This window comes from Colobus angolensis, unplaced genomic scaffold (assembly GCF_000951035.1).
Source record: "Colobus angolensis palliatus isolate OR3802 unplaced genomic scaffold, Cang.pa_1.0 Scaffold230, whole genome shotgun sequence".
NCBI classification, from domain to species: Eukaryota; Metazoa; Chordata; class Mammalia; order Primates; family Cercopithecidae; genus Colobus; species Colobus angolensis.
In genome coordinates, this window is record NW_012115489.1 from 3,354,180 (window position 1) to 3,423,759 (window position 69,580).

The 69,580-nt window shown below is 44.4% G+C and overlaps 2 protein-coding genes and 1 pseudogene across 7 annotated transcripts; 1 reads left to right on the forward strand and 2 right to left on the reverse strand.

Annotated features, from left to right (window-relative positions):
• Positions 1-4,970: 4,970 nt before the first annotated feature.
• GDNF (glial cell derived neurotrophic factor) lies at positions 4,971-31,986 on the reverse strand. Of its 5 annotated transcripts, none has more exons than XM_011944381.1 (3): positions 31,819-31,986; positions 26,866-27,042; positions 4,971-8,428 (listed from the first exon to the last, which is right to left on the reverse strand). In XM_011944381.1, exons 2-3 carry the CDS (start codon positions 27,014-27,016, stop codon positions 7,944-7,946), a joined length of 636 nt encoding a protein of 211 aa, XP_011799771.1. In that variant the 5' UTR covers positions 27,017-27,042; positions 31,819-31,986; the 3' UTR covers positions 4,971-7,943. The 5 variants fall into 5 exon arrangements, with proteins under 5 accessions (XP_011799771.1, XP_011799772.1, XP_011799769.1 ...); XM_011944382.1 differs by lacking the exon at positions 31,819-31,986 and adding an exon at positions 27,856-28,054 and having other exon boundaries at positions 26,944-27,042; XM_011944379.1 differs by lacking the exon at positions 31,819-31,986 and adding an exon at positions 27,856-28,054.
• Positions 31,987-62,630: 30,644 nt separating this feature from the next.
• LOC105513535 lies at positions 62,631-68,613 on the reverse strand (annotated as a pseudogene). Its single transcript, XR_001002042.1, has 2 exons — positions 68,528-68,613; positions 62,631-64,064 (listed from the first exon to the last, which is right to left on the reverse strand). The product of XR_001002042.1 is annotated as a keratin, type I cytoskeletal 18 pseudogene (transcript).
• GDNF-AS1 (GDNF antisense RNA 1 (head to head)) lies at positions 66,803-69,197 on the forward strand. Its single transcript, XM_011944385.1, has 2 exons — positions 66,803-67,655; positions 68,068-69,197. Exon 2 carries the CDS (start codon positions 68,758-68,760, stop codon positions 69,070-69,072), a length of 315 nt encoding a protein of 104 aa, XP_011799775.1. The 5' UTR covers positions 66,803-67,655; positions 68,068-68,757; the 3' UTR covers positions 69,073-69,197.
• The last annotated feature ends 383 nt before the right edge of the window (positions 69,198-69,580 follow it).

A 69,580-nucleotide genomic window follows, 5' to 3' on the forward strand; every position in this document is an offset into this window, starting at 1 on the left:
CACGTTATGCACATGTACTCTAGAACTTAAAGTATAATAATAAAAAAAAAAAAAAAGAAAAAAAAAAAGAAATGATGTGTGAAAGAGAACTTGGTGGCCATTTGTTGAGTCGTTCTTGCCAAGTGTGCCTTTCCACAAATGGTGGGCTGGGAAGATCCTCCTGGCCAGAAAGAATTCTGATGTGTGTAAGTCTTCCATTAGAGATTCATTCAATTGGCTCTAGAATAGCATTTTCCAGATTTTGTCTAGCAGAACACTTCTGTCAGATGCCAACAGGTGCTCCTTGGTCAAATAAGATTGGGAAATGTTGTGTTAGACAAGATCAAATGGGGCTTCCCTCCACAGGCCTTCTCAGATCCTTGCTTCATATGGAATGTGTGATGTTGCTGCTGCTGCGTGAGAGGGGACTAAAGTATGTAACATTTCTCCCATGTTTAAGATCAAGGAATCCCAGTCTCCATGGATGCTTCCTAGGGTTCCATCGGGCAGCTTGGGAAATGCTGGTCTGGAAGCCTTGCAGTCCTACTGAGTCTCCTGTGGGAAGTAAATGTTCCCAGGAGGCGAGTCTGTGGGAGAATGAGATCAGTGCAGACAAGGCCTTGAAAGTGTGGGCTCAAGAGGGGCTGCAGAGGCAGTGGGTCTGAAAGGGAGGGGTGGGTGTGAAGATCTAAAGTGACCCTTTTCCCAAGGAGCCTGGAGCCTGGCAGGGCAGAGCTCCCTGCTCCCCCACCTCACGGCTGCCTTTCCCCACGAGAGGCCTCTCTCCTCTCTCATTCTGGCTTCGCTAAGCCCAGTGAAGCTTAGCCACTCTGCAATCCAGAGCTCTGTCCTCTCCCCATCTCCAGCTTCCCAAGCCAACAGCACCCCAGGCTGTGTCTGGGAGTCATGGCTGAGCTCTCGGTGTCCCTTCAGCCTGGCCCTCCCCTCCCTCACGCCCTCTCTGGGAAATTCCTACTCATCCTTTAATTGGCAGCCACTTCCAGGAGGTGGTCCCTGATAGCATCACACCGCCCAGACCACCTCACTCTCCTCCCCTGCTCCCCAGGCTCAGCGGGATTCTCTGTCCCTCCAGGGAGCTCCATGACACCCTTCATTCCTGCCCCTCCCGCATGTTCTCATGCTCCATTTCTGTCCCTCTAATCTGGAAGCCCCTTGCAGCATTGTCTCTGTATCTTACATCCTCCCCTGGCAGGAGATAACTGCTCAATAATTAATTGAATGAATGAGACCCAGGCCCAGAGCAGGCGAGCAGGGAGTGAGTTAAAATCCCCTACATGTATCACTTTGAAGAATTTCCCAAGTTAAAACAATCGATTCCAAATGTTCTGAAACCTCATCCTTCTTTGCCATTGCTCAGCTCTATGGTTCTCTGGTTTCCTGGAGGCTGAAGTCTTCTCTTCAGGTCTGCCTCTCACGGTCTGCCCATCCCGTCCACCTTCCATCTGACCTGCTCTTCCCTCTGTTGTCATGCCCTTGGGCCACTGATTCTTATTGTCGCTTCTCAGAAATCATGAATGATCCTTGGACTATCAATGGCATGGCCTTAAGTTTATGCTTCACTAAGTAGGAAGTAAATGCAAATATCTTGAGAAAACAATCTAACTTGAAGAATGGAAAGAAGGGTTGTTTTTCCATCTCGCTCTGTCGCCCAGGCTGGAGGGCGGTGGCATGATCTAGGCTCACTGCAACCTCCGCCTCCTGGGTTCAAGCGATTCTTGTGCCTCAGCCCCGCGAGTGGCTGGGACTACAGGCATGCGCCACTATGCCTGGCTAATTTTTGTATTTTTAGTAGAGACGAGGTTTCACCATGTTGGCCAGGCTGGTCTTGAACTCCTGACCTCAGGTGATCCATCTGCCTCAGCCTCCCAAAGTGCTGGGATTTTTTTTTTTAAGGACAAGGTTGGCTTTAATAATTCATGAAAAAGAGAAAACTAGAAGGAAACTGGAAGCAGAGGACACAGAAAATTTGCTGTTAGCAGTGCACCCAGGGCTGCATGATGACTCTTCATGGGCTCTGGGCATTTTTGTCTCTGTGGGCCCCTTCTCCATTAAAATATACGACTGCATTGCTATAGGCAAGTACAATCTAAACTGGGTTAATTATTATATATGCATTATTGTTACATTTATTTTTCTTTTGATTTAAAAAATGTTTAAAAGGTGTTTGGGTCCCTAGGCACTGCGTTTGCTGTGTCTAATAGCTTATTCCACTCTGAGCCCACCACCCTGCCCTTTTGACACTTTGGGTCGCACTGTTCCTCCTGCTTGGAGTGTCTGTCTGTCGTCCATACCAGCCTGTGTTGACCTGACCGATGTGACAGATTCCTACACATATGCAAGGTCCAGCTCCAATGTAACTTTCGCCAAATTTAGCAAATTAAAATACAGCATGCCCACTTACATTTGAACTTCAAATTACAGATATGTATTATTTGTTACAACAAGCATGAGTGTGTTCCACATGTCGCATGTCCCACATATTGCATGAAACATGCTTGTACTAAGAAATTGTGCCTGTTTATCTGAAATTCAGATTTAACTAAGTGTCCTGTATTTTCTCAGGCAACACTAATCTGTAGCTGTTTCTGATTCATTTTCCTTCCGGCTCTTCATCCCACCTGCAGCTCTCTCTGAGGCATTCTAGTGCTCTCTCCACACCTCTCCCTGCACGTCTTGCTTTTGGGGTATCACGGACTCCTCCCCGCATCTGCAGTCCTATCTTCATCCCACTCAGCTGCCATGGCCAGGGACGTGGCAGTGTATTCCTTGTCTTACATGAGTAAATGTGTGCTTGCCCTTCGTTTCCCCAACTGTCTATTTTCAGGGATGACTTGGCAACATTTGGTTTTAATTTCATTCAGGATGTTGTGAGGCTGAGACTAAAGATGAGTTAACTATTGCCTGGGATTCTAGCAGCGCTTCTGTTAACAAATGTGTGTGTGTGTGTGTGTGTGTGTGTGTCCCAAGAAGTCCCTTGGGGCTCAGACATTTCATTACCTGATGGAAAAAAGCCAGAGACCCTCGGCTGAAACCCGTGCCCCCTCCTTGGGTGGACTATGAGTGGAGGCGACAGGTGTCCACCTCCCAAGGATTCGGGTGTCTGATAGTACGTCGGCCGTGGCCCAAGTAGGATCTTGTGTTCGAAGGAAAGATCTTTGTTTTTTGAGACTTAGGTTCAGAAAATTCTGATTTTCCACCTCTATCTCGGGAGTGGATTGATATTTTAAAAGTTCACTTTAACCTACTTCACTCCACACTCATGGTCCCCCAGAGCGCCTCCTTAACACAGCAGAAAGCTGGCCTGAGACTATCTCGTGGGCACAAGCCACATAAGGCAGTCGGGACCAGTATCCAGGCTCCTTACCCAGTGCTCTTCCACCTTTCTCTGCATCGCGGATTTCAGAGCTGGAGGCCAGCAAGTGTGGCCTTCCCTCTGGGGATCGCAGTGAGAGGTGGCATGCACTCAAGGTTGCAGACCAGCAAAGCACCAGCCCAAGAAGAACAGGGGAACATGGTGCAGGTGCCCCCAGGCTGCTGGGGACTTCCCAGCTCTCAGCACATTCTCCTTTTCTTGGTTGAAGGAAGTTGCTAAAGTTGACCACTGGTTAATTGTTTTGTTATTCATGCTGAGCAAGAAACCAGGGTCCAAATACCGTGTGTGTGTGTGTGTGTGTGTGTGTGTGTATATGTGTGTGTGTGTGTTTGGGGAGGGTTGCCCTCCTAGTAGGGAGCTGCCCAGTAGTTTCTGCCTCCTATTAATCTCTAGTCCAGCTCCTGACTTACCATGAAGCTCACAGGAACAGGCAAAATGGCCCAAAATAGTTTCCATGGTGGTCACCAGGTATGATGAGAAAGAAGACAAAACAACGAACCCATGGTCACGTCTACATGGGGACATGGGGAATTCTGCACATGACACCCGCCCCGGACTGTGAAACACATTGGCCCAATAAAGACTCTGATAAGCTCTACAATTATATATTAAACTTTAAAGCATGAGTTGATGCTATTTAACTCAATATTTTCCAAAGTTATTTGATCAGAGAACCATCATGTCCTCCTCCCTTTTTTTTTTTTTTTAATTTGAGGAGCATCTCACTGTGTAAGTAATCCCGGATACACTTTGGGAAAATAGCTCTAAAAAGGCAGAGGAGGTAAGCAGGAGTTTTACCATCATGTGTTCCCACTCCAAGTCACTGACTTTGGACTGGAATTTTGGCTTGGAGGAAACGCAGCTGGCCTCAGCACCGCCCTGGAGCCTCTTCCAGCCAGTTCTGGCAGAAGGACTCTGAATGTCTGAACCCACAAGTTGTACCCGTGAGTCCACTAAGTCTCCACACAGGGATGGCATGCATTGGGAAGAGGGGGCATTTCGGGCAAAGGCTAGTGCGGCACAAATGCCGTCCATGGGGCAGCCCGGGCTGGGGCTATGCAGAAGAGCCATAGAGCACCATGCAAGGTCGCCTGACGTGACTCAGTTTCATACAAGCTGCATCCTCTGCCTGGGACGCTCCTGATCTGTTGGCACAGTTTCTTAACTTCAGTCTTAACGTCATTTCTAATTAAAGCAAGCTCCCCTGTTAGTGTCTATATTATAGGATCCTGTTTGTATTCTTTTAGCATTTCTCAACACATGGATTGGTACATAGTTTACTTTTTTGAATGTTGTCTGTCTCTCTCCAAATAAAATAACTCCAGGAGGGCAGAGATTTTTGCTTTGGTCACCATTAGAGCCCTGGTACCAGGAACAGTGCCTGGCACAGTGTAGGCACACCATAAGGGTTTGCTGAATGAAGAAGAACAATTTTGCAAGTTTTTTCCCTCCTGAGTGGTGATTGGTTGCTGGGAGTTGATGGGCAAGGCCACTGACCATCCAGTGGGCTGTGTGGTAAGAAGGCGGTGATTCCTAATAAATGCTTGTGGATGCCTGCCTGGCCCAGTGCATGCAAGGAAGTACAGAAGTACAGAGAGCGATAGAAATGAGTTTTTATTTGTAAAAAGTTACAAAATGATATTGTACAAAAATAAAGTCTGTAGAGAACTTTGGTTGTATAACACAAACGACCGAGACAGATCAGAGAAGTCAGAACTTTCAAACAAGTGCACTCCTTACTGTATCAGATGGCAATCGCAATGATAAAGAAAAATCACAAACTTTACCCTTTTGTGGATTTGGTAGAGCAATTTGCTTCCATTAAAACCTGCTTGTGGTGTGTAGGTGATGCCGGGAACAAGCTGTCAACACCCATTGGATATTACAGCTTTTTTGGGCAGGGACTCTCCATGGGGAGCTGGTGTGGGTGTGGGACAGTCACAGAGGTTGAAGCCTGGGAAGAGTGGCCATCACACCTGCCAGGGTTCTCTGAATGGGACAGATGCCCCTGGGGCCACATCCAAATTGCACTCCATGAATGACTAGATGGCTGGAGTTTGTCACTGTTTCGAGCAGTTTGAATTCTCAGCAAGATCCCAAGAGAAGGTGAGAGAGAAGGCCTTTCCTCCATTTCCCAGGCAGGCAAAGGGAGCAGAAAAGACAGAGAAGGGCAGAACCGTGAAGAATTTGAGTATTTTCAGGGAAGGGGATGGGATATCTGGTAACTGCTGCTTCTTGTTACTTTGTAAAACTGACATGATTACTTGATGGAGGCCAGTATTTCATTTAATTGCTAAATCTGTCATAGTTTTATGACTAATAGCTATTAAGGTAGTAATAGATTATCTCCTTGATGAAAATCCCTTTTATGAAATGTGCAGCAAGCTCTAATATAGGGCCTAGTGTGTCATATGTGTGTTGGCTGCCTGACAAATTCACAATCTAGGGCATGGAGGGGGTGGCTGTTCCCACCCGATGCTTCCTCCCACTCCACCTTCTTTCTGTTTTTTTTTTTTTTTTTGAGACAGGGTACTGCACTGTCACTTAGGCTGGAGGGCAGTGGCATGATCACAACTCGCTGCAGCCTCGACTTACTGGATTCAAGTGATCCTCCTTCCTCAGCCTCCTGAGTAGCTGGGACCACAGGCGTGCACCATCACGCCTGGCTAATTTTTAAAGTTTCTGTAGAGACAGGGTCTCCCTATGTTGCCCAAGCTGGTCTCAGACTCCTGGGTTCAAGAGATCCTCCCTCCTTGGCTTTCCAAAGTGTTGGGATTATGGGTGTGAGCCGCTGCACTGGCCCCGATCGCCTTCATTTGAAGGCAGCACACTCTTAAGTATGAGGCTCCGTGTGTGTGGCTGTGGCTGGCCCAGACATGGCTTCCTCAGCACCCTTCTCAGCCATCTGCTCCCCAGGGAACTGTCAGGTGTTTGGGTATATAGCAGCAGCAGTTGTTGACCCCCGGTGACAGCCCAGGAGTTGTACAGGACCTGGTAGACCCTACCTCTGGAAGGCCCCTGTGTCTCCCATGCTGCACTGGGCAGCCGGCATATTCTCGGGAGGGCCGTGGGTGAGCAGGGATGGAGGGAGTCGGTAAAATGGTAGCTACCTGACAGCATTGTTGACATTACTTTTAGGTCAGCATTAAATCCAGGACTACCTGTTAAAAGGAACTGAACCTTTTCTATATATGGTTATGCATAGTATAGCTAGGTATACATGGAGGGGACTAAGAGCTTAAATATAACAGGAAGTGGAGCCCACAACGTATCTGTTCAGCAATGGAGCAAGGAAGAAATAAAATCAAACGCCGGTGGTCTTTGAATGCTGCTCCAGGAAAGGGGGCTTGCCTGAGATGCTCCACAAATAAAAACTGGGGAAAATGCTGAAATCTGGGGAAAATTAATGAGACATTTTCTTAAACAGGTAAAGTAAGTGATTTTTGCCTAGCAAAAAACTTTTTAATACTTTGAAAAGCATGGACCCTTGTTCCCAATTCGAATTTCCTTTTGTCACCTTTCTTAACATTTTGCGAGCACATATACTTTGGCACCTTTGAAAAGAAACTTTAATAAATAAGGGAAAAAAGAGAAACTCATTAGTGAACGGTAATAAATAACAATAACTTAAATCTCAATAAATATCTTCTCTATATTTCTGTATCTGAAACAGATGCATTGCATCGAGTAGCTTCTCTGGTCACTGGTGACCACGCATCAGTGGAGCTGGGTATGTAACATCTGTCTCTCTGTAAACCAACAGGCCCGAGGTGCTCTCCCTGCCCGGAGGCAGTTGGGGGCCTTCTCCGATTCTTTCCTACAAGAATGCTGGCGAAAACCACAACTCATTTCCTGTTTCCAAGGACATAAAGGAAATACCTTCAGGTTTGTGTTTAATCAGGAGCACAGCCTTTTTGGTTCCTAGCCAACTTCTTCCCACCCCACACACGGTGATGGAAATCAATCACCAACTGCTGGCAAAAATGCTGGTTGTAGTCAACCTCGGGCCTCGACTTTCAAATGCAAAGGTGATTATCTCTTGTATCTTTGCTTTTTTTTTTCCCTCTCCTTTCCAGGGTATGTCTCCACTGAGTGACAGAAAAATAAACCTCTTACTTTCAGCAGTAAAACGTAATGACAAGGAACAACACCAGGATCCCTGTTTCCCTGGTGTCTTCAGACACATGAAAACAAATCACAGGAGATACACTGGTTTGGTTCAAGTGCATCCGCAGCCACGCCGGTGATCAGTGACAGTGGACCGTATCAGCTGGAACGGTGGCAACAGCCAACCAGGAACATCAGCCCTGAGCTTCTAGTGACATCGGCTGCCATCCTGGAGAATCCAGAGGGCTGTTTTCTCTCTCTCCTGTCCAGTTGTCTGTAGCTCGATCTCCCTCTACCAGGCTCCCATGATGGCTGCCTTCCTCCTCCTCCTCTTCTTCTTCCTCCTCCTCCTCCGCTTCCTTGGTCCTCATCTTCCATTCTGGGCAAACATTTCCTGGGAACCTTGGTCCCTTTCTTTGCACTGTAGCAGGAATGCAATACACAGCAGTCTCTGGAGCCGGAGTCAGATACATCCACACCTTTTAGCGGAATGCTTTCTTAGAATATGGTAAACCAGGTTATCATCTAAAAACGACAGGTCATCATCAAAGGCGGTGGGTCTGCAACATGCCTGCCCTACTTTGTCACTCACCAGCCTTCTATTTCTGGATAAGTTTTTTAATATTTTGTCATATGTTGTCTCAGCTGCATCACAAGAGCCGCTGCAGTACCTAAAAATCAGTTCCTCCTTGGTTTCATAGCCCAAACCCAAGTCAGTGACATTTAAATGTATTGCAGTTAAGACACAACCCCGGTTTTTGCCCCTCTGGACTCTCCGACTTTTTCCTTTGGAATTCTCTGGGTTGGCAGCTGCAGCCTGCCGATTCCGCTCTCTTCTAGGAAGCACTGCCATTTGTTTATCTGGTGACCTTTTCAGTCTTTTAATGGTGGCTTGAATAAAATCCATGACATCATCAAACTGATCAGGATAATCCTCTGGCATATTTGCTGTTCAACAAGAAAAGAGAAAATGGCACATGAGACAAAATGATCGTTTCAAGCCGTCTTCAAGATCAAAGTGCCCCCCAAAGTCAGCAAAAATTGGACCCACAGCAAAACTATCAGTCGATTAAGCTACAGGACTGTTGTAATCCCCAAGAACAGAGGCAAAAATGCACAAAAGAAAGATGATTTAGTTGGAAGAGGAGACTACCGTGGTGGTGACATACTTCCTCGAAGAAAACAAATCCTTAGAAGCATAGTTTTCATTTGAATAACATCCACCATTTTTAACAAGTCCATACAGAGCTCGCTGTGAGCTGGCCAATCCTCTAGGGGCATTTTTCCTGCCTAGTCACACAACCTAGAGTAGTGGTTCTCAAATGTGAGTGTGCAGGCAAATACCCTGGATATTGACTAGAATGCAGATTCTTGGCCTTACCCTTGAAGACAATGAGTCAGTTGGTCTGGGGAGGGGCCAAGGAATCTGCATTTCTAACAAGCCCCAAGGAATTCTAATGTCAAAGATCCACGCACCAAACTTTGAGAGACACCATCTTAGAGGGTGAAAAAAGTGAGGTCTTCCAATATGGCTACCTTTATCTGGAATACTGAGTGCTCTTCCCTGAAACTTGCTTTGATTCTGTGTGGCTGAGTGGGACAAGAACCATTCTGACAGAACAAATGAAGAGCTCAGGAATGCAACTATAGTTTAAACTTCCTTAAAAATCACTAAGGAAATGGAAAACAGTTTATATTTTACTAACAAAGAGACTAATTTGCTGCTTCCTTTGAACAGCATGACTTTAACAAAAAAGTCCAGTGATAGAGTAAAATGGCATTTATGTATCAAAGCAACAAACGAAATGAGATGCTGTCTGTGGATAGAAGCAGCCCTGCCCCCAAGGGTGAGGTCCAGCCTCAGCTGCAGGCTGTCACATGGCTCCCACGGTCTGGCTGCAAGCAGGACAAGAGGCCTATTAGGGAGATCACATGGAGGAAGGATGCGGGGACACTAAGATGTCTGAGACCTTTGGTGAAAGTATGAATCAGCTGTTTCTTGGTGCTTTCTGCCAGATTTCAGTGTTTGCTTTGGCGGATCAAGTAAGAAGAGAAAAGTAACTAATGGAACAATGTAATAAATTTCTAAACAGGGGAAATAAATTCAAACACCTGTTTCTTAGGTATTAGGCCTTTTATGTCTCCCTCACCTCATTTTTCAGGTCATTTATTATGTTTAGGATTATAAGTGGCTTAAAGAAATATACCACAGAAGAGGTGTCAGTAAGAGTAAATGTTTTTTGCCAAGATTGTGTTAAAGCATAGAAAGATTACATTATGTCTAACCCATGTCAAATTGTCTTGTCATAAACCTAACCTATTTAATTGTTAAAATATCAGGTATCCCTTCCTATAGAACAAAATCTAGCAAAGGCAACTTAACCACCTAAGTGTGTAGTGTGTAGTGTGTGTGTGTGTGTGTGTGTGTGTGTGTGTAATATGTAAAACATACGATATATAACAATGAAAAGACTGGTGACTGGAAGCCATAGAATGCCTGGTTGCTCTCTGAAATTTAGCATTGGCTGGATCGGCTGCACAGAAGTCACAGAGCTGTTTCCACACTGGCTGAAGCCCTGTCACCTCTTGCCTGGATAACTGCAGTGGCCCCTGAACTGGGCTCCCTCATTCTACCCTTACCCACCTTGGATCTATTTTCTACCCAGCCCCCAGAGAGATACTGTAAACGCAGAACATAACCCCCTCTGCTCAAAACCTTCCAGTGGCTCTCCGTTACTCTTGGAGAAAAAGCCCATATCCACACTGGCTCTAAAGGCCCTACCTGACCTGGCTGCCCCTCTCCTCCAGTCTTTACTATGTAACTCTGACCTCCTCTCCTGTTTCTCCTCTTACTCCCTCCCATCTAGCTACCCTGGCTTCCTTACCATTCCTCAAACACGGGGCTCAGTGTCAGCACCACTGACCTTTTGGGCTGGGTCATTCTTCATTGTGGGAGGCTCCTGTGCACTGCAGGATGTTTGGCAGCATCCCTGGCCTCCACCCAGGAGAGGCCTGATACGGTTTGGTTGTGTCCCCAGCCAAACCTCATCTTGAATTTTAGCTCCCATAATCCCATGTCATGGGAGGGGGCCTGGTGGGAGGTAATTGAATCATGGGGGCAGGTTTTTCCTGTGCCATTCTGGTAATAGTGAATAAGTCTCATGAGATTTGATGGTCTTATGAAGTGCAGTTCCCCTGCCTGCCCATGCTCTCTTGCCTGCCACCATGTCAAAATGTGACTTTGCTCCTCCTTTGCGTTCTGCCATGACTGTGAGGCCTCCCCAGCCATGTGGAACTGTAAGTCCATTAAATCTCTTTCCTTTATAAATTACCCAGTCTCAGGTATTTCTTCATAGCGGTAAGAAAATGGACTAAAATAAGGCCTGTAGCATCCCCCATCCTAGTCATGACAGATCAAGGTCATGACTGGATATTGCAAATGTCCCCTAGGGGCAACACCATCCCTTGAGAACTACAGCTCAAACAGTCAGGAACTCAGGGACTTTGTGCTGGCTGTCCCCTCTCCACCTGGTCCCTTGGCCTATAGAGCGATTTGTATTTTACCTGCAATATAGGTAGGCAAAGAATATCAGACTACATGTCTCCCACCCTGTGGCCACTCCCACATCTCCTTCAAGTCTTTGCTCAAATGTCACTGTCCATGAGTCCCACCTGACCTCCCTGTTTAAAACAAGATTCCTCCCCAACCCCTAATCCAGATACCCCTGCCCTGTGCCTCCCCCTGCACTATAATTCTAGATACATTCTAACACACCATCTAACTGATTTCTTAGGGTTGTTATTTATAGTCTGTCTTCTCTAAAAGAATGTCAACTCCAAGAGGCAGGAACTCTGTCCTGCTTATTCACTGATGGATCTCCAAGTGCTTGAGTAGGCTGTGGAGGCCTACGGTAACTGCTGGCTGAATGAGTCGGGTCATTTTACTAGGGGGAAAGAGAGTTCTTAATTTTTCAAGGGGACACTGGGACTTCAGCTGGAAACTGCATCATTATGAAATGAAATGCTCCAAAATAAACAGCCCACATTACTCAGGAAAGCCACTCTGCCATGAGTGGCACAGTTATTGCCCACCAGAGAGCTCCAAACTGCCTTTCCTCCTCAGCTTTCTGCAGTTTCGCAGCAGCATTAATTCTCAGCGCCCACCTCCCCTGGGTCTCCCAAAGCTCTCTGCTCCCTGAGTAATGCTTTCTTAAGGGGGCCCGGGAGAGCGCTCTTTTCTTTCTCTCTTTCTCTCTTTCCCTCTTTCTTTTCTCTCTCTCTTTCTCTCTTTCTTTCTTTCGAGACAGAGTTTTGCTCTTGTTGCCCAGGCTGGAGTGCAATGGCGTGGTCTCGGCTCACTGCAACCTCCAGTTCCTGGGTTCATGCGATTCTCCTGCCTTGGCCTCCCACATAGCTGGAATTACAGGTGCCCGCCACCACACCTGGCTGATTTCTGTATGTTTAGTAGAGATGGGATTTCACCATGTTGGCCAGGCTGGTTTTGAACTCCTGACCTCAGGTGATTCATCCGCCTCAGCCTCCCAAAGTGCTGGGATTACAGGTGTGAGCCACTGCACCAGGCCAAGAGTGCTCTTAATTTGTCCTTTCCTTTGTACTGCTTTCTCACTGAACTTCCTTTAGGAAGTGTTCTTTCAAAAGAAAAGAAAAGAAAACAAAATAACAACTTTAAATCACTTTGACAGAAACAATTGACTTTTTTTTTTTTTAAATGAGCTGTTTTAGCTATTAGTGATTTCTTTCAACAATAAGCTAGTAAAGAGGAAATAAGTACAGATGTGCCCAGTTTCAAAAAAAACATGCTTGTATATAAATTGGAACTTATAAAACAGATATATTAGGAGAGACTCATCAAAATACAGAAGAGTCTTCAAATTAAAAAAAAAAGAGACTGTTTTACAAAAGGACTCACATCATAGGCTCTATTCAAGAATTCTAAATAGGTCATTAACATTAATTTAGGAACCTGGGCATATAGAAAGTTAAGTCAATTAACAATTAACTGAAGATTAATCAGAAATGAGGGTAAAACATTACTAAAATTTTAATATAAGCTAATGGGAAAACATTAAGAGTCACAGAAGTTAAAATTATGCTGGTTTAGAGACTCATTAATCTATACGTTATATAATTTGTATTACTAGAGTTACAGTAATAAGGATTTGAAGTGGCGCTTATAGTGTTTTTTCTTAGCCCTCGATACTTGGAAGATCTTGAAAAACATTTTTCCTCCTTTTTTAAGATATTTTGACTGCATGGCTTTGTCACAGGCTTTGTTTGCCAGGTAAAATACAGAAAGCCTGATTTGAATTTCAGGTAAAGAGTGAATACACGTCATAGCAAATTTGTCCAAACCCATGGTATGTACAGCACCAAGAGTGAACCACAATGTCCACTATGGACTTTCAGAGATATTGATGTGTCAGTGTAGGTTCATCAGTTATAATAAATGTACCATTTTGGTGGGAGATGTTGACAGTGGAGGAGGCTATGCATGTGTAGGGGTAGGGAGTATATGGGAACTCTCTGCCTTCGTTTCAATTTTGCTGTGAACCTAAAACCGCTCTAAAAAATAAAGTCTATTATTTATTTTTTTAAACAAAAGACTTCCTGGCATGTGGCTAATGAAAACTCCTTCCTTTGATGGAAAGTCTCCTTCACCCTTTGTTGCTAATGTGGAAATATTATTTAAGCCCCAAGTTCAGGCCATAGGCAACTCTTATTAAGCTGAAGTTTTGTTTTCCTTCATATTCATGAAAAATAGAACAAACAACAAATATTTATGCTGAAAAATTTACATGGATATGAATTCTGGAAGCCAGGAAAGGGCAACATTGTATTTTTCAAACTACAAATAGGCCTGCCTGTTCCGACTACATGAGTTCATTCTTAGAGCCAGTCTCAATTTATTGATGCAAAGCACTTGGGGACATTAGGAGCCATACTCCTCTGCAGAGGGTGCTGGGCAGCCTCACTGAGCCTGTCCTTAACTCTTCTGCAGAGGCCTCTCACCCAGCCCAGACAAGAAACTCCTGGTGATAAGCTGAGATGCCCACAGCTGCCTCTATTTTCCAGGAATTCACTGAGCTGAGGGAAAAGAAGAGGGGTCTGAGTTTGGATTCATTCCCTAAATTAAGACTTACTGGTGCATCTCTGTCATCCTCCCATAAAAACCTTGGCAGAATGTCAGATACGCAAATGACCCTCATTTATTAACTTTAATTGTGAAATACTTGCAAACCACAAAAGAGGGGCATAATTAAAAAAACAATAGGTCATATCTTTGCTCATTTCCCAGACCTGCTTGGAGGATATATCTTGGAAAACATGTCCATCTAAAAGATAAAGTTTTTGGAAATCCAAAATGCTCAAATGCATTTAAGCTATCCTTCAGAGTGCAACCAAATATTTTGGTATTATTCTATTTAAAATATTTTAATTTTGATGTGTTCTTTGTATAAGTAGTGTTACTTAAACAAATGAAACCTTATACTGGGGCACCACTCTGGGAACAAACAGTTCATTGCAAAGACTTTGCTGCCCTCGATTATGGGGAAAAAAATAGTAATGCCACCTCAGGAACAAAGGACTGAGATAGTGACTACTTTGTAAAGTCAATTGAGTTTTAATAGGAACAAGGCGGAGAGCTCCAAGTCCTCCCTGTAATAGCTGAACTCAAAATTACATAATCTAAAACATTATATTGGTTAAGCTGGCAATAGTGGACAAAATCTTTTCTTAAAATGCCATATTTGTCTAGAAACAGTACAGGTTAACCATATTTTAATCAAAGGGTCATTTTAATACTTGTAGCTGGTTGTCCCCTCCTCAGTTTGGTCAGGCAGGGAGTCTAAGCTGACTTTCATTCTAAGTCATCCTAAGTCCCCAACCCGTGGGCCTGAGAGGGAGGTGGCACAAAGTTGTCTATGAGGGACAAAGTGGTGAGGACACAACTCCTTATCCAGAGGGTGGAGGGAAGGTCTTTGAGGCTCAGAGGGACCCAGGAGAGAGGGGGCCTGACCTCAGTACCCACAGTGGTCCTGTCCAGGAGGAGAGGTCTTCCAAGGCCAGACTTGAGATCTGCATGAGCCGGGCTTGGCTGATGCAGGGGCCCCAGAGAGAAGGCTCAGGGGTTTCTTGCTGTGGGGAGAACAGCCTTGCCACTTTACTATAAAGTGTCCAGCTTCTGTGCCTGGAAGTGTGAGGGCTAAAGAGGCTCACGGGGTGAGCTGCTGCCTGAGCCAAGGCCACACAAGTGAGAGATACATCAGGAACCAGTGCCAGATGGTAGGGCCCAGTTTTGGGATGGAGCAGGAAGCTGAGGATGAGGCCACAGGATGCTGCACCTGTGGCTGTCGAGGTGTAGTGCCATCCATCCTGACATGCAGAGCTTCCTATGAAAGGCTGTCTTCAGACAGGAGGAAAATGGAAAACCCCCTAATGGTGGGAGACATTGAATCTGGTATTCTTTGCCTACCTATACTGCAGGTAAGATGCAAATTGCTCTATAGGCCAAGTGTCTGAAAAATATAGAGATCTCTCTCTGTCTATAAACACATACACATACACATGCATGCATACATATGTGTCTACACACAGAGACACACACATACATATATGAAAAGATCAACTTAAAATTGATATAACTTCTCAAGAAGAGTCCCAACAAATGTCATTGTTTTGGAATAAGTTATTTTTATCTTTCTATATGATACAAACATGATTTTCTTTCACTAATATTGGAATATCATTACAAGAATTACATGGCTGAGTTTAACCTTAAAACTTCTTGCATTACAAAATTTCATCAGGCTATAACTTAGATAAGGGCTTCCTTGAAGCACTTAAAAAACATGACCAATATAAAGGTGGAATACTGCCTACTTTCACACAACATTAACTTTAAACCTGACAACCTCCCTTCAAGGCTAAATTGAATACTATCTCCACTTTACAGCTCGGGAAGCTGAGGCTCAGAGAAGACAAATATTTGGTGAAGGCCACAGGACTAACAAATGTGGACTTGGTGGTTCAGTTTCAAAGTTCAAACTTGTTGTCTTTTCATTTTAAAGTAACAACTCTGCTATCACTGAGCACTTCAAGTCTTGTGGCAGATGGGAATTTACTCTGAGACAAGAGCAAGGCATGCTGGTTTCACCTGTACACATTTACCAAAGTCAGCACAGGAGGTGAGAAACACACTTTCTGTTGAAAAATTCAGTATGAACGCTAAGTAGATCCTAATGTTAGGCTGCCATGGGCCACAGAATACAGTAAATTGTCTCCAAAAAAGGAAAAGCCATGCCACTCAGGGGCATCTCTCCCATGCCCTGGTTCTTGCATATCATGCTAAGGCAGCTCTGGCGATTTCCCAGTTAAAACCGGAAAAGCCGCAGCCAGCACGGCAGCAGATCCAGACAGAGAGGCCCCATCTCCGGAAGCTCCTCCAACTCACGCTGGCACCAAATGACCAGGCTCTTGCTGCAGAGCTGGAGAGAACAGAGGCCCAGATTCCAGTCCCGGGTCAGTCCCCGACCAGCCGCGTGACCCTGGAAGCAGTCGCTTAACCCTTCTGAGGTCAACTCAATGCTCTCTGGGGCCCTTTCCAGCTCCACAGTGCTAAAGTGTGGAGAGTCTAAGTCTTGGCTGGAACACGTGGCCAGACACGGGTTTTTCAGTCACCTCTGCCAGGGAGAAGACCACCTCTGGCTGACACTCCAGCAGCGTTCAGCTCAGCCAGTACCCTCGGGGGTCCAGGAAACCCCACAGGTGGTATTTCAGAACTCTGCAGTGCTGGACCTCTTCTACCTCTTGACTCAATGTCTCGGCTACATTTGAAATCATCGTCATCAATCTCCTCTTAAATCATCAAGTCATCTTCCTGTGCCCTATTTAAGAGAGGTAGAAGATGTGTAGAAAGGACCCTGTATCTGCATCTGAAAGCATCCAGATTCTACTGCGAGGCATTCTTAAACATCAGTTTCCATCTGTAAAAATACAGATGGGCCCCCTGACCCCTGAGAGGACACATTACAGCCACACGCTACAACTCCTTCAGTCTCCATCACCCAAAAGTCAAACACTCAAATTACCATCTTCTTCGAACCCCAGTTTTATTCATTTCTGTTTTTGCCGCTTCAAGTATGCTTAGGTCATCCCCGGCTTATGACTCTAAGGCTAGAATTGCCCACTGCAAGTGGCACAAAATGAATCAGGAGAGCCAATCAGCTTGTCCTTGAAGCCGATCTATGGACTGTCAACTCTTGTTCTTATTTGACCTTCAGGAACCTCTAAAATGTGCAGTCCATGAGAATGGACTCTAACTGTGAGTTCATGAGAATGTTCCAGTTCTCTGAAAAACTTCTGCAAAGTTTTGTCATCTGCTCCTATTTCAAAGTGATGTCTTTACCACTTATTTGAACTACTTTTTTAAAAAGGCCCATAGATCAGTAAGCACTGAATGCTGATGCATCTTACATAATATAATGACCTTCCGTGCTTTCCTATTTTGGACACAGAATTCGTCTAGTGTTTGATAGACCGTCCTGATCATAGGCTGCTGTTTCAGGAGTGTCCACAGCATCTCTTTTCCTAAAAACAATTACCAGCTGAGGCAATTTACTAAGTCATTGTGACCATTTCCAGAGCTACCAGTGCATTCTCTTCAGGACCAGTGGTTTGTCGACAGAAAGGCATGACATCAGTTTATTTGAAAAGTATTTGCGTTGTAAAAACACCAGTGTTTTGTTGTTTTAAAAAAGCATTTCTGGATTCTCTCAAGGCAGAAGAAAAAGACCAACCAGAGTGCAAAACACCTTAGAATATAGAAAAAGGAGCTGTACTTTGAAAAGCCACTTTGCCCATCAAAATGCTGTCTTATTTACTATCTCTACCTGCTTTGAATGACACTGCACATACTTCTTGTACTATATCCTAAACTGTTATCCTACAACTCAACTAAGAAAATTTGTAACAAATGGACTGAAAATTACTCCATGAATATAAATAGCCAGAAAACCCCACTCAGGGAGAGACAGACAGTAAATTCCTTTGTTACTCAGGTTCTGATCACCTTGCTCTGGTTTCTATGTATGTGGTCCATGCTTTTATTATAGTTATGCTAATAATTTTACAGTAATACAGCATGGTGCCCCTGGGTGGAAAGTGTCCATTCTTCAGCTTTTAAGTCAGGAAAACACCGAAGAGGGTGTTCATTTGTTAGCTAATCCATGAACACCTGGCGTGAGCTAAAAGCACTCCAGAGTCAGTAATAAACACCCCAAGCTAATGAGCACACACCAGGAGCTCTGCTACTGCCCTTATAAAAAACTTAACGGGGAAGGGAGAGAAAGTTACCCTGTAAAATTAAGTGCACAAAAAGCCACTAGGGCAAATCATCCCTGTGGTGTTATCAGAGGCAGGTGACTGTGGGGGTGGTGGAGTCTCTCCTTTCTTCTTTCAGCGAAGCCCTGCCCCCAGCCTGAGAGGCTGCAGGACCCTGCAGGATTCTGCACTCAGTGTCCCTCAGCTCCTCCCAGGGGACTCACTGAGCAGTTGGTAAAAGGCCTGTAAGGGTCTCAGTGATTTGAACAAGAAGGAGGGACTAAGAGAAGATGAAAGAAATCTTCTTTATCATTTGAATGTGTTTGGTAGATTCCTGTGGTCAGATACAAGGAGGGAATTCCTACTCACAGTGAGTGAATTTACGGGAATCTCAAAGACTCTTCAGGTAATGAGATATGGTTATCATTCTAAAACAACTCTATCTGCCAAACCCATTCCCCGATTTTTTTTCCTTGATGACTTTTTGATGCAGTCAGAAGAGTGACATCTGAGTGTTGTGGGCTGGCAGGAAGTGATCTTGTGAAGTGGTGACAAGTGTGAGTGCTGGACTCAGGCTGCCCTGTGTCCAGACCCTGGCTAAGTTGCTAACCCTGTAAGTCTCAATTTCCCCATCTTTCAAATGGGGCTAGTCACAACTTTACCTTCAGGTCAAAATTAATATGATAACATAAGAAAAGATTTCAGGTCAGTTCCTGGTCCACAGAAAGTATTTCACAAATGGTGCCTCATGTAGGCCAATATGGTTGCTGCATCTGGGACCTTCCTTCAGCAATATTTGCACAAAAGGCAGCAGCGCAAAGCCAACTCTGCGGTCTCTAGACAAAGCAAGATTGCCCAACAGGGGATCCCGACACTGGTCCCTACTTAGTCTAGCGTATTCTACAGAGGAGAGACTTCTGTGCAGGGCCTGGAGCCCCTGGCATGGTGGGTTGTGGGCAGAAGCCACAGGCCTGTCTTGGGAGGCTGTGCCAGCTCTCCTGTGCTCCTCAAAATGCCTGACAACTAAACACGCAAATGTCAGCTGACTCCGGAGCCCATGAGGGATATCTTTGTGTCCACTATGGCTTAGAGCAGTGTCTTCAAACTGAGGCAACTGGCCCTCTGGGGGCACATGAAGACTTTCTGCAGTGCCTATGGGTGGTTGAAAGGGAATCTGTGTCCATTTCCTCAATTTCCACACGCGCCGTGTCCTAAAACGTCTGGTCTGCCTGTGGATGTTCCTGCTGTGGTTCTCCTTGCCCATGTCCCCTTTTCCAATCCTCCTTTGTCCTTACTGAGAGATGGTGTGCTTCTCACCCATCTTGCCGTTCTATAGTGGGGCTTGTCCCGGGGATAAACACCTTCAGGTGCCATACAAAGGCATTCATGCATGAATGGCTCCTTGGGACAAACTGATATTGGGTGCCTCCTGATGTGACGACACAGCGCCATGAATATGATATTCCAAGGATGTTTACCTAATCATGTGGAAATAATCAGACAGATCCAAACGAAGGGCAGTCTGGGAAACAGCTGGCAAAAGAGCGCAGAGTTTTCATAAATGTCAATGTCATGTGGAAAAAAAGACTCGTGAATCATTTTAGATTAAGGAAGTATAAAGATACCAGACAGTCAAATGCAATTTATGGTCCTGGGTTTTTTTGTTTTTAAAAAAAACAAAACATAAAGGACATAATTGCTACAAGTGGGGACATATGAACACGGACTATCTATTGGATAACAGTATTATATCCATGTTAAATTTCCTGAGACTGATAACTGAATTGTGGCTATATAAGATATTGTCCTTGTTCTTAGAAGGTACATACTGAAATATTTAACATTGTGATGTTTACAACAAATTCTCAAATGGTTCAGAAAAAAATGAGGCAAAATGCTAAAAAAGAGGTTAATCTTATTGAAGGATGTATGGGTGTTCATTGTACTACAACCACTTCCAAAGGGAGAAAACTTTGTGAAAAAACCAAGAAATCCTGAAGCAAGCTGCTCCATATTTCCTCCTGGTCAGGCCCCTTGGGAAGCCTCAGTGCTTTCTCTGCTTGTCTGACTGTTCACCTATCCATCTCTTTACCTTACAAGTGGGATCCAGAAATGTGACAGTTGTCATGGGGTGTATGTTAACATGTACATTTGAACTGAAAATGAAGTCAGACCTTTCCTGACCAAAAAGCCAATTGATTTGGGCGGATTAGTTTGATCGTTTTCCATGAACTGAATAAGCTACATATACAGGTGCAAAGTTTTGCCAAAAGAATATTTAAAGCATATATTCAGTTCCTGAAAGGGCTAGAAATGACATCTAGTATAATTATTTAAACCTATGATGAAAAATTTTAGAAAGCTTCAAAGTAGGTAATCGTTTTTCAACATTCTTATTTGCAGGTTTGCAGGCAAAAAAATTGCAGGCAAAAACATATTGTTTTAAAACCATGCCTTTCTGCTTCAATTATGTTATTAAAGTTATGCAAAATGGGTTTTGCCTCTACTGAGCTAATCAGTTGTTTCCCAGTGGTGACCTAAGTCTACTTACGCATACTCCTGTTCCCACTGGGGCTGTCACTCTGACACTTGTGCAGTCACACTAAGTTCCCATGTGGATGCCCTCCCCTCGCTGGGCAGAATGGGAGTGATCTGAGAACTAGAGTCTCCCACAAGGCTTCCCGAATGCTGTCTGCCTACCAAGCACTTGAGGAGACCTTGCTTTGTTGCAAAGAGTTAGGGAGCTTCTCTCATTGCAAAAAGCATCAATATTATAGGAATACTTAGATAAATTCATGTTTCTCTTCTTAAAACATCCTGATCTGGACTTTGAAGTAGTCATTAGTAATACAGGCTTAAGCCTACCACAGCCCAAATGGAAATTTTAAAAGGGCCTAAAGGAAATTTGATAGTCTCTGCTTTTCCTTTCTCTTTGCTTGCTTAATTTTCCTGAAAATCTGTGTTTCAGGGTTAGCGAGTGCATTTTTAAGCAAGCCAAATGTCTGTATTTTCTTAATCCACTAATGTGCATGCACAGTCTGTGTAAAGTCAAGAAATATTGGCTTTCGGACCAAAACGCTGAGGTTTAAATTCTGGTTTCACCAGTTACTAGGTTTGTGACGTGGAACAACGCTCTAGGTCTCCTTTCTTCACCTGTCAAATGGGGATAATAATATCTCCTCTTGTATTGTAGAGCTCAAACTTACTTGATTTCAGGACAAGAACTGTGTTCATGTTCATCATGTGGATAGTTAAAAGGTGCTAGGTCATTAACTTTTATATTAAGTGTTTATTTGCAGCTATTCACTTACTTGGGGCTAATAGTTTGATTCAATTGTGCCTATGTCTAGAACATTTTAAAAAATAAGAGCACAATACCTCAAAATGAAAGACATGCTTATGGCATAGGCCCCACTCAAAAGCAGTCTGGGTATTTAGGTAACTTCTGTTGCAAGACAGCTTTGAAGCAATACCCGCCCTCTGCAGTCACCTGCCTGCTCCATGTGTGCCTCACTGCTATCAAAAACAGAGCAAATACCTTTTCCTGAATTTTATAGCGTCACACAATCTGCGATCACCTATCAAGACATCTTCAATTTCCCACCACTTCTTAGCATCTCTTTCTAGAACTTGGAGACTGGTCTGTCCTCCTCCTTGTTCCACTGTCCCTACCCCACATCATGGTCCCAAATTTTCCCATGCTACTCTCTAGTATGGAAGGTCCCCCTTTCCTTTTCCCTTCCTTTCCCAACACCCATCTTTCAAGTGCCAGGTCAAATCCTCCCTCTTCCCTGAAGTCGTCCCTGCTATGATCCCCAAATCCCAGTGAGCTCACTGCTAGGAATTTTTACCACGCATGCGTACAGCTCACCTAACCCTGCACAGTAGACATAGCTATCTGAGTGACATTCTATTCACCCATCCAGCCATCTGCCCATCCACCTAGCAATAGTTTACAACTAGATCACCAGCAACCTTATTTACAAATTTAGCCTTTTTGAGACTGCATGGCACCCAGCACATGAAAGATATTTAGTATTTGTTTCCTGATTGAGCTCAAGTGATTAACTAAAAAACAAGTATTTTAATCAAATGAAGGTGCTATGGGTCATGAGCGCTAAATAAACAAAGAACAAAGAGATGTTAGCAGGGGAAAATATCAGGGAGCTTTAATTTTTATATCTGTTGAAGAAGAACCTGTTGAGTACATTGCTTACGCCCTGGGTCAGCCTGAGATCCTAAGACTGGCGAAATCAATTTAAGCCTTAAATAGATGTCTCTAAACAGCAACAGTTTGAAATAGGTTTCCAGACTGGGACCAGAATGAGAATGTTGGTCTCAGATCTCAAGTAAAGAATCAGTGCCTCCTACAAGAGTCTGATGTGCAATTTTTTGATTCCAAGAGACCCTTCCCAAGTGGCAGAGCGCCTTTCCAGCTTAGGTAGTTAGCAATAAGACACAATAGATACATGGTGCTTGTTTATTCTAAATTCTATATTTCATAACATTAGATTTGAAAGCTTAACATTTACCCAGTTTGTTGTACTAGAAGCTTGCTTAGCTCTATAGAGGTGGTCTCACAGGTTACTAAGTTTTTTTGCTAGGGTTATGAAACATCTTAAATTAAATGTCCAGCTGGGATCATTTACAAAGATACGCTCCATCTCTATATAGGTAGCCTCCAACTCACAACCCTCTTATCACTTACATAGAAAGATCCTACCTTGCCTTGCCTCCCTCCTTCCCATGAGGGAAGAGGTCTTCCTAACATAACCATGGGAGTTTGGTGAGAAAAATTCCATTGGAAATACGTGGGCTTGGAAACTGGGGAAGCGACGGAGCTGTGAAACCTGGGAAGAGTCAGGGGCAGCTGACGCAGGGGCAGAATCCCAGGCAAGCCTGGCCTGCCTACGTGCTGGCCAACCAATAATAGGGCCCAAAATAGCCTGCCCACAAGGCCTGCATTTCTTTCACTCTCCGTACTCTGTTGTGCTGCTGAAATCCCACTATTTAGAGCAGCATCCTGGCAGATGTCACAGCGGAAGAAGGGAATTCACTGGGTGCCCAAGGAGGGGCCATTGTAAGTAGGAGGGTGGCAAATGACAACTATGATCCCTATTTATGGAGCAGAGGCTTTACAAAGCAATACCCTCACATCAGCCCATGAGACTGGTTTACTATTATGCCTGTTTTACAGGGGAGAAAACCGAAGCTTAAGGGATGTTAAGTAACAGCTCAATATCTCAGTTAAGTGGCAAGGCTGGGGTCCAAATCCTAGTCTGGTCTGAATGTGTTACCTTGAGCTCTTGCTTGCTGAAACCTCCCTGATTTGTTCTGTGCCCTCCTTTTGCAGATTATAGGATATGGCCCCCAGGGCAGAGACTCTCACTTAGTAATATTGTGAAGGACAGTTCAGTTATATTGTGGTTTACATAGGCTTTTGTGGGCTAACCTGAAAACTTGATAGCTTAATTTAAAAAATTGTTCCCATAGGAAATTTTGTGAACTGCTATCAAACTGGTAGAATAGAATCCCATTCTATTATACTAAATTGGGAATTACTTGTGATTACAACTTAACAATGCTCAATGTCATTTTAGTTGGTTTCCAGTCACACAAAAAATTCAGCCCACCTTACTGGACTGAGGTTCTTTCACGTTAATTTTTTCAAACCACCACGCATGGACATTTACTAGAAGGTATGTTCCATGAGGGCAGTGACTTTTGTTTATTAGGTGTATCAAGGTATCCCTAGCACTTAGGACAGTGCCTGGCATAGACAGGCACACATGTAACTATTTGGTGAATATATATGTGCATTTAGATGCAAATTTTTAAAACCACATGCATTTTATGCTTTTACTTATTAAACACATTTAGAGTTAAGATAGGGGATATGACTATGATGAACTAACCTTCAATAAATTCAAACAAGCTTGTGCACCATGGTCTAAGTCATTCGTTCAAGACCTTCCTCCTAGACAAAGTATCCTCCCCTTCGCATATAAAGTACATTTCAGTAGTTTGGGGGAAACTCTGTTCCCAGCTTCAGACCTGCCTCCTGTGATCATGGAACTGTGACACATTATAGATGAGTTGCTTTGCTTCTTTAGGTTTCAGGACTAGAGGGGTTTCCTTTCAGCTTGAAAATGCTATGACATTTGCAAGTTTCAACTTGCAGATTCCTCATGCCTGCTTTAATTGCACTTGGGAAACTGGCAAAAAGCAAAATAGTGGCAAAAAGCAAAATAAACGAACAAAGACAGCCAAAGAGAAAAGTCTTGGGTAGCCCAAAAGTCAAGTCACAAGTCCTTGAGTTTAGATAGGCTAGAAGTTGCTACAGGAAGCAGTCCTGGGCCATTTACTTTACAACCAGCCTCTAGGCAAACCCATTGGCCAATTATGAATTCTATTCGGTTATCTCACACTGAGGTCATACTAGGAATAGAATTCTGGATGTTTTATTTACATTGGAACCAGCAGAACACATGCAATCTCAAAGGTGAGTGTGCAAACTATATATCCTGGTCCTCCTGTAAAAAGCACAGGATGACTGTTAATGTGGCATGAAAGCTCTTTTGCTCAATCATTAAGTTATAAGTATTTGGATGGAACTAGAGGAATCAGAATTTACGATACTTTCTATTTTTAAATGAAATGTGGTGACTTAATGTTTTTCTACATAAGCCTTAACCAGTTGCACCATGTACAGTGCAGGATATAAATGTCAGCACTGTGACAGGGGCGTGTTGACACTGGTTCAGTGTTCGAAGTCTGCATACTGTCATTATTTTGCCTTCCCTGCACTGACAGCTTGCTACTGAATCAAACATACCTGGAAAGAAGTCAATTTGGCTTAGAATGCAGCTCAATTTCTCTTTGGGAATGTTTCTTTTTCAGGTTTCCTCTAGGATCTACTAGATCTTCTCATAGACAAAACAGAATGGGGTGTGTTCTGCTGTTCAAATGTAAATAGAGTAGTGAGAATCTTGTTCACTGATGGCATAGCATCAATTTTGGAAAAGGGAAGCAATCTTTCTTCCCCACAACATGCCCTCGCCCCCGCAATCTGTGCTAACTCACTTGCTTTGTGACTATTTGTACCTTATATGAACCAAAGATTTTCTTGGTTATTATCAAGCTGTAGTGGCTCAAGTCTGCTTGCACGTTAGACTCATCTGGGGAACACCTAAAAACTCAGTTCCTGGGCCACACCCCAAACCAAGTAAATCAGAATCTCCTGGGGTGAGACCTAGCATCAGTATTCTTTAAAGTTCCCTAGGTGACTCCAATCTCTTCTTAGGAGACTTCCCAAAGGACTTTAGGACAAGCATAAAGGCCAAGGGGCAAATCTTATAGCCACTGGCATTGTGGAGTAGAAAGGCCTCTTTTTATGGTACAGTTACAGACTATTCATTGAGCTCTAAAGTAACTTGCCCGAAAGTCACAGAGTTAGTTGAAAGCAGAGCCAGGAGCCCGAGCCAGAATTAAATGAACCTAGTTAAACAGGGCACTAATATGGCAATTAAACCTCCATGAATTAATCAGCTTTGTAATCAGGCACAGTCGTTTTTCTCTTGGCAATGTCTGGGTTAGAGAACTATTATCTGCCACTGTGTCCCTGTCCCTCTCCTCTAGACTGTTTCAGTGAATGAATAGCCAGTTTTGGAAGACCTGGCACTAAGAGGCATTTTTAAGTTTCTGTTGGAGGAACATTTACATACACTAAATTTGTGATGGAAATAAAAGCCTCTAAAGCAGGTTTATACAGCTAATTGATAGACACTCTTGGAACAGGTACGTTAGTTTCAAAGGATTAACCATGCTCCCTAACTTACTTTTGAAGTCTTAATTTGCCTTTTAAAAAAATCCACTTTCTGTCTTTCTTGGGACTTGTGGAAGAAGGGCTTTTGTTGTTATAATTAAGCATAAAATAAACATATTGCATTTACTAGGTTGTTTCCTAGCCAAGGCCACTGGCTTTGGGGGGCTCAGCGCACAGCTGACTATTGCCGGACTACTACTGTGGTTATGACCATAGTAAGTTTCAAGCGCAAAGTAACTAGAGGGATAATTCAGGGGGTGGGGTTAGGGAGGGAAGAGTAGCCAGGGTGGTATCCTAGTTACATACAGCTCATTCCTGCTTTATTTTGGGGTTGTGTGAAATTTTCTATTGCTACCTTTGTTGACATTATGCCTCTGCAACAGCCTCTATCACATGTAATGTAGCATCTCTCACTGCATGCAACAAGCTTCTGAGGAGCGAGGGAAAACGAGATCACATCACAGCCGATACGCCCTAATTGACTTGCTTCTAAAACATGTTAACTTTTGAGAGGTAAATCACAGACTTATTTTCTAATAAGAATAACCTGGGTTTTTTTTTCTCAAGAGTTAGCATTGTCACACGTGGAGTGAGCTACAGTCTTTGTCGGTAGTCCCAGCCAGCACTATTTATGGTTAAGTCTTTCTAGAACCGGAACTTTACAGAACAGAGGAACTCTTCTGAACAGATTTGACATTACCCAGACGCTTGTTCTGGAAACGGAGGCCCTTCTGTGTTTTCTCTGCCTCTGGCTTGCTTTTGTGAAAAGTCGGCCTCTCGCCTTGCAGGCGCAGTTTAGGATGAAAGTGCAATAGTTTTCAGAATTAAGCACAGCCAGGCACAGTCACACAGATAAAGGGCTTTGGAATAAAAGAAAAACTGGGAGTGTGTATAGATGAGGAAACAGAAAAGGGGACAGCTGTGTGTGTGTTTCTGAGGTGGTGGTGCTGGTGGGGAGCATATTTGTTCATCAGAATGCTAAAGGAGCAGCATAAAAATTCCATCCCCTCTGCTGGGCAAACCAGCGCGTGTCACTTTCACGCAAGGCGTGTGGGCAACAGTGGGCAGCCAGGCACCCCTGGGGCTTCAGCATCCGCACTGCTTGCCCACGGGTCGGTAGGCCACACAGTCATCGGGCTGGCTTGGGGTACGTGCGGGCGGGTGGGGGTGCGAGGGGGTCCGCCGGCGGCCCCCCCCGCGGGGACGGAACGGTTCTTACAGTCACTGCTCAGCGCGAAGGGCGCGCGGCGGCGGCCGAGGGAGCGGTCTTCGGCGGGCGCCTCGGGAGGCCTCTTACCGGCGGGCAGCGGGAAGGCGGACGCGGTGTGGAGCAGCACCAGGCAGACAGCCACGACATCCCATAACTTCATCTTAAAGTCCCGTCCGGCGGCGGCACCTGCGCGGGCAGGCGGGAGGTGGGGGAGAGAACCGCAGAATAGCACGTTAAGTCTGGGCTCCCCGCGGGTCCCTGAGCCCCTCTCCAACCTCATCACCGCCCTCCTCCGGCACCGCTGCAGGCCAGAGGCTTCCCGGGCACTCCTGCCCTCCTTGCAAGTCCCCAGTTCGCTTCTCCCTCCTCAGTGCGCCCCAGGAGCAGCTCGCACTCCTGGTTCAGGTTGCAGCTGCCCTTCTCCACCACCCGGTCTTAGGGGTCACCCAGAGTCTCAAGCAGGGCTGCTGTCCCTCCAGTTAACCCCCCATCCCCACCACCACGATTCCTGTCCGGTGCCCTCTACTGGTGCGCAAAATCCCCCATTCCTGAGGGGCAATCGGGTAGTTCCCACCCTGCGTCCTCCACCCCAACCAGAGACCTCCCCTTCTTGTCCCGGTAGCTCCTATAGGCCCCGGAACCAGTCCTCTGCCCAAGCAGTGACCGGTCTTTCTCTTTGGGAATAAAATCAAGCGCACTCCCCTGCCTCGGGTCCCGACCGGGCTTCTGGCTACTCGAGGGTAGGCTGGGGGTACCACTCACTCCGCCTGCCGCCCACGCCTCATTTTCCCCACCTAAATATGTATTCTGTTGCCAGAGCAATATTAGCGGGGACTTGGAGACTTTTGGCCAGTATGGGATATCTGGGTTAAGTTACTTAACTTCCCGAAGCACTGATTCGATTTAAAATACTCGTCCCACCTCTTAAGGTTATGAACATTAAATCACGCATGGAAAGCGCTAGCGGAACATGTAGTAAGAGCTCAATAAATGCTTTACCATTGCTGTTAGGCAAAGACTGCATTTGTCTTGAAAGTTTTAATCCTCCGTGGTATACTCGAAAACCCTTTCTTGATTGGATTTTTGCACCTTTGAGAGATGAGATTCTGCCCGTAATCCCTTCCCCTCCCAGAGGAGTCGCTGGCTCCCCGCGCTCCCGTCACGCCTGGACGACTGTACCCAGTCTCCAACGCTTTGGAGGTGCTCTGGCATTGGAAGGCCTAGACCGTGGTATGGCGCAGAGTAGGGGGTTCAGCTCTTTTCAGCCCGAGGTGGGCTCTGTTTGGCTTTTCAATTCTCACACCCCTGCAAAGGAGGGCCGCGCGGCTGAGGGTGGGTGAGAAAAGGGGGCTGTAAATTCGGGGGACAGTTCCAACCAATGAGACGGGAAAGAACCGAGGCATCTTGGGGCGCAGTGTTATCCAGTGCCTTCCTAATCTCAGGGTTCCAGTCTCCAGGGGACTAGTGACCTAGAGAGAATCTCCTCAAGTGGAATCTGCGAGATTCATGCAGTCGATTATCCTCTCCCCTCGACCCGCTCCATAAAACGGATTCTTAGGAAAAACTCGATTTTTTTCCCATGCGAGAGGGAAATGTAGAAACCAGGTAAATGCAAAAACCTCTGTGCCTTTCCCAGCCACTAGTTCACAGGCACCCCCGCCTCCATTCCAGGGTTCCAGTCCTCATCTCTACCCGGAACCCCAGCCCCTGTCCCGGTGTAGGCAACCCGGGGAAGCCTTTAATTCGGCCGCCACCTCCCACCTCTGCAGAGATGAACGCATTTTTCATTCCCTGAGCGTCTGTTTGTTCGCTATACAGCTGTTGGGCTCGAGAGGGTGTAGGGACTAGAAACTCCTAGTGACTTGCAGCACCCAGCGCCTCTTGCCTCGTGGGCTGGTCTGCAAACTCGGGAAAAAGCTAGGTTCCGGGTCGCGACGCGCAGACACAGGAAAACTGCACCAGGCCTTGCAAAATGAGCCCAGAAAGGTACTTTGGCAGCTAGGACCCGAGGAACGCGAGCCGCCCCCCCCCCAACCCCCTCGCCGGTGCCAGCTCCTGGGTGCGTGCGAAATGGCTGGCGGTCAGACCGCAGGAGCATGGAGGCGCGGGGTTAATGCACCATTCCAAATCGCGGTGCCCGCCAGCAGGAAGCCACAGAGGCACCAGATTTCCCTTCCGTCTTAAGAGGGTTTTCCCTTTTTTCCTGCCTGGCCGACGGAGGGCTTTTTAAATTGGACGTGGAGATCCTCAATTAGAAGTGTGGCGAAGTTGGCAAAAGACAACACAGTGGAAAACTCCCCGCCTCGCCAGAGGCTCCCGGCTGCGGTTCCCGCCCTCGGCCGAGCGCCGCCAGCGCCACGATCGAGCTCCCCCTCTTCCCCCCGGACAGGGAGGGCGCATTCTTCCCTCTGAGCGCCGCCGCGACCAGCTCCAGTCCGAGCAGCTCTTTAGTTCCCGGTATTTGCTGGGCGGGGGAAAACGGGGGAGGTTCTAGGGACTCGGCACACAGCGTCTACTAGGACGTGTTTCTCAGAGTCTGTGTGGGCTCCACCCCTCGGTTTCTCAGTTTGTCTCTCTATCGCTTTCCCAGAACACATCTACATCTGCCCGACGCGTTTCTCCTCAACCATGGGCCTTTGCCCGCGGTGCGAACTGCTTCACGCGCCGCCACGTGCAAGAACCAAGCTCTGCTCCTGAAGTGATGGGGGCTCTGCTTTGCCAGGTAACCCCGCACCGTTTCTCGTGCCTGGCAGGCTGGTCCCCTTCTGGGTCCAGGACCACCACGCTCCGGCAGGGCAAAAGCAGCAGGCCGCGGGCGCCGGCACCTGGTGGGTCCCCGGGCCTGGGGAGGCAAGGACGCCCAGGAAAGCCACAGAAGTGCTCCCAAAAGCAGCCGCTCGCCGCGAGGCATTTCTGAGTTCCCCGCAGCAGGGGGCACCAGAAACCATCTGAGCCGTGTCACGCCCACGCGGCCCAGAGGCTGTTATCATTTTAGTTATAAAACCGGAGAACCATCACTCCCTCTACAAGCCTCCCGAAATCCTATTAGGCCGGGGACCTGTGAAGGTCCTTACCGGCATCTCTGCTTTTCAGGCTCCCACCCCTCGATTCTCGCTGGTTTTCCTCTCCCCACTTCACCTGAGCGGGTTTCTTGGCAACCTGCTTTTAGACCATCCCCCACCCCTTCCCCGCGTCACCGTGACAGCTTCGCAGGAGGCAGCGCTCCCGCCGTCAGTGCCCCCGCACCTTCTTGTGCCTGGCAGGCTGGGAGGTTTGTTTGGGCTTTGCCTTCAAGATCCAGGTCTCAGAGAGAGAAAGAGGAGGCGGTGGGGAGGGGAGACGGGTTTGCTATAAACTCGAGGGTTTTTTTTTTTTTTTTTTTACTTTAAATGAACAAAGGGCTTAGTCTACATTCTGAATTAAAAATTTATCCAACATATAAACTCGAGGGTTTTTTTTTTTTTTTTTTGGCGTGGGGAGGTAGAGACAGAAATTGCTGGAAGATCTATTGCTTTTCTTAACTATGCTTCGTGTCCTTTACTGACAGAGGACTTATTCTCCCCTTAATCCCCCATAACTGCGGGGCCCAAGATGAGGGAGGGAAAAAGAATTTGGGACACTTCTCGCAGGCCAACTGGGAAGGGGGTCTGACTGTTTAAAATGCGAATTCCAGGTCCGAGAGCACCCGAATTGCTAGCAGGAGAGGGCTAGGGACACGGCGGACTTTCCAGAGATCGGACACTTGTTGCTTGTTGAAAAGGCGCCACCTTCCCTGCCAAAGCGAAGGCGCAGCGAAACAGTAAGAGTTTGGTAGAGGCCGGCTTTGACGGCTTTGCGGGACCGGGTGCGTGAGAGAGGTTGGAAGAAACATCTCTTCCTTGAAATACCTAAGCATATATTCCAAATACTGAGCAAGAGTGGAGCGCGTTCTAACATCGCAGCAGGGGCCGGAAGAGTTGCCTTTGTCCCCGCCTATGAGCAAAAGTGTTTCGAGCTCATGGATGGGTAAGCCCCCAGAGACGCGCACATCAGTCCTGGCGGCTGATTCTACCAAAGCCGAAACTAGCTGGGCGCCAGGAGGCTGGCGGGAACCCGCGGAAGTCCATTTCCAGCCCGAAGAGGGTTGGTTGTTCTTAGTTGGGGCAGGAAACAAACCACCAGCGCGGAATTAGCCTCGAGATGGTGTGAAGTAGTGGCAGTGGTGGTGGGGTGTTATTGGAAGGCGGCACAGAGTACAGGAGAAGAAGGAGTCATTAAAATAATAACCTCAGTGGCCTAGTGGAGTCTCAAGAATATGTTCGAGACTGAGATTTGAGTCCAGTACTGCCAAGAAAGCCCTTCTCCTAACCTCGACGGGGATGGTTAGTTGGGGTGGAGGGCGTTAGGAACGTGCAGGCAGCCGGGTGAGGAATGTAGCTTTGCCTGACCTCGCCCGGAGGAGGTGAGCCCTCCATTTTTAGGTTCTCAGCACCTTTTGCAGCAGCCCCTCCCCGGGCCTGCGCTTTGCCTTCGAACAGATCAAAACAAGCTCAATAGTAAGTTGCACCCTTGGCAATGATAGTATCTCTGCACGTCCAGAGAGGATACTTTTCGACGGCGGTGGGTTCGAAGATGACCCAAGCCCTGAATCGTTCTGTGACTTGACGGAAGAGCGCCTCGCCGAGTCCGGGAAGAAAACTGCCTCTCTTGGGCATTCGGGGTCCAGGGGCATCTGGGGCTCCAGAGATCTTTGCCCACGTGGAAAGGGCAACATACTCCTCCGAAAGGCCGGCCTCTCTCCAGTTCTACTTTTCTCTCTCCTCGCATAGCTTAGGCTCCCTCTAGTCTTTCCACTTTCTACCCTCAACCCTTGCTCTGGGGTCCAGACGCACCCCTCTGACTAGGGCACCCTTCAGCCATCCGCACCCGCCCGCGACGCAGGCACCACCCGCTCCCTCCTTCCCAGCCCTCTCCCTCACTTACCTCGGATCGGGTCTCCGCAGACCCCAGGTTGGACATTAACTTCAGGTGCCCCAAGTCCCAGCCAGGAGACCCATCTGGGCTGAGGGCTGGAGCGCGGGGCCCCGCCCAACAGGTCAGGGGCAAGAGTTCGCAATCCTGGGGTCGCGCGGGGCAGCAAGAGCGCCCTGGAGGCGGCAGCCAAGACTCCCGCCTCGGTCGCCGCGAACAGCGCGAGGGCTGCCGACAACTCTCTCGCCTGCCCCCCGCACCCCCAGAAGCCGAGGTCCGAGCAGCCGCCGCTGCTTTGGGTGGGGGGGAGGTGACAGGGCTGCGCGCGCCGCGCTCTTGGCTGGGGCTGCGCGGGCCCGGGGCGCTGCGGGCTGCTCAGCTGCAGCTGCCGCGCTCTGCGCCTCCTCTGGGCGCACTGCCTGGGAGCACAAGACGGGCTTGTCTGATGCTGCCGCGGGAGCTGAGGTCTTGCCTGGAGATCCGAATGAGACACCACGTCAACCGGCGCGGGGAGTCCCGTGAAGACATGAGGGCGCCAGGAGCGCAGGCTGGTCTTCTAGAGCCCGGGCTGGGGGGCCGGGAGCCGGGGTGGGGGAGGGGAGGCGCAGGGCCCCCGGGAGGGAGGGGTCGGGAGGCGTCGGCTGGGCCGGGCCGGGCTGTGTGGGAGGAGAGGCTAGCAGCGGCGAGGCGCTGGAGTTCCCGAGGCCGGGGTCCGGGGTGGGAGTGGGCTACGCGAGGCGCCCCTCCCTGGGCTGCGGGGATAGCGCTGAGAGCGTGGAGACGCCGCGGGGCTTGCGCCTTCTCCTCCGGGTGGATCAAAAATCGGCAGGAATGTGCGCCGCTCTGCGCGGGCTAGCCGAAGGGGGCAATCCGAACTTGACCGCGGCGCCCGCGCCGGGCTTCGCCCCCGCGCGCCGCACTGGGAGGGAGGCGCTCTGCCGGTGCAGAGCCGCGCCGGGCTTTCCTCGCGCCTGTCGAAGGCCGGCCTTCCCGCTCGGTTGTCTCGTCCTCTCGCTTCTCCGCAGAGCAGGAGGCAGCGGCGAGAAAAGGAGCTGCCGGGCAGCTGGAGTTCTAGCACCGAGAAGGAGAGGCGTGGAGCGGCCGGGTGAGGGAAGCCGAGTGTTTGCCAGGAGACGCTGCGAGTGGGGATGAATTTATAGAGCTCTCACTCCGTGACGTGCCCTCCAGTGGCTTTTCTGATTCGCTTTCTGACCTAAACACACATTAGTTTAGTCCCCATGCTAAGGCCAACACGGTCTCCAAATATCTGCTGGCTGAAGTCAGAGGCTTTGCATATCATGTATTACATGGCAGGCAATGAAGAAGGCTTCTGAGGCTGGCCGGTTCCTCAGTCCTAGGCTCCATTTTCATGCTGTCGTAATCTAACACCAGACATGGGGTAGGCACATACATTCAAAATCCCAATTCCAGAGGCATAAGATCACTTTATTGGGAACGGGTCAGGGGAGGTTGAGCTAAACCTGCCTTTATCCAGATTTTCAAAAATGCAGATGGGAAACTTCAGCAAGCACACCCTTGGGTGCTAAGTTTCCAGCGACCAGGGGTCCGGCCCCCATTCCAGAGCTCTGTGGATGGGAGAGGTGAGACCTTCTAGGCATTCCTTTTGTTGGTTAGCTCACCACCAGAAGCTGCCTGAGCCTTCCTTTGTAGAGGACAGGAGGAGGGCAAGTCCTTACACACCCTGTGCATGGTTATAACCGTAAATACATTTCATTCACATGGGGTATGGAATTGCCTCTACCTCTAAAATAATGTACTAAATAGGGCATGTCTTTGCTAAGCAGAAACCTGCTTTCCGGAAGCCAGTGGACCTGAATTCAGTGGGAACTCTTTTATTTTATTAGCTGGGGCCAGGGAAAGTGCAAACAGGCTCAGTTTACTTCCATGTACCTCTTATTTTATGACTCATCCGGTTGTTGGGGAGTATGTATTCTTCAAGTAGCTGATACAGACAATAGGCAGGGGAAATGCGTGTGGCAGTGTGGGGGGGAAGATCATGTATTATTAAACTTCTTAAAAGTCAAAGATCAGCTACTTTGCAGGTTTGTCAGTGAAGCGAGTGTGGGAGGAAAATTGTTCTTACTAATGTTGCTGTGATTTAAGATTAAGCGAAGTGAAAATCAAGTCATCCAAACATACTTGAGCTGAAATTAGGATGCTCTTTGCAGTTCTGCAGAAAATGACATTTCCCTCTTTGATAGATTTATGGTAGAAATGTAGATAGATTCAGAAACTGGAGGGCAGAATAAGCTTAATTTTTTATTGCCTTTTAGCATTGTTTTCGGAATTTGAAGACGATCCTCATCAGTATTCTTACTCTGAATGATTTCTTTATTTTCAGAAGGCTTTTTGCTGGGGATGATCAGGCCATCCAAGCACCTGCAAATATTTAGCACTTGCTGTGTGCCAGGCAAAGTGCTAGACCCTGGGCATTGTGCTGATTGGACTTTTTTGGGGGGCAGGGTGGGGGGGGGTTGCAAGGAACAGATACCACTGAGTTTACCCTAAGTAATGGGAGTTTACTGTGGAAGGAAGGCTGACCGGAATCTCCACCATTCAGCCACGTGTCTCCGAAAAGCCTTCCGGAAAGGCCACCCAGCCAGGCCTCACGAAAACTGGATTGAAGTTCAGGAACTGGAAGGTCATTCAGGATACAGCTCTGTGACTGGGTTATCTCGCTGCCCCCTCAGCAGCAGTCATCTGCGGATCCCTACTAACAGGCTTAGCCGCCAAGGTGATTCAGCTCCTCTCTCGCTGTTTTTCCCTGGGTGTCCTTTGGCTTCTGCTCCTGCTACCAACTGCTCAGCTCTCAGTTGATCTCACATTTAAACTCCTTTAGTGAAAGGATCTAGTTGGCCCCACTGGGGATTCACCAGGGGTGAGAGTTGGACTGAGCCTTTGAATCAGGCTCCTTACAGATTGCAAAACACCCTGTATAACCGCAGACCTGGGGGCAGGTGCCTATCCTGGGCCAATCATCCGTGTCCAGGTTGTTGGCATCACGTGTCCAGGTTGTTGGCAAAGAGCCTGGCCACCTTTGCTTGAGATACTTCCTAGAGTTCCTCCCCACCTTCCCTCCACAGCAGATGGTCCTTCAGAAGGATCTGGGTTAATGGTAGGTTTTGACGGTCCTCTCCCAGCCTTTCAGAAACTATCACTACAGAGAGGGAGATATGCACATGAGTATTGATGGTATAAAGTGATAAATACTCCAACAGAAGTATGTATGAAACTCATGTCCTGGAATCTGATTTTCACATGGCCAGTGAAACACTGGGGAGATTTCAAAAAATACCCAGACCTGTAGGCTAGGCGTGGTGGCTCACACGTGTAATCCCAGCACTTTGGGAGGCTGAGGCGGGTGGATCACTTGGGGTCAGGAGTTTGAGATCAGCCTGGCCAACATGGCGAAACCCAGTCTCTACTAAAAATAGAAAAATGAGCTGGTTGTGGTGGTGGACACCTGTAATCTCAGCTACTTGGGAGGCTGAGGCATGAGAATTGCTTGAACTTGGGAGGTGGAGATTCCAGTGAGTAGTGATTGCACCACTGTACTCCAGCCTGGATGACGGAGTGAGACTGTCTCAAAAAAAAAAAAAAAAAAAAAAGTCCCACCCTTAGGCCCCATTCAGGGCAATTAAATCAGAATCTCTTGAGGGGTGGAGCTCAGCGGTTGATTTTTTAGATACTTCCAGGTTAATGAATTGGCTTTATCTTTTCCCAATGGTTACAATCATCTTATGATTCTTTTTGAAACCAAAATGAAGAAGCCCTGCTTTGATAGGTTCTAGGACTAAGACTCTTCTAAAACATCAAATTCCTTTCAAAAGACAAAGTATCTTAAAACAGTAATATAAAGGAAAATGTTAAATTTATTTAGAATTAAAGCAAATATTTCTAATTTTGAAAGAACATTTATTTACATGGCTACAGCATACAGACGAATTCAGCAAACGTTCCTTCTGAAGTGACTGCCTTGAATAGAGTTAAGATGGGAAGCAAACGTTTGGTGTCTTGGGAACAAGGGGATGGCCTGATGTCACAGTCTCACGCCCCCATAAGCTGAAAGTAGGGAGCCCCACAGCTTTGAGGCTCCATCTTCTCTGTTCTGAAGGAAATGGAACAGTTTGATTTGAAGCTGTTCCTCAGTGAAATCCAGAAGGGAAGAATTTGCAGCACCGACTCTGCTCTCAATAGGCAGAACATCTTCTGATAAAGCAACAACAGCAGCCTACTGCTAAGGATTCTCACATTGTCCCCAGATCTCAGCTTTTTATCTAGGAAACCCTTCCTGAGAATCAGAGAGAGCAAACATTGTTCAAGCCTCCCATGTCTTCTTTGAGAAAAAAGGTTCGAAGCCCTGTAATCTCCGGTTTCATTGCTATCATCCTCTTCGCCAGGATTTCTTGTCTCTAACTGAAAGTTGTCTAAATGATGGGTGCAATTTGTGCTCAAGGATCTTACAGTCCTTGGGAAGAGGAAACATAATCATAAAATGATGAAAAATAATACAGGGTATTGTAAGGTTATGGAACTCAAAGTAGGCCTTGATTGGAGTAAGCAGAGAGAAGGCAGGGGTGAGGGGACACTCCAGGCTGGCTGAAAGGGTCGCTGGAGGAGACTGGATGCTAGGTGCTGCCACATTCTTGCTCAGCCTCTGTAGCCCTGTAGCCCTGCAGCCTGTAGAAGTGGTGGGGTGGGTGGGTTAGCTTTTGGCCATTCACAGAGTCCTTGGCCAGTTCTCAGTGGGGCTTTGCAGCTGCTTTGACTATAAGGGCCAGGACCCGGGTCCCTGGACTGCCTCATAACTTGGGTCGTGAGGATTGAAACAGAATCCATCACTTAAGCAGGGCAATTTCCTTTTCAAAGTCACTGCTTTATTGGACCGCGATTTGTTCCATGCTTGCTTGCTTTTAACAGCCATTTTCACGAATGATCCTATTACTCATGAAGGAAAGATAGATTTGCCTTCAGACCACTTAAAAAAAGTGAAAAGAAAAAAAAGGAAAGGGGAAAAATTCACTGTAATGGCCTTTTTGCAAGTAGTGGGAAGTGACAAATTCTTTGGAGTAAATCGTTTCTCATAAGAAATCAATCCTGATGTTGGAGATTTATCGGTGATTTCCAGCAGTTTCTTTCATAAGGATCAAATTTTCTAATTGTCCACTAATATTGTTTTTGGATCTTGAAATTACTTTGTGAGATTCCTCTTTTCCAGAGATGAAACTTCAGTCAGGTGAGAGTGTTGCAGCAGACTTTCTTACTATGCAAATGGTCTGATGGCTTAGGTCTGGGGTTAGCAAATATTTTCTGTAAAGACACTAAATATTTTAGGCTTTGCAGGCATACTGTCTCTGTTGCAACTTCTCAACTCTAGCCTTGTGTTGCAAGAGCACCCACAGATGATACATAAATGATAATATAATTTTTTCCATGTCATGAAATACTTTTTTGATTTTTAAGTGTAAAAACCATTCTTAGCTCATGGACCATACAAAAGCAGGCAGTGGACAAGATATGACCCAAGGGCTATGATTTGCCGACTCCAGTATAGGTTAAAGTTATCACTTTGATGAGACTTATCAGCTCCAGAATTGGAAGGGACCTGAGACTTCTAGTCCAAGCTCCTCATCTTACAAGGGGAGAAAATGGAGGCAGAGAGTGGTTAAGTGGCTCCCCAATGCCACTCTTGGACAGTCTTACCATCCAAGTAAGTGTGCTATACAGTTATTTCACTGGTTTTGTGTGTGTGTGTGTGTGTGTGTGTATGTGTATGGAAGGGGGCACACAGGGAGTGTTCTGTCACCTTTCAGATTGTGATTTAGTATATTTTATTGAGGCAAGAAGTGAGTCAAAATTCAGGTAAATCAACTGGGATCTCTGTTGGGGGCAGAGGTTAATGTCAGGCTGAATGGGTAGCAGAATTTTGAAAAGAAGTTGATTGCTGCCTTTTGGAACAGCAAAACTCCGAGGCAGAGAGCAGACTAAATACATTTTTTGTCCCCTTAAGAGGCCATTATATTTTTGTAATTGGCTTTTAGACAGCCATCACAAAGGCACAGAGATAGGTGGGGGTTGGGCGGAAGAGAGAGATTTGAGTGGGGAGTCGAGATATCAGTATCCTAATTCTTTTGTGGACCGCCTAGTTCCTGTTGTACACTTTTGGAACCTTCCTAAAGAATGGGAATTCATAGTGGTCAGTTGACTCTGACAAGGACTCAGTATTTGGACCTTTATTTATTTATTTATTTTTGTAAAGAAAATAGGCTGGACATGGTGGCTTATACCTGTAATCCCAGCACCTTGGGAGGCCGAGGCGGGTGAATTGCCTGAGGTCAGGAGTTTGAGACCAGCCTGGCCAACATGGTGAACCCCTGTCTCTACTGAAAATACAAAACAATTAGCCGCACGTGATGGCGTGCAGCTGTAATCCCAGCTACTCGGGAGGCTGAGACAGGGGAATTGCTTGAACTAGGAAGGTGGAGGTTGCAGTGAGCTGAGATCGTGCCACTGCACTCCAGCCTGGGTGACAGAGTGAGACTCCATCTCAAAAAAAAAAAAAAAAAAAAGAAAAAAAGAAAAAAAGAGCAAAAAGGAAATAGAGATGTAGTCTCCCTGTATTGCCTAGGCTGGTCTAGAACTCCTGGGCTCAAGCTATCTTTCCACCTGGTCTCCCAAAGTGCTGGGATAACAGACATTAGCTGCTGCCTCTGGCCAGTATTTCGATCTTTAAGCCAAAATTTTCCAAGAGACCTCCATGCCATATATTAATTACGTAATAAACAAACTTCAGTCTAGTCTCTTCTGCTCTTACCTAAAATACATGAATTATTTGACTATTTCCAAGAATGGCAACAGAGCAACATGACACCCACTCCTCTTTACTCTTACACCGCCTCCTCCATTGCCTTCTCTATTTTTCCTCCATATGGGAACACTAATCAATCAATTTATGAATCCTCAACAATTATTTATGGATTTAATAGAAGCAAGCAGTGAATGCGAGTGTGGATTTTATGGTCCCTTGAGTGTTTCAAGCTAATACATATCTCACTGATGCAGCAGCAGGGCCAGGACTCAGGTGAAGCCACCGAGGCACCTCTCTCACCTCACTCTAGTCCTGGCCCTGATTAGCAGAAACTTCAGGTTGACACCCCCAAGTCCCACAGCCTCGAGTTGAGAGGAAGCCATGCCAGTGAAAGCTGTGGGAGCCTGGGAAACTTGTAGCCTCACCTATTTTTCTACCCATTTTTCTTTTCTTGCTCCTTCTCTCCCTCCCTGGGAATCGATGTGAATAGATGAGATAATAAACCAGATTTTCTGAGTTCATAAGTTACTCCTTGGGAATAATTTATATTGCACAAATACTTTCCGGTCACTGGGGTATTATTTGGTAAATTACTGCCCTCCTGCAATGCTGTAAGTGGAACCCTAGTGACCTGAAAGAGTTAAATGCCTCCCTGCAAGCAATTAACTTACTCCTGGGGCATAATTTACATTCTAAGAGGATCTGGTGGACCATATGTGAAGCACTTGGAATTCTTTGAGAGAAAGGCAGCTCTAGAAATGTGAAGAATTAATATTACACAAGGCGAATTTGCAGACCTTTCTTCGAGCAGTTTATCATGTAACTTCCCAGAAGAGGCCTGTAAGGTAGGTCATTATTATCCTTTCTAGAGGCATTCTCTAGCCAATGGTAAGTCAGCAGATGATATACCCAGCATGAGAGTAGAGAATACCTATTTGTAGAATGACTTCACTATTTGAAAAATAATGGATGAAAGATTGGGAGGTACATTTTAGAAATCTGAGTAAAAAACAAAAGCTAAAGTTAAGATAAATGTAATAAGTATCTGCTTTACAATCTTGAATAGTAGGAATGTGACCTAAATCTAATGAGTCAATTTTTTATACAAACTCAGGGACACCAACATATTAGAATGTGGCATCTGTTTCAAAGTGGTCATCTGAGAAGACTATCTGTATATCCTAATATGCACCTATCACTTGAAACACTTTTATAACCTGCAAACACAATTGTTCATCCATCCAACAAATATCATTTAGGCATCTCCCTTCATAAGGCCCTGTGTTGGCACTTGCTGAGGGACAAAAACAAGTCATGAGACAGCATCTCTATATTCAGGGATGGCAGTTCTCTGGGTTTTGAGGGTGGGTTGAATTTTGAGCAAAGATCAAACCATCTGAAATCAATTCTAGTGAAAGAGGAGGGTTAAAACCAAGAGAAGATAATTTAGAGACTGTTCATGGCTCAGTGGTAAATTGCAATCATGGCCTCAGTTCTTCACCCTTCTCTGTATCTATGCTCTGTGCTATGTGACTCTGCAGTTCCTCTTGCTAAAGTGATGGTGTCTCTTTCCCCATCGTCTGAATCTGAAGTGGCATCGTGACTTGTCTTGGGCAGTAGAATGCAATGGTAGTGAGAGTGTGCCAGTTTTGAGCCAAGACTCACAAGGTAAACATGTTTCTGCTTCCTCTTTCAAAGCTATGCCATTGCCAGGAGAACATGCCTGGGCTAGCTTGCTGGAGGATGAGAGGCGTGTGGAACAGAGCAGTATTGCTCCGTTTGTCACAGGCAAGGTCAGTTTAGATGAACTGAGAGCCATCTGATTTCCCCTCCGCTCTTCATCCCCAGACATGTAAATGAGCCTGTAAAGATCAACAGCACTACTTCTCCAACCAGTCTGGAATAAACAAGGAAGGCTTATTGTATACCCGTGGGATTTTGTGGTTGTTATGCAGCATCGTTATGGCAGTAGATCACTCATATAGCTTTTAAACTGATTCCAGAAGGGGAACTCTCAATGCTAAACAATCACATTTCTGGACTAAGTGATTGGTGTCTCCAGGTGACTACCAGGAGGCTGTAACGTATGTTTGAAGAAATAAATGTCTCAATGTTTATTGGGCATCCTTTCTCTGTTCTACTGCAGTTCATACTTACTATATGAATTGCTTGTATGCATAGCCATGGCTACATTAGACCAAATGTTCTGTAAGGGTAGGAACCACATTTTAAATGTTCATCTCTTTAGTATCTAGCACATAACTACTTGTTAAATGAATGAAAGAATGAAGACTCTCATTGGAAGTCACATCTTGCATTGTGTGCTTTTAGTAACTTTGGTCTACTCATGATATGTGTTGGGTGTGTAATATGTAATCTTAAAAACTTAATGCAATTACTTCACCAGATTATATATGCACATTATACCTTTCAAAAGGTGCAAAGGTATTTTCATTGATAAGTGATTCTTTCTCTCATGCCATCTTTAAGCTATTCACTTCTCTGGTAACACAATTACCAGTGTCTTATCAATTCTCCCAGAGAATGTGTAATCATTAAAATAAAGCTTTTGTCTAAGAAAGAAATAACATTTTCAGCCATTACTTCTTTGTAAGTTTGCACATTTTACAATTCCTTTTCTTTTGGAGGCTGGGCCAATTGGATGTAGCTCTTATGTTTTTTGCTACAATGTTTTGAGAGTTGTTTCCCCGAGTTTGTTCCTTAAAAAATTTTTTTTTTTTACTTTTAATCGACAAATGATAATTGTATGTATCTGTGGGGTACAACATGATGTTTTGATACATGTATACATTGTAGACTGATCAAATTAGGCTAAATAACGTGCCCATCACCTCAGATACTTACCATTTCTTTGTGATGAGAGCATTTAAAATAGTTCTTTTAGCTATTTTGAAATCTACAATACATCATTATTATTAATGGTAGTCACCATGCTGTGTAATAGATCACCAGAACCTATTCCTTAGGTCCAACTAAAACTTTGAGTGCTTTGACCAACGTCTCCCCTTTCCCACCTTTTTCCTCCCTCCCCCTGCTACCCCTCCCACCCTGGCCCCTGGTAACCACCATTCTAGAAATTCAACTTATATGAGTTTTTGACTTTTTTAGATTCTATTTTTGATTCAGCAACTTTTCTCAGGTTGTTTAAGGTTTGAATGCTGCTAGAATTCACGCAGCTGTTTGTTTCTTTGCCTGTGTACTTCTATCATGAGCTGTTAGGCCAGCCCTGGGAGCCTGGTAATTACCACAGAGCTGGGCAGCAGAGGGAGCAGATAAACTTGAAACATTGGGCTCTCCAGGTGACAGGGATCAGGAGTTCTGAACCCCTAGAAAAAAACTCTATCATGGAGAACTCAGGCCCTCTATTTGATGACTATAGTGGGGTGAGTATAACTTAAATTTAAGACTTGTGAAAGAATCTTTGCAGACTGGCATGTTGTTTCTGTTTTACAACAATGCAAAGATTTATAAGTCGGTGAAACCATGTTGGCCTGCTCCGGAATAAAGCTGGCATTGTACCTTTTAAGGCGTGTTTTGGGGATTCTATGAAATGGTTTAAACCAAAGCCACAAGAACAAGAAAAAATTTATTTTGAGATAAATCTTCATAGACTGCCGACTCCTAGAATTTATGTGCTAAAGATGCATACTTTATTCTTTTCGACAATTAAGTGGTTTAAAAATATTCTTCCTCACGGTTCATTGAATTTCAGGTTCAACTAATTTTTAACAAGCGCAAAATATGTACTAGGTACTCTATTAAATATTCGCATATATATTTTCTCATCTAGTGAAATGTAGTGTTCATTAAATATTATGTTACAAAGATCAAAGCAAGAAAATGATTAAGATATGGAATGACTTGTTTTATATCTGCTACATGGTTTGCATAATCTTAGTTTGTGTAACATGGTTGCTCATAATCTCCCTAGATGTCTTTTGTGGGTTTGATACCAGATTTAGCATGATTCATTTACATTCAGATGATGGCAAATCTCAGAGAAGAAAAACTGCAGCAGAGCATGCATGGGATGTGAGTTTTTTTCTTTTTGATTGAGGGACTGTTTCATCAAAACATTGTTTCAAACAGATGTGTTCTAGTGTTTACTGAAGGGAGAATTCAAGCCAGACTGATTAATTAGCAGTTAGTCAAGCCATTTCCCTGCTCCTATCTGGGTAGTCTGGAGATTATGAAGCTGTCAGTAGGTTATAGTCAGACAATGGAAAAAAATGACAAACAGCAACTAAACCTCAGATCACCAAGCTAGGGTGTAAAATACGGTGTTCTAACCACTCTGTGTAGTTTTTTATTGGAGCATAAGTTTTTATGAGTGGGTGTGATAGGACTAAGGCAGAGGTTGGCAAACTTTTTCTGCAAAGGGGCAAATAGTAGCTATTTTAGGCTTTGTGGGCCATATGGTAGTATGAACAGCTACTGACTGCTTTAGTGCTATACTTGCAGCACCTGTATAGGTGGGTCTCATTTTCAGAAAGGTCGGATTAAAAATCTAGACTTGCAAAACACAAATTAGAGGTCAAATAGTGCTGTAATTTCAGCACTAAAGCAGTCATAGACAATATGTTAACAAATGAGCATAGCTGTATTCCAGTACATCTTTACTTATGGACACTAAAATTTGAATTTGACATTTTTATGTGTTGTGAAATAGTGCTCTTTTAATTTATTTTTAGCTATTTAAAAAATGCAAAACATGTTCTTAGTTCACCGCTGCGCATTTGGACCACAGTTTGCCAACTCCTGGACTAAAGCAAAGAGTCTTGAATCAGTGCTAGGTCTGGTTCTTTTGATTTTTTTTTTTTACATGAAATTGATTCTTTCTAAATCTGTTTCTGTATTTGTAAAAATAATGGATAATAATAGTTGCACTATCTCTTTCCAGGATTGTTGGCAGGATTACATAAAGTAATGGATTTAAAAGTATTTTGAAGAATGTGAAGTGCCATGCTGACATAAGATATTGGTTATATTATTATTTGTGTCAGGAATGTGTTTGGTATAAGTAGCCCAGAGCTCGATTAACAACGGCTTAAGCCATAAAGACATTTGTAGTTCACTTACCTGGATGTACCAGTTCCCAGGGTTAGTGTAGTGGCTTGATGATGTCATTAAAGACCTGACACTTGCTCTTTACATTCTGCTGATGTCTCTGTGTTGGTGATGCCTCTTTTCATAGTGCAAGATGGATGTCATAACTCTCAAGAGTCATGTGCTTACAGTACAATGTCCCAAACAAGAAGGAAGCAGGGAATGGAGTGAAAAGAGATCTTCTTCCAGGCCTCTCTCTTTTTTTTTTTTTTGAGACCGAGTCTCGCTCTGTCGCCCAGGCTGGAGTGCAGTGGCATGATCTCAGCTCATTGCAAGCTCTGCATCCTGGGTTCGCGCCATTCTTCTGCCTCAGCTTCCGGAGTAGCTGGGACTACAGGTGCCTGCCACCATGCCTGGCTAATTTTTTTGTATTTTTAGTGGAGACAGGGTTTCACCGTGTTAGCCAGGATGGTCTTGATCTCCTGACCTCGTGATCCACCTGCCTCAGCCTCCCAAAGTGCTGGGATTACAGGCGTGAGCCACCGCACCCAGCCTAGGCCTCTCTTTAATCAGATAGGAAAGTCTTTCCTAGCATCCCCCTAGTAGCCTTCCCTTCACATCTCATTGGTCAAAACTGGTTCATGTACCTGTCCTAGACCAATCACTGGTGAAAGGAAGGAGGATTGATGTGCCTGGCTTGTAGACTAACCATGAATCAGCTTCTGGGACTGGGGTACAATGCTGCCTGGACAGTCGGGGTTCTGCTTGTGAGGAAGAGGGAGGAGAAACTAATAGTGTCATCACATTATTATTTTTTCTCCCATTACAAATTGTATGTCTGGCATCAGGTTGGGTGAAGAGTTGATGAGCTAATTTTCTGTGAATACTCCAGGTGCCATACAAGGTGTCCACATGGGCACATAATAGGCAAAGACCATGGTAGTCGGCTGGCAGGGTCAGGCTGCGAGTTGAGGCTGCATCAGGATGGAATTGACAATCAACCAGTACCCATCTCAGAAGGAAGCAGAAGAAGGGAAGAATCTGAAGGTCATCTGCATGTGGCTTCTGAAACATACTAGAGAGAACCAGTTTAATCCTCAACTATTACACATGATGATAACATGCGCCACAGTCATTTTTCTGGGGAATCTCGTCATTGTAAAATCCAGAACTGTAGGTGCCGATATAAGTGGGTCTCGTTTTCAGAAAGTTCGGATTAAAAATCTAGACTTGCAAAACACAGATTAGAGGTCAAATAGTCTGAAGTTTAAACTATTATTCATTTTATGAAAAAATTTATCTTAACATTTGTTTAAATAGTGACATAATTGGTACACTTTAAATGATTTCATTGATGAATATATGATTTCCATATAATTTAGTTTATATACCGTGTGTGTATACACACACACGCCCACATCTATTGCATTGTATTGAGTTAGGTAGACCTATAAATTGATTAATTGAAAAATCATGAATAAAATAATGCTTTAGAATAAAACTTACACTAATATGAACTTAATTAAACATCTGAGTTTTAGGGTACCATAGCAAATGACATTTCCCAAGGAATTAAATGCCTATTCCAAAAATCAAGTCATACACAAATTATACACTTTGTTTATACAGGTCAAATAATTCAGTGTGCATATTCCCACATTGTGTAGGATATTGAACCAAAGGTCCCTCAAAACTCTAAGATTCTTTTATTATGTAAGTGCCATTTGACCTTGAAGTTTCCTGCTTTTCTTAAATACTACAACTTTATGATTATGGTAGAATTATCTTTATATCCAAGTTCCAGGCTCATAGCTCACAGTTCATTCATTCACCTATTCATTTATTTGTTCATTCATTTTTAAAGCCCATATGTGATCCCATTCTCATGGAATTTATGGCCTAGAAGAGATGAACATTAAACTTGTGCGTAATCATACTGATGAATACATAACCCCATGTAGCTTAGTGATCTGAAGAAAGGAACACCACACTAGGTCAGGACATAATGAAGGAACCTGATCTTGACTGGGGATCAGAGAAAGCTTCTCTGAGGAAGCAATGCTTGAACTGAGAGCCAACATATGAATAGGAGTTAATTAGGTGAAACAGTCTAAGTGAATTGGAAAGAGCATTCCTAAGAGAGGTACAGTGTGTGTGGTAGCCCACTCGTCCATCTATCCGTCCATCCATGCATCTGTGCATCTGTGCGTCCATCCATCCACCCATCCACCCATCCATCCATCCAGTTTGACAAAACAGTACAGTACCAAGTGATCATAAAGATGCAAACAAATAGAAATCATCTGTGTTTTCTAAGTCTGTAAGTCCATTTGGAAAGACTAGAGAAGTACACTGGTAAAAAAATTCTTAGAAAATGTTCAGAGGTTATTTTAAGTAACAGTAGATGTGAGGCAATTTCAGCAGTTGCTCTTGTTCTTATGGGAATGGGATTTGCAGCTCTCCTGTGCATCAACCTCACTCTACTTTTTCCCCATGAGAAAGGTGCAGAGTGTAGAGGATAAGACTCAGGTGCTAGCAGCATAACCATGCTTCCATGGGAACTGCAATTTGCCATTAAAAAAATGAAGAAAAGTCTTGCATTAGCAAAGGAATTTGTTTAATTTGACAATGAATTACTTTTTTTCTAGTGCTTTTAGGATTAACCAAAAAGCAAAATTCATTTTTTTAATGGGATTTAAATTAGTATCTGTTCTATATAGACTTAATCATCTCATTGTGACTTCCCTGAATATGGTTGCTTATATTGAAAGCAGGGTAGTTGGGGCTCGCTTGTAGTGATTAGCAAATTATCCATTTACATTTGTTATCAGGTTAATGGTAAATGTTCCATTATTGAGTTCACAGAATCTTGGCATTAAATTTATAAGTGGAATTGAGCTTAGAGGTCAATCTAGTATAACTCTCATTTTACACAAGAAGAAATTGAAAGCCAAATAGGTTAAGTGACTTGTTCAAGCCACTTAAAAATTTATGTCCCAATTCACTCCATAGACTTTTGTGATGGCTGTATAAGTAAACTCTGTATCTAGGATCTTCTAACTCTACGTTCAGTATAAGGGGCTTTGGAGTGTAATTCTCTGCACTTAAATCCCTGCCATTTACTAGTCTTGTGACTGGAAAAATTATTTACAGTTTTATCATCTATAAAAGAGGATAATAATTGTACCCCTCTCACTGTACTGTTATGAAGATTAAAATGCATGAGAAGAGCCACGCTTGCAGTAAATGCTCAGTAAGTGCTTTGCCTGTGTCTTGCTTTGATCAACAGGAAGGATGGAAGTGACTGTGTGTCAGTTCTGAGTGAGACTTCAATAGACAAGGCAAATTTCTTCTGCCCTTTGGTGCTCCTGGACTCAACCATGTCCTGGGAAGTCACTCATCTTAGAGAAAAGAGACATGGAACAAATCTGAACTATTATGACTGATGTCACCATGAATATTCTTGAACAAGTCTTTTTTTTGTGGACATATGCATTCATTTTCTTCAAGTATTAACCTAGGAGTGGAATTACATTAAAAGGGGCCAAACAGTTTTCCAAAGTGGTTGTACCATTCTGTACTCTCACCAGCAATGTATGAGGGGCCCAGTTGCTTACATCCTCACCAGTGCTTAATATTGTCAGTCTTTTTAATTTTATCCACTGTGGTGGGTGTTTGATGGTATCTCGTTGGCAGCCTACTGAGTTGAAAAAAGTTTCTTGTTTATTTGAAGATTTCTAATACTAGCTTCTAGGTCCTCTGTTTCACCCTCAAGGAGGGCTGCACAAAGTTTGACTAAGCCCAGACCCAGTCTTGTCACTCAGCCTTCCTGGTCTATGCTACCAATTGGAATTAGTCAGACCAAGTGCCACATAGCCCAGAAACACCCAGCCAGTTCACTGGGTATTTATTGAACCTCCCAGGTGGTTTAGAGGCCACTGCTTAGAGGCCAAAGCTCAATTCTCCTAAGTGGCAAATGTATCTGAATGTGATGTAGAGGTATTGAAGATCTTTCCTATACTTCCCATGTTTTTAATGAACAGCAAAAATTCTTACATTTTGGCAAACTAAAATCACATTGTTCTTTTGTAGCTCACAGAGGAAAAGCCTACTCAGGACTTTGCCTGGGATGGACAGCATGGAGATGTTATGGTGGTTGCTACAATAAACTTTCTAAATCTTTCTGTCTTTCTGGTCCCCTTTCTACTTTCTATTTCTACTTTCCCCTTCTTCCTTTTTTCTCTCTTCTTTTTCTCCTCCCCTCCCTTTTCATTTCTTCTTCCTTGTTCTTCTTTCATCACCTGAACAAGAGTTTAACAAAACATCTGAACACATATGAAATCATCAGAAAAACACAAATTTCTGGAACATCGATATATGCCCTAATCTTTTCTGAATTTAATGTAGAACTGATTTATGTCATATAGAATTTTAATATATGTATTATTGAGTTCTACTTTGTCTTGTTATTATTACTTCATGTAGTTCTTTCCATATTTCTAGATAACCCTAATAATTGTGATTCCTAATGGCAATAGAGTACTTCATTGTATTATCACGCCAGCCTGCTGAGCCATTTCACCAAACCAATATGCAATATTCTGTTGTATGAAGGTAGCCATATTTATTTGACCCATTCCCTTTTATTAGACATTTATGTTACTTCCTGTTTGGAGTATTAATAATAATGCTACAGAAAACATCTATAAAACATAAAAACATTTTAGGCTGGGGATGGTGGCTCACTCCTGTAATCGCTGTACTTTGGAAGTCTGAGGCAGGAGGATTATTGGAGCCCAGGAGTTTGGGAGTATCCTGGGTCAACATAGCAAAACTCCATCTCTACAAAAAAATACAAAAATTAGCCAGGTGTGGTGGCGGGCACCTGTAGTCCCAGCTACTTGAGAGGCTGAAGTGGGCTACGCTTGAGCCTAGGAGGTTGAGGCTGCCAAGTTGTCATCAGGCTATGGCACTGCAGCTTGGCCTACAGAGCAAGACCCTTTTCTTAAAAAAAAAAAAAAGGAAGACGATATGCTTTTACATAAACTTTTATTTGCATTTCTGCTTATTTTCTTAGGATTAATTTCTAGATGTAGAATTTCTGAGTCAAAGGGTGATGAATGTTTTAAATGTTCTTTGCCACCTAGGCAATAACATTTCAGAAAAGCCCAACCAACTTTGTTCTTAAAATTGATATATGAGAATGCCTATTTCATGGGAAATGAAAACATTTTGAAAATATTGTATAGTTAACAAAAAAATCTTTATTTTTTAAAATTACAAAGCAACACCTATCACCTGTCTGTTGCCAAAATTCAATCTTAATAGAAGTGCATGATTATTTCTTTAGATGTTGGGATGAAAGCTGGATTATCTTTTGGGACATGCTCTCTACTTTGCAGGTTTTACAGGCAGTGGTAGATGCTGTTGAGTCAGGATCTGGGTACAGTCAGTGACAGTAGGATTTTTCAGTGTGTCTTTGTCAGCAGTAGTCAGTTGGTAGGTCTTCTCCCATCCTCCCTTCTTAGTGGTCATTAGTGCTGTTGTCTAAATCTTTCTAGATCTTTGACTTTCAGGCACAGAGTAGGATTTCACTTCCTGGCCCCCTTGTCATTGGGTGACTGGTGACTGGGCCATGTGACCAGTTCAGGGCAATAAGATATGAGTGGAGATGCGGTGTGTCACCATTAGATCAAGCATTTAATTGCCAGTTCAAGGCTGTGCAGAACTTTCTTTCCCTCCGCCATATGCCTGGCAATGTAGGAATTGGTGGCCACTTTCTCAGCCTGGGTTTTGGAGTGAGGAGTAAGGAGTGGTCCCACCCTCCATCTCACCCCCTACTGACCTGAGATGGATATGTAGTAGAGTGAGAAAGATGCCTTTTTTTTTTTTTTTTGCCATTGAGATTTTGGGAATGGTTATTACCTCAGCACAAGCCAGCCTGTTCTGACTGTTATTCCTTCTCCTGTTTCCCTTCCTTCCAACATATGTGGCTAACACACCCCTATCTATCCTATAGTCATAAAGACTTTGCCATGAACCTGATGGTTGAGAGTCAACAGAAATAGACTTGAAGCTCATATATTACATAGCTGACATAAAATGCTTATTATCTACACTTACCACTTAATTTTATAAACTATATATGACATTAAACAAAAAATAACTACTTTTTTTTATTCAGAAAGGTACAAAAGCAATTAGACTGTTGGTTGCAGGACAGGAAGGCAGGGGGCAGGGAGCAGTAGGTGATGCTGGCCAGCTCACAGAGACTGATGTCTCACCAGGCTGGGCTGTAGCTGGTCTAGTCTGTAGCTTTAAGCTTCCCAAAGTAGTACAAAAAGGCTTAGGCCTTTGTAACTTAAAAACCTGTCAAAAGAGTTTTCCTCCATGTGCACAGATAGGCAGGGTGTGTGTGTGTGTATGTGTGTGTGTGTGTGAGAGAGAGAGAGAGAGAGAGAGAGAAAGAGATTGTGAAGAAACTATTTGCCAGTGGAAAATAATGCCCCCTTTTAAACAAGCTGAAAATGTCTTGATATAAGGCAGTGTGGTCTTGCTCCCCTGTTTACAGAGGAATCCTTTCATGCAGCCATGATATATAGAGGCTTTAAACCATTGAGATCCTTTATGCTAACAGACCATTTGTCTTGGATTTTCCAGATTTCCAGATTGTCTTCAAGGAGTACACCATTGACTCTGAAATTAGCTATTGTGTGGACAGATATATTACAAGTCTCTAAATTATCATGTTGCAGGAACTTGTCATTCTAACACTTTAATGGAGTCTAGCTCTGTGTCAACCCTCCCTCTGTCCTGAGACTTTGTCACATGGGTAATTCAGATGTCAGTGTCTCTGCCCCGCTTCCTTGCTTTTCATTAGGATCAACATTTCCAACTCCTGTTTTCTAGTTATCTTTCTTTTTGTTTCTGTGATACTTTCAAACCTGGGATTTTCCCTTAAGGGAAAAGTGGGTCTTTTGCTTGGGAAGCATGCTTGTCTTTGCTAGTTGTACTCCAGGGCCCTTTCTTTATTAGTGTGCTTTTAGGCTTTTGGGGAACTGAAACCTTTTGGTTGCTGAATTGTGAGTGTCCCCTACCATCACAGAAAAGAAAGAATGTGTGTTCTTTCTCTTTTAATGTCAGTTAAAGTCATGTTTAGAGAATGCTTGAGGACTTCCCTGAAGGATGCCTCAGGATGGCACCAACCCACCAGACGTAGGCACTCTGGGATGAACATCTTTCTCCTTTTGGAAGGCTTTCCTTCTAGCCCAGTGGCTCTAGTAGTTTATCATCTGCATCAGAATCACCAGGGTCGTTGTTATTGTGCAGATTCTTGGTTTATGCCTGAGACCCACTGAGTGTGAGCCTTTTAGGGCTGGGACCCAGGAATCAGCATTGTAACAGGCAACCCAGGTTTTGAAGCCCTGCCTCCTGGCAGATCTCTCACTGTCTGCAGAGCATCTCCTAAATAAGCATCTCACTTCACCTACAACAAAGCCACTGACTCCACTGTCTCCGCAAGGCCTGGAGAGAAGGAAGGTGGCTCCCTGTCTCTTCTTCCAAAACTCTCCTTTGGAGCTGGGCCTGTTGTCCTCGAATGAGAGAGACTTGCAGGAAAGTCAGTGAATAAGACTTAGGAAATGCACAAGGAGTGAAACACAGAGATGTCAGAGCCTCTTCTGGCCAGGGATGGTGGAGCACCATGTAGTTTTTTCATGCATTAGTCCTCAAATATTTATTATGTGCTTACCATGTGCCAGACACCACTCTAGGTGCATTCTGTCCAACCTTGCATTTCCCTTCTTTTTGTCAGATACGAAAAATGAAGCTGAAATGTAAGTCCCAAATTATCATCAAATAGGCAGGACCAGCAAAATAATTAGGAGAATCAAGACAAATTTCTGGCTTTTTCTGTGTGTGTGTGTGTGCCTCTGTGTCACATGTACTCATGTGAGTTAGATTTTATAAAATAGCTTGTGTTTTCCAAGCGTATGTATATACTTTATTTATTTTATTAGTCCATTCAAGCATTTGTTTATTCATTCAGTAAAGAGCCATTCATTCATTCATCTAATATCTATAGTAGGTCTGCTGTGTGCCATTCTAGTTAGTAGGTACTAGGGATACAATGATGAGCCAGACCAAGTTCTTGCCCTCATGGAGCTTCTATTTCAGAGTAGATGATGCTCTCATATGCCTATTGAATACCTAGATGTTGTTTTGTAATTTCCTTTTCTGTAGGGATCATTGTTTCAACAGATTGCCAAATAGAGCCCAGGAGCCCTGCCCCCTGCTTTCCTCCTTCCTGGTTTCACAATGTCCTTTTCAGCAAAGATGCTTTTCCAGACATTTCTTTACATGTCTGAAATATTTATACACAAAACTGGGGAAGATGTATTAAAAGTGTGAACTCTACATGGCTCTGAAGTCTAAAGAGGAAGTGAAGCTATTCAGCTGAGGGTTTTGACTGGTTCCCATTGGGAAACCCCTTTCAAGCAAAACCTTCATGGAGCAACACACTTCAAAGAGGTTCCCAGTGATGCCGTGTTTAAAACTTGTTAATTGGACCTAATTGCCAACAGCTGCTCAGTTTAGCCACTGTTTAGGTTGGCATTCACCTACCATAGATCTAGGTCATCTTTTTGTTACATTACATTCATATTGGTATCGTAATATATTTGTTATAATCTTAGAATTTGTCACCATCCAAAGGATTATGATATAATAAATAAAAACACGGAGACAACATATTTGTCAAGCCCTGAGGTCACTGCCAAGTACAAAAGCACTTGAGAGCAGATGCCTATTTGATACACTGTGTGTAGTCATGGCATTTCACTCACACACGTGGGAAGGTTTCCAACAGCAACAAAAAAATCTGTGGTGTTTGCTGGAAGCACTGAATGATCTTTTATTGTCCATTTCTTCTTCGTTTAACTATTGCCTTTTAATGCCATACGTCACAGAAACAAGGGGGAGACTAATAAATAGTAGTTTATTAGGTGAAATTGCTATTGGATCTAGTTTTATACAATATTCATGTTTCTTAAGAATCACTTGGGGGAACAACTTGTTGGTTAAATGTGAAGGGGTGATTTGGAAAATATTTTAACAAGTGATAAGGCATGAGCACTGAGTAATTAGAAGGAATACTGGCCGTAGTAACCAGCATGGCCATACTCAGGCATACTTGTTGTGTAGCAACCAAAGTGTCTATTATAAAGCAAGTTATCACTAAGGGTAACTAGAACATGATCCTGCTGGGATTCAGTGTAGAACATGCACGGCAGAGTTATCTTACTCTAGGAGAAAGAGAGCCAGGGTATTCCTACTAACTCCTGCCCATCACTGGTTGAAGGCAGTCCTGCCATGCAAGTGGCTAAGTGGGCTCTGGAGGTCTGGGGATGCCTTTATGCAAAGAAATGCTGGTTTGGCAACTGGAGTCAGACTACTGAGTACTGAAGTGATGAGTGCCTAAGGGTATGGGTGGACACCAGCAGTACCTGCTATGGTGGTAGGGGGGCATTTGAGGATGTTGGTGGGGCTGATCATGAAATATTTCTCTCTCTGCATTGGGCATGTCAGTAGAAATAGCCTCCCTGAGGTTATTTGAAATAAATCGATACTCAGATTACATCTTATAAATTAAATGGGATTGAGGGGGTGGAGCATTTAATGAAAATGGTGATGGTATTGAGAACAGTGTAAGCAGTTAACACTTATTTGTTCTTCTATGTGATAAGCATGGCTTCTCGTTTTTCCAGATGAGGACATTGAGGATCAGAGATGTTGAAATACTTGCCCAAGGATGCACAAGTGGAATGGTAAAGACAGGGTTTGAATTCTCTTTTTCTCTCTCCCTCCCCCCTCCAACTTTTCCGTTTCAACAAAGATTTGAATACTTACTATGTTCTGGGCACTATTTTAAGCACCGCATAGCAAAGAAACAATTTTGGTCCTTTTCGATCCTGATAATCCCCCATCCCTCCCTTAAACATTTTTCCTTCCCCAGGTCCTTCCCTAACTTTTGTGGGGCCCTGCAAGTGTAAAAACGGAGGCTCATATACCATACCTCAATATTTAAAAGTGATAAATCAAGCTGGCAAAGTGTTAAATAAAAGATGCTCCATCCTCCTGCCTTGATAAAGACACTTGTGCACAAGGGCTGCTGTGCACTGAGAATGTGTGGGGTCTTGGAGCACCATGCAGGAATGTGGTGGCTCAGAGGGTGTGAACACCTAGCCCATGGCCTGTGGCCTGTCCCTCATCTCTTCCCACCCTGGCAGTCCCACATAAGGGGGCGCTACACATATGTGTGTGGACATCCTAGCCTACACATCCAAGCTGTATCCCCACAAACAGCACCCCTTAGCTTAGGGGTGTGTGCACTGGTGGTGTGACTTGCCTTGGAGAGAAAAGGCCTGGAGAAAGCTCTGGAAGTGGAATTAAGATCACTTGGACAGGGGATTCAGGGTCTCTGGTACCCAAGACATAGTCCGAAAGAGGAGATGCAGGCTGCAGGCTCCAGGTGGGTACATCTCTGTGCCCCTGAACTCTTCACCCCGTAGAAAGGGCACAACCAGAGGAATACTAGGGGCCCCCCTTTCCTGGGCCTAAGAATAACCCTCCCCATTCTATTTTCTCTTCCAAATCCCACTTTCACATGTGGATATTTTTTTGAGATTTGGCCTTCTGAGGATTTTTATAAAGGAAAATGTGGAATTCAAACACTCTACTTGTTGAACAGAGATCAGGTCCATTGAGGTGGGCAGATGGTAGGTGTCACTGGAAGTGGAGGAGTGGGACTGTGGAGAGACCTGCTGGGCTCTCTGGGGCTACATGGACTTCCCTGCATTCAGCAGCCCTAGTCTACAGAGGGAGAAGCTATGCTGTCCCGGCCCTCTGTCTTGAGACCTTGATGGGTTCATCCCAAACCTCAGGAAGTGGCTGCAGTTTAGCAGGATCAGCTCTGCTTGCTGTTCACTTCTCCAGCCATGAGGACGGTAGCTCTGGATAGACGTCTAAAGCACACACGAAAGCAGTGGTTCCTTTACTGGGCCAGATTCTCTTGGGGGAGCAGATAGAAGCCCTCCAACCTGAGCAGTACGTTCTCATGCCAGTGTGCATTTGCCTGTCTCCCCTGGGGAAGGTAGGTGGTTTAAATTCTTTATTTATTAAGCCTGCACAATGTGATAGAACACTATGGGAGACAGTCTTCGATGTTTTATTCTTAAGAAAATAGGAAAGTGTATATACATTTCCCTTCCTTTAAATTCTATTCACTTCTATCTGTGTGTTAGGGGAGGTACTGAGGAATGCTGTTTTCATTTGCTTTTGCTTTTAATATGGTGTTACTCAGAACCACTAGGGTATATCTATTAATATATCCGTATCTACATCTGTATCTATATCACCTATATCCATATCTATCTATCTATTATCTATCCATCTATATTATCTATCTATCTACCTATCTAATCTATCTATAGATAGATACATGAGAGAGGATTTTGTAAGTTGTTTTTTTTTTTGACACAGGATCTCCCTCTGTCACCCAGGCTGGAGTACAGTGGCACAATCATAGCTCACTGCAAGCCTCAAACTCCTGGGCTCAAACAATCCTCCAGCCTCAGCCTCCTGAGTCGCTGGAACTATAGATACACACCACTGTGACTGACTACTTTGTTTAATTTTTATTTTGTAGAGATGGGTGGGGTCTTGCTACATTGCCCAGGCTGATATCGAACTGCTGACCTCAAGTGATCTTTCTGCATCAGCCTCTCAAAGTGCTGGGATTACAGGTGTGAGCCACCACAACCAGCTGGAAGCTGGACTTTTAATGTTTCAAAGTAGAGCAACTGGGGTCACCCATTAGGTAACACATCCCAACACCTTTTCTCCTCTGAGCGGCTCCCATGTTCACATCTCACAAGGTGCTCCGTGCTTCAGGATGTCTCCCCAGTTGCTCTTCAGCCTCCTCTTGCTACACGGGCCAAGGGCACTGTTTGATGTTTGCAGCTTGTCCTCTTGCCTCCCTTCAACGCTTCAACTTATCTCTTCCCATTTGCATTATCCCTGACTAGGTATGTTGCTCATACGGACTCACAAGGGCCAATGTTAAAATTTCAGGAATGTTGTGAGCCACTTATTAAATACAGCCATTATAAAAGTGAAATGGCCTAAACTTACATTTAAAGAAATTGTGTTAAAAACAAAGTTAGTAATAATGATAATCGAAATTCATTACTTTCAAATTGTTTTACTATATGTTACTATTGTCTATGCTGTTGGGGTTATTTTTGTCTATTGTAACTGCACGGTGGAAATATTATATAACAGTGTGCTCTGCTATGCCCTTTTCCCAACTGTGTGTTTCATGATGTCTTGTTGGAGCTTGAAATCAGCCATGGATGTAGTATTTATTTCATGTAAATTGGTAAACATTATGAATCAGGAGTCCCTCCCTTACCCAGAGAGCCTGTTGTTAACATTTACCAGCACACCATGATCTGTAGCTCTCAAATCCTTAGATCAGAGTTTCTCAGTTCTAGCACTATTCACATTTTAGACCAAATAATTCTTTGCTTTTTGGGGGGTGTCACAGGCATAGTGGAATGTTGAGCAGCATCTCTGGATGCTAGTAGCTTCCCCTCCCCGATTGTGACAACCAAAAATGTCTCCAGATGTTGCCAAATGTCTTCTGGGGGATAAAGTTATCTCCACTTAAGAACCACTGGCCTAGACAACATTATCCTTTAATGTAAATGACTTGCTATTCTTTCCTTTTTAAACTTTAGCTTGCATCTGACAAATATTCAGTGTCCATTATGCGTGTAAATACGATGATGAGCAAGATAAGCATTGTCTCTGTCTTCATGGAACTCCAGTCTGAAATCGTGGACTAAGCTGGAAATATACCGAGTATCCACTAGGACTAGAACATGCTATCTGCATGCTAATGTGCTCAGTAGGTGATCTTGATCTTTATTTATTCCATTAACACTAATTGCAACATTGTATAATGTTTGTGTTTCCCCTTCAGGTGACTGTTGTCTCCTGGGCACAGGTAGCTGCCAATAGGTGAGCCTCTCAGGAGATCACTGGTGTATCTAGGATGGCAATTAGCTTCTTTAATATGACAGCCTCAGTGTAGTGGCTGGCAAGGAGCTGCGATTGGAAGGAATTGGAAGTCACACCCAAGCTCATTGATCAAGCATGCCATGAGTGTCATGAGTAAGTAGTCCCAGCTGATGAGCTTATCAGGGGGTTGCCAGTGGGGGGACTGCCCAGGGTGGAGATGGAATGGGAGACATAGCCACCTCAGAAGGTATATGCAGCTCCTGTGAAGACCTAAGTGGAGCTGAGTCAGCATGGCCCTGGTGAGCACACAGTAGGCATTGATCAGCCACAGACTTCAGTATTGAGACCTTCTAGGGTGGGAACTAGATGAACTGGAGGACAGGCCAGGAACCTGCACATATGAATCATGTGGGCCAAGGACCTTCCTCCCCTTTCCTACCAACATGAAGCAGACCCTTCCCCCAGGGGTCATCTTGGAGAAAAGTGGGAAAGTGGAGAGTGGTAGGGGACGAGGTGCTGCAATACCAAAATATCCAGAAGGCATTTAAAATTATTGGACTAGATGACATGTAATTTTCCTTCTTTACTTAGTAAAGTGAAGGACTCTGGAGAAAGATTTGATCAATTATAGAAAATAATGAAGGTACATTTTCTTTGCGTAACTAAATATAGGGTAAGTACATTTTGAATTTGCTAAAATTGTCTTTGCTCTGCCTCTGCACACATGTGGGCACCCCGCACACACACAAATGGCACTTCTAGGAGTTCTTCCTTGCCACCACCTCCTCTCAAGAATCAATGCTCACGAAAGCATTTGTGAGAAATGTGGAGTTTACCGTGGAGTTTCAAAGAGAAGATGATGGAGGTTTCACTGTAACCCCCACAACAAACAGATTCATATTCTGCTTTGATACTGTGTTCATCATTTCCAGTATGTACATTTTTCCTAGTTGAGTATTTGATATCTTGGAAACCAGACTCTGTCTTGCTGTGTTGGTGTGTCATAGTCTAATTGGCAGCACGTTTCCTTTGGTAACAATACATAAGACAATGGTGCGTCTTATGTTGGTGACTTCTTATATTTGTTAAAATCTTTTAAGTCTACTGCTTTGCAGTCCTTCCTCAACTGCAAGCAGAGGCCTCCGCACTGAGGAAAGTACAGTCTGGAGTCCGACCATCACTCGCTATCTCCACCATTCTCAAGCCAGGTAACCTTGGGCAAGTTACTGAAGGGTTCAGGGACTTTGTTTCCCCACCTGTGCAATGGGGATAATATTACTAACTACTTCATCCGATTGTAGTAAGAGTTGAATGAGTTGATTCATATAAAGAAATTGGAACACTGTCAGGTGGTGGTGACTTCTAGAAAAATAGTTGTTCTTACACGTGTTATCTCTTTAGTCCCCTCCCACACAGGCCCTGCCTCCTGTTACCTGTTGCTTTTTCTTTCCTCCCTTATTTTATAAATAATACTTCAGTGACCACTGTTTGCTATTTGAACACAACTTTGACATCTCTCCTCTCCTTCCCAAATGGCTTACCTAAGTATTTACTCCAAATAAATATGTTGTCTTTTAGAGATACTCTGATAAGTAAAGATTGCTGTATGTAGTAACATATTTTTTCATTATTTCTGATGCATCTATGGTAGATGCAAGAGATAGTAAGGTATGAGCTTGGCTGGAGCCAAGCTAGGTTTTTGGGGGAACATTAGGAGATGGGATGGAAAAAAGATAGGTTGGAGACAGATGGCGCTTGAAGAATCTCCCCTTTGAAATGTTTGGTAAAGTCTATGATGTGATACCTCTCCATACATCTCTTAGGAGGCTTTGTATTTTGATGACAGCCTTGAATGCTAGGGACATCACACCGGCTAGCCCATTCAGGGTGGAGAGGACTTTCACCCTCTTCAATTCACTGTGTATGGATGGCAATGTTTCTTCCCACATATATGGCTGGCCCTAGGAGACAAGTCAGGGTATATGAACTGTGGATGTGAACTGAGAGAACAGTTGGGGCTTAGGTGAAAAGTGGAGATTCAGGAACTCTTAAGATATAGTGGCCTTAGGGAAAGATAGATGTATTAGACCATTCTTACATTGCTATAAAGAAATACCTGAGACTGGGTAATTTATAAAGAAAAGAGGTTAAATTGGCTCATAGTTCTGCAGGCTATACAGGAAACATAGTGCTGGCATCTGCTCAGCTTCTGGTGAAACCTCAGGGAGCTTTTAATCATGGCGGAAGGGGAATGGGGAAAAGGCATGCCACATATTGAAAGCAGGAGCAAGCAAGGGAGATTGGGGATGGGGGTAGGTGTTACAGACTTTTAAATGAGCAGGTCTCATAACATCTCACTCACTATTGTGAAGATGGCACCAAGCCGTGAGAGATCTGCCCCCATGATCCAAACACTTCCCACCAGGCCCCTCCTCCAGCATTAGGGATTACAATTCAACAGGAGATCTGGGTGGGGACACACATCCAAACTATATCACTAGACACTAACAAAGAGATACCCGGTCCATCTGGGTTCAAGGTGTGCCACAGGCCTGCATGTCCTCCTAAGCTTTTCCAGACCCTTGGTGCCAGAGTTCGAATGGCTGCAGTCCTGGCATATTCCTCAGTGAGACTGGACAAAATAATCCACTCCTGCAAATGGAAAATTTCTTCTGTGTAGGGTGAGCACTTCCAGCTCCAGAAATGAAACATGCTAAAGGCAGAGTGTGACTTGGCATGGGGTGACCAGTTTCCCAGCTGATCGGTCCTCTACCCTGTTAGTTCATTTTGCTGATGATCTTGTCCATAAGGGCAAAGAACTTTCTAGCTGGTCACCTTTGCAACAAAGTAAGAGTTTTTGAAAGAGGATTTAAAAAAAATCCTTTTTTGGTTTATTTTGGGTTTAATGAGTCAACACTTTATTTTACTATGAGTGTTTATAACCAAATCTAAATGTATGTAGGATCTTGAACTTCCCCCACAACTATTTCCTATTTGTTCCCAGAAAAATTCCAATGCCAGATTTTGCCATAGCAACCAGAGGCAAATATCAAGACAGCAATAAAGAGCAAGCTGGAAAAGGGTTTCCCTACAATGTGGCTTGAGTTTCTGTAGGGCATTCCATCCTCCGTGCGGAGCCCTGGAAGGCAAGAGGGGGCCCTGCGGTTCCTCGTGGGGGGTCTGGTAGAGTCCAGCTTTACCAGCATCCAGGACCCACTAGGAAATGTGTCTTTCAGGCAGCTGGGCTAGGGGCGGAAGGATCAGCTTGCCTGCTCCTCGGGCTTGGCACCTGTTGTGTGTTGATCTTTATTTTTGTATGTCAATTTTTCAAAATTAAATGTATTGAATTATTATTTTTCCATTATGCTTTTCCTCTGAGCAGTTTAGTAAACAAGGCTGTTGTGTATTTCCTAATTGTCCCCTCAAGTGCTCTTTGGAAGAAGGCAGTGCATATATATAAGTAAGCAAATGGAACCAAAGAACGGGAGACTCTTCCAATACCTGCCCACGATGTCCCTCATTCTGTGTCCTTCCTTGTTGTCATGGTTGTTGTGGTAATGTTAGGAAGTCCCACTTCTTGCCCGTAGGTAAAGTCATCTCACTACATTATAGCCTTCTTGCCGAAAGAACTCTGGGCTTCCGAGTCACTTCAGAAGTTTGGATTAGCAGTGTGTTGATACATGTTTAACAACTTGCTCGCAGACACAAAATTGCTCTGATTTGTAGAGCTGATTTGCTGATTTCTGTGGTGTAAATCCTCCCATCATGGCAGATTTCTTCTTGCCAGAGTGACCTCATGAATGCGGAACTGGAAGGAGATGAACACATTTAACTCTCATGCACTGGTAAGAGCTGGCTGCCCCACACTGCTGGTTCTGTGGACCTAGGCCTGGCTTCTCAACCTCAGGACTACTGACATTTTGGGCAATGGCTGTTGGTTTTTGGTGGCTGTCCTGTGTTTCGTAGGATGTTTAGCAGCACCTGTGGTTTCTACTCACTAGATGCCAGGAGCAACCCCTTCCCACTAAGTTGTAACAACCAAAATTGTCTCCAGATCTTGCCAGGTGTCTCCTGAGGGGCCAAATCTCCTTTAGTTCTGGGCTATTCTGCGTTGGTAGTGCTTAGAAGGTCCGTTCAGCAGGCAGTAGGCCTCCATTGGTAGCTTTTCCATGAACCACTCTGAATATGCACCCAAAGAGGTTCTCTCTTGGCATTTTGGATGTGGTGCATTAGTCTGTTCTCATGCTGCTAATAAAGACATACCCGAGACTGGGTAATTTATAAAGGAAAGAGATTTAATGGACTCACAGTTCCGCATGGCTGGGGAGGCCTCACAATTGTGGCAGAAGATGAAGGAAGAGCAAAGGGACATCTTACATGGCAGCAGGCAAGACAGCTTGTGCAGGAGAACTCCCCTTTATCAAATCATCAGATCTCATGAGACTTATTCACTATCATGAGAACAACACGGGAAAGTCCTGCCCCCATGATTCAGTCACCTCCCACTGGGTCCCTCCCATGACACATGGGAATTGTGGGAGCACCAGTTCAGGATGAGATTTGGGTGGGGATACAGCCAAACCATAACATGTGGCATTGCAAAACACTGAAGGTGTGCTTCCTTGGGTAGTCTTGAGAAGTGTCATGCTGTAAGGACTTAAGGCACCAAAAAATTAAGACACAGCAGGGCCACTAGGAGAGCATCAGTGTAATTCCACTATAGGATATATCCTATATCCATTATAGGATGGATTTTGAGAGACTGCAGAGGTCCCTTAGGCAAACCTTTCCTTTGTGTGGGTGAGAAATGAGACTCAGAGACAAGGTGTGACTTGTCCAAGGGCAAGATGTGGATGTGCTTGGGACAGTCACAGGGGTGTTGTGGTGAATGCTGTGAGATGCCTGTGTGACATACTGGGAATTAGAACTGACTCCAACTTGTAGCTAAATGTGTTTTGTGGGCTTTTCAATGTTGGGTTTGGATGGATATATTTTGATGTCTCCCTGTCCCCTACCTCTCTGCCCCTTTGGAAATATCTGATCATGAAAACCATATTATAATGAGGGACTTCTGTTTCAGATAAAACTATTCCCTTCAGCTTCAGGAGTGAGTTGATTATTCACATGTTCTATTTAGGGGGTTTAAGCTGCTAGTCTTTAAAGAATAAATGCTGAAGGTTGTCATTAATTCCTCTTTCTTTCCTCCCACATCTGCTCTGGGCCTTCTCATTGATGTAGTATCTCAGGTTACTTCCAAAATAATTTGAGAAAAGGATTTATAGAAGAAGCTAGCTTTCCAGTAGAAAAGTTTAGATGACAAGATTAATGTGATAAGAACTAAGAAAGCCCTTCCTAGTTTTCATTGAAAATGTGTTTTTAATGCCCAGAGGTGCCCAGTCAAAAAGGAAATATTACAGAAGGATTATTTTCATCAACAGAGTTCTTGGGCATTGCAAGTTCCAGTGTAATTAGGGAAATAACATATGAGTACTCAGTACACTTCAGATGCCAATACGTTGGGCTTAATGAGGACAGCAAATCTGCTTTTATTAGGGGATTGAATACAAGTGAAAGGAGTGCTTGAAAAGAATTGGTAATTTTGGATGGGATAATTCATCACTTCGCTCCAGATCAGTTTTTCACAGTAAGAAGTGCTGGCTCTTCAGAAAATTTGGCATAACCAAAGTTTATTTTCACTACCTCCTCCTTCTCCCATTGTCCTTTGTCATCCCCCAGCAGGTCCACAGTGATTCTGCAGGTCATCCCTGTGGGCCCTGCCCATTCTCTTCCATCAGGGGCTATCTTACATCAATCTTTCAAGGTCTCCTCAGTGATGTAGGCCAGTTGGTTTTTTTTTTTTTTTTGAACTCTGAACTTTTTATTGGCCTCCTGCTCCCCAAAGGGTACCCTGCTTCTGCTGGCTTAATGCCTCAGAACTTTGGTGTCGTTGGTCTCAGACACCACTTTGCCATCCACTATCCGGCGGGTGGTGGTCTTTTGGATGGTTTGCATGGAGTTGCTGCTGTCCAAGGCATCACCAAGATTGAATTCCTCACCATCTTCCAGCAGGCGGTGGTAGGTGGCAATCTCAGCTTCCAGCTTGACCTTGATGTTCAGCAGGGCCTCATACTCCTGGGCCTGTCGCTGTCCCTCTGCCCGGGTCTGTGCCAGCTCTGACTCCAGGTGCAGCAGGATCCCATTGAGCTGCTCCATCTGTAGGGCATAGCGGGCCTCCACCTCCCTCAGGCTGTTCTCCAAGCTGGCCTTCAGATTTCTCACGGAGTCCAGGTCGATCTCCAAGGACTGGACTGTACGTCTCAGCTCTGTGAGCGTCGTCTCAGCAGCTCCAACCTCGGCGGACTGTGTGGTGACCACTGTGGTGCTCTCCTCAATCTGCTGAGACCAGTACTTGTCTAACTCCTCTCGATTCTTCCGAGCCAGCTCGTCATATTGGGCCCGGATGTCTGCCATGATCTTGGCGAGGTCCTGAGATTTGGGGGCATCTACCTCCATGGTCAATCCAGAGCTGGCAATCTGGGCTTGTAGGCCTTTTACTTCCTCTTCGTGGTTCTTCTTCATGAAGAGCAGCTCCTCCTTGAGAGCCTCGATCTCTGTCTCCAGCTGCAGTCGAGTGACATTGGTGTCGTTAATGACCTTGCGGAGCCCATGGATGTCATTCTCTACAGACTGGCGCATGGCCAGCTCTGTCTCATACTTGACTCTAAAGTCATCAGCAGCAAGACGGGCATTGTCAATCTGCAGAACGATGCGGGCATTGTCCACAGTATTTGTGAAGATCTGAGCCCTCAGGTCCTCGATGATCTTGAAGTAATGGCTCCAGTCTCTGACCTGGGGTCCCTTCTTCTCCAAGTGCTCCCGGATTTTGCTCTCCAGCCTCCGGTTCTCGGTCTCCAGGCTCCTCACTCTGTCCAGGTAAGAGGCCAGGTGGTCGTTCAGGCTTTGCATGGTCTCCTTCTCGTTCTGGATGCCTCCCATTCCTGCCAGACCCCCGGCCATCCCTGAGGCCAGGCCCCCAGACCCCATGCCGCCCCAGAAGCTGGTGGAGCGGGACATGGAGATCCGGGAACCAGAGCCCCCGGCGCCTGCATAGACACTGGCCGCGCTGCTGACTGGCCGGGCGCCGTAGCTGGGCACCTGGACAGAGCCCAGGGTCCGGTAGTTGGTAGAGAAGGTGGAGCGAGTGGTGAAGCTCATGCTGTATGGGAGGAAGGCGAGACGACAGGACTCAGGCTTTGCCGACCGCCAGTTGGGTTTTTGCTTTCTTTTCTCAGAGCACAATTCAGCTTCAGCATCTTAGTCTAAAAGGATTCATGCAAGGGTGTCAGATGTTGTATTAGGCTAAAGGGGAGGTATTTTGGGTTGTGGGGAGCACTTAATGCAATCCTGTATGACATTCCCTACTCAGTGATGTTCAGGCTCCACAGACCAACATGGAAAGGGCTTAAGGGAGATAACAAAAAAATCTCTTCTTCCGCAAGGATTTTCAGTTGATCAATTTTGTTACTTTTTTGTGATGAAACTATCTGCACTGCAACTAATGATATTTTTTTCTCGAGGTGGAAAAGGTGGGAGCAACAGCTTTCAGTTCTAAGGATACATTCTGTGGACCTTCATAAGCCCTAGGAACTAGGGGGGAAAGATTGAGGAGGAAATAGATAAAATAATTTGCTCTATAGTATTTTCCCCTTGAGCTGCCATCTGGAGCCTTCAGAGCTTAACACTGCACTCTTGCACTGTTGCACACACCGCAGGAGCAACACCAAGAGATGTCAAATGTGAGTGGTATTGGTCACCGGAAACAGCAGATTCCAAGTAGCTGTCTCACTAGATTGTTCCATCAGAAGATTCATTTGTGCCAACTACTTCTTTGTCATGGATCCTTCCTGGCTCTGCAACACAGATGTGGAAAGTGAAGAGAACATGTCATTGGATCCCATTTCTAAGAGTGGAAAATATACAATTTACCGTGGGATATTTAAGATATTAGCATATTGTTCACCATGTGTATCCAGAGCTTTAGTAGAAGTAGGTTGAAAGAGCAGTGCATGTATACATTGTGCTCCTCATTGTCAAATACCGAAGCCTGTTTCAGGCTGGGTTTGGGGGCTGGGGGTACTTATGGGACAAAGTGTGACCCTCGGTCTGTAGGCTGAGTGGCTTCTTAGTGTGTTGGGACTCGGGATCTATTCACCCTATCTATACTCACAAGCCTAATTCATTAATCAGGATGACTTACTGGGCTGTGAGACCTTTGAGGACAGGACCTTGTACCTTTATCTTGTGCCTCCCATGCCTAGTATAGCACCAGGCATGTAATAAGTTCTGTTTAAAAAAGTATTTTACAGCTTTATCAAGGCATACATGATGTAGGATCAACTGCATGTGTTTCAAGTTTTCCACTTGATGAGTTTTGATATATGTCTATACCCATGAAACCGTCACTGCAATCAAGATAATGAACACATTCATGAGCCCTAAAGTTTCTTATGTCCCTTTGCAAGTCACCCCCCTTCTTCCCATTGTTCTCAAACAACCACTATTCTGCTTCCTGTCACTACAAATGAGTTTGTGTTTTTCTGGAATTTTATATAAATGGAATCATACAACATGTACTCTGTTTTTCTTTCTGGCTGTTTTTACTCAGCATAATTTTCTCAAGATTCATTGAAGTTCTATATAGTAATAGTTTGCTACATTTCGTTGCTGAATAGTATTCCATTGTATAAATCATAATAGGCACCTAACAAGTGTTTGCGGCTTTGCATTGATTTGAAAATTAATTTTTAAGAATATAATTGGGAGAAAAGCAGACAATGGGATACCACTCTATTCTTGGTGAGTGGGTTCACTCAGGAAGTGGAAATAGGAATCAGGAGATAATTTGGCATGGTAGAGACTTTTGTTGTCATTCAATATCTATTTTTCCTTCTTTCTTAGGACTAGAATACCTGAGTTTTGGCTGGGCACAGAACTGTCTGGAATACAGACTACAATTCCCAGCCTTCTGTGCAGTTCTGTGTGGCCATGTGACTAAGTTGTTGTCAATATGAGGTAAGCAGAAGGGGTCTGTAAAACTTCTTAAAAGTCTCCTTGAAGGAAGAGGGATTTCCTTTTCTTCTTCCTGTTCCCTGTTGTCTGGAAAGTGGCTGCAATGTCTGGAGCTCTGGCAGCCATTTTGAACCAGAAGAGACCTTGAGAATGGCGGATGCTCATAACAGAGCAATAAAGTAGAGCAGGTCTGGGCCCCTGACACCATCGAGTGCCATGGTAGACCTGGACTACCTCCCTCCAGGCTTCTCAACTAATAAATATAAATTTTGATCTTGGCTGGGAGTGGTGGCTCACGCCTGTATTCCCAGCACTTTGGGAGGTCGAGGCAGGTGGATCACTTGAGGTCAGAAGTTCAAGACCAGTCTGGCCGGTATGGCGAAACCCTGTGTCTGCTAGAAATACAAAAATTAGCTGGGTGTGGTGGCACACGCCTGTAATCCCAGCTACTCGGGAGGCTGAGGTAGGAGAATTGCTTGAACCTGGGAGGTGGAGGTTGCAGTGAGCCGAGATCGTGCCACTGCACTCCAGCCTAGGATACAGAGCAAGACTCCATCTCAAAAAACAAACAAACAAACAACTAACTAACTAACTAAATAAATTTTGGTCTTGTTTAAACCACTGCTGTTTTTGTGGGGGTTTTTGTTTGTTTCTTGCAGACAAAACAATTCTAACTGATACAGTTAGTAAGATGGAGTTAGTTAGAACAAGAGGAGCTTAATGTTGCTGGAAGATTGTTTCCATCATGCTCATATGTCCATTTCCAGTGTATGGATATTACTGACTAGAAACCTAGTATCAACTATTAGAATCTCTTTTCATGAGTTCTGGAAAAACCCTGACAAACCATTCTTAAAATTCCCCTTTTCCCAATCATGTAACTCAAGCCCCGTCTGTTTGTAGCCATCATTAACATTTTAGACTTCTTAAAATTATACTTATTTTACATTTATTGACTTTTAACGTGGCGGCTCTGTGGTGGGATGTGGGGTTAACCTAACATCATTACAAAATTTACAAATCATAGTTATGGTGGTTTATTTGGAAATGTTTTCTGTAGATGCCCAGTCTCATTTATTACATATGAATTTTTGTTATGTTTAATCCCTAGTGTTGGTTTGGCTTGTGATTCTCAGTTTTTATTTGAAATATTTCAAACATACATAAAAGAGTGTATGTCCAGATGTCATTTATCTAGCAAACATAACTCTGTAGAACAGTAGTTGCCAACTTTATTTATTAATGTAGCAGCGGAAGCCTTTTTGCAAATGGCATCCTATGCAGAAGCCCATTATATAAAACATCTCAGAGCTTCTCTGGTTGAAGCAAAAATGGAGAGCTTGGAGCCTTCCTAGATTAAACCCCACCTTGGCCACCCCTTTCTACACCATGGTAGCCCCTGAAATCTGCTCACACAGCCTGAAGGTCCTGTGAGCACAGCTGTAAAGCACAGATTAAGAACAGGTTCAAGAATCAGAAAGCAAGCTAAACATGGTGATCAGATCAGCCATAGCAGGTGATCTGGTGTACAAATATTAAAGCCCATCCGTTTTCTTCATAGACGAGCCTCTGAGATTCTCATTCAGAACTCTGTGCTCTTATGTTAGCCACAATTCTAACAAGCTTTGCAATCTGGTTTCTCAGTCACGGAAGAATAGAAGAACAACTCAGGGCAGGAAGAAGTCAGACATAGCCAGACACGACTACTAGCAGTTCTACCAATGAAAGAGGAGACCAGAATGTTTAAAACAGACAAACACAAGGTGTGAAAAACTAGAAGCTAAAACTTCTGAGGTCACTTAAGGTAAATGTAGTTCCTTAATGTATTCCAGTGGGTTATGAGGGCATGATTTTATATATTTACATCTAGAGAGTGTGTGTGTATACATATATATGTATGTATAGATGCGTAAATATATATGTGTATATATATATATTTAGTGAGTGTGTGGTTGTATAAAGTATGTGTATACATAAATACATAAAATATGTGTATACTTATAAATATATATTATATATGTAAAGAATATACATATATACACATACAATATTTTGCTTAGTGGTTATAGTGATGATTCTGAGAAGAAAAGCCTCATATTTTCTGTTAGTCATTCTGTTTACAGTAATAACAATAATACTTACTGAAACAATTTTTATGTGCTAGGTACTGTTCTGTTTTGTGTGTTTAATTTATTTACTCTTTCTACTTTCTGAAGCAGGGACTATCATTATCCCTGGAAGCAGAGAGAAGTTCAGTCCCTTGCCCAACATCAACTGCAACAAGTGCCCAACAACACTGCAAGCATGCGTTGGAGCTGAGATTCAAACCCAGGCATTCAGGGTCCAGGGACCATGCTTTTAATATATTCCATATCTTAGGAGAATTTCCCCTATTTAAACAATAAAAGTGCAAAAATCTTGTGGCTAGCCAAAATTTTCAGTTGTCTGGAAAACTTATTTATCCAGTAAGTGGAAAACTCACTTGTCCTCCAACAATTCTGGATAAATGAAAGAACAAATTGAACTGAGACTGTTATCCGGGTCTCCCAGTACTTTGTAGTTCCTATCCATATGGCTTGTCAGGAAGGCCACAGGGAGGTAAACTAACTCGAGCAGGTCTGAGTAACCAGAAACAATCCCACATCAGACTGTTGGCAGTGGGAGTGGAACACTCACAGCTGAACCACGTGCAAGATGGTTGCATTTTCATTTGCAATGTTGTCATCTTCCTCTTGGCTCAAGAGGTACTTTGGAGTTGACATGAAGGCTACTGTAATTTTTAGAGGCTTTTTGCTTTCTGGCTTGTATTTACATATTGTGGTAGAAGAGTCAGAAGACTTCAAGCTTCAAAAGTGAATCTTGTTGCAACTTACGAAAGCACCACCCTGTGGGGTGCAGCTCTCAGCATGTGTCATCCCAGGCGCTGTGATTTCCCTGGCTTCATCCAACTTTGGTTGCTGTTCTTCATGCTCAGGAATTCTGCAATTGCCGTAGCTTTTGCTGTTGTTATGTCTGTAGGTATGGACTCATTTCTAGCATTCTGGAATGAAACATTATTTCAAGGAAAGCTTCTCATTGTAAAAGGTACACACATTCAGAAGGAAACTGGGAGCACGTTTTTTCATAGGCCTGAAGCATTAACTGACTATGCGTCTTTCCCCTCAGTGTTGTCATCATGTTGTAAGTGGATGAGTCATGGACATTTTCACACACATACATGAGGTCCGTCGACCGGTCCTTAGAACAACTAGATTTCTTTTCTTCCTTTGTTTTAAAGAAGAAGACAAGTCAAGACACAGCAGAGAAAAATGCTCAGCACATTTGCTGAAATCTTAGCAAAATCAAATTACTAGTAATTTGTTAATTACACTATACCAGTTTTGAGCCAATCCTACTTAACCCATCCTCCATCTTCCTCATGCTTGCCTCCCTGGTGAACTCCTATTTATGTTACAAAGATCAGTGTTTATGTTACTACTTTTGTGCTATTTCTGAACATTAAATGTATGTCTGTTGTAGAACATATCTCATGGAATAGTTATTATCACATATCCACTGCTCTTGTTAGGCTGTGAGTGAGCTTTCTTTCTTTCTTTTTTTTTGTTTCCTACCTTCCTTTCTCTCTCTCTTTCTCTCATGCTTTCTCTTTCTTTCTTTCTTTCTTTCTTTCTTTCTTTCTTTCTTTCTTTCTTTCTTTCTTTCTTTCTTTCTTTCTTTCTTTCTTTCTTT

Excerpts from the sequence above, each read along its gene's own strand:
- GDNF-AS1 (XM_011944385.1), top strand. The coding sequence starts at position 68,758 with ATGTGTCATCCCAGGCGCTGTGATTTCCCTGGCTTCATCCAACTTTGG.
- GDNF (XM_011944379.1), bottom strand. The coding sequence starts at position 27,880 with ATGCAGTCTTTGCCTAACAGCAATG. Across the intron at positions 27,043-27,855 it reads GTCTTTGCCTAACAGCAATG|GTGCCGCCGCCGGACGGGAC; the intron begins GTAAAGCATTTA and ends CTGCCCGCGCAG. Across the intron at positions 8,429-26,865 it reads CTTCGCGCTGAGCAGTGACT|CAAATATGCCAGAGGATTAT; the intron begins GTAAGAACCGTT and ends CTTGTTGAACAG.